The sequence below is a fragment of the Ascaphus truei genome, chromosome 5, assembly GCF_040206685.1.
Source record: "Ascaphus truei isolate aAscTru1 chromosome 5, aAscTru1.hap1, whole genome shotgun sequence".
NCBI lineage: Eukaryota > Metazoa > Chordata > Amphibia > Anura > Ascaphidae > Ascaphus > Ascaphus truei.
The window spans coordinates 85,346,943-85,419,031 of record NC_134487.1 but is presented as its reverse complement, the minus strand read 5'-3'; the positions used below and the strand labels follow the sequence as shown (position 1 = coordinate 85,419,031).

Here is a 72,089-nt window from a genome sequence, read left to right as displayed (position 1 = left end):
TTCTAAAGACAATGACGTGGAGCTAATGGCCAAATTCCATGACCTTAAACAAAATGACGGGGAAGATACGTCTGCGTTCATCCGGTGCTTGCAGCTAAGCTTATGAAACTAGTATCAAAGGGGGGTATTGAACTACCAGAAGTAGACAGCCATTGCCTTAAACAGTTGCTGCGGGGATGTAGTCCTGTCTATGTATCCCATTGCCATTTTGCTCAGATGTACTCTCTCCACGGAGAATCCCCCTAGGTTTGATGAACAAATGAACCGAGTACAAGATCAGGAAGTCTCCTTGCGGTTCCATATGCCTAAAAAGAACCGGGATGCCAAATACACAGAGGAGCTCCACCCAGGGGACCCCGGTAAAGAAGGACCCAGCTGAGGTAGTAACTCCGGAACCTTCACGGTCGACCCCCCGAACACCAGTGCTGGTGGCCTAACACCTGGCCTGCTCTTCCGTGGATTACCAGAATGCACGCCCCACTGTTATGAGTGCTGGGAAGAAGGCCACATGAGGAGGGACTGCCCTCAGAAGGTAACCAAGCAGCGGCGCTAACATTTGCAACTCATCCTAACACACAGTCGCTCCATGGCAGGAAAAGCCCTGTACCTACCAGTCCCAGGATAGAGCCCTGAGCCGACCTCGGATCGTATCAGCCCCACCTCGTTTGTCCGTGTTCTGATTCACGGGATCTAGGCGTCTGCTCTATTGGATACCAGTTTGCAGGTAACCACTGTCTACAGGTCTTACTACAATGACCATCTGCAACATCTGCCGTTGAAATCGGGTGAAACCATGACTCTGTGGGGCTCAGCAGCCAGGATTACCCGGCTAATCAGGGTTCGGATGGATATACCTCAACTCAATACTAACCTGACTCACCCTTTGGAGGTGGAAGCGCTGGTGTGTCCCAAACCCATGGAACAGCCAAATTCCACCATTATCTTAGGTACCAATGCCGACATAGTGCGATCCCTAGTCAGGGTGTTTCTCAAAGAAGCAGGAGAAATGCCCTTTTCCCTATGAAGATTCATCCTGTTCTCATGGACGAATGCCATTGGATTTCTGACCAAGAACAACATGGGCAGTTCTTCAGTAGAGAGAAGGGAGTGATGGAGATACTGCCAGGGGGAGTATGGCATATGATAGCCAAAGCCACCTACTCTAGAGATATGGACGTGACTGGTACTTCACGCTGGAGTCGGTGCCTGGAGGATAGGTGGTGCTGGAAGTAAATGAATGGAAATCTGGGTTTCCCTCCCGGTTTGTCCTGGCCATACAGAACATTTGTCTACACCCTGGCCAGTTGGACTACAACCAGGAGCTGGGTAAAATATATCCCGTGATGAATGTGAAACCCTTGGCCCATGTGAATGCTGTCTGAGTAAAAGGAATCAACCCTGGGCTACAGTTTGACTTCAGAGACTCCCCCCTACTGGCTGACTGGAGGAAGCGCCTTAAGGTCGAGTTGATGGAGCAGAAAGAAGTATTCTCCACCTGAGAAATGGATGTGGGTTGTACTAAAAATGCCCAATACACCATTAGAGGAGTGCTCAGTCCTGACGGAGCTGGTGAAGGGAGAGGTAGTGTCTGGGGAGCTAGTCAAGCTAGTGTCCAGGGAGCTGGACTAGGCCAGACCTGTTCCCGTAGGCCCCAGCTAGTTTCCCCTACACCGTAGTGGAGTATTGTACGGCTGGACAAAAGTAAGGGACCTGGCCTCAGTGTTTGGGAGAGAGAGAGCCAGCGTAGCGAACCAAACCAAGAGGAAGGATCTACGCGAGGCGTGTCGGACGTGAGGCAAGAGAGCATTTCTTATGCTACCATTTTAACCTATAATGATAGAAGTCAAAATTCATGACCTCATTTATCTAACATTTTTAACAAGCGTGAATAAGTTTAACATTTAGAAAGTAGGGCCATGGACTACAAAGGATAGACCCATGACTGCAGTGACGACATCCTGCTATGGTTAATGGTTAAGGTGATGGCAGGTGAGAAGGGCATTAGAGAGAAAAGGCGGCTACAGGCTGAAGGGGCAGCCATTTTAGTAAGCAAAAGGGACAGGGTCCCCACCTTTCTGCCCTGTTTTATATGTTAAGGATTTATATATGTTATGTGCTTTAATTGTTGTCACAGGATGCAAGATTTTCTTGCCAGCTGAAGTTGGGAGTTTTCACCTGGTTTTGGGCCCCAGTTGTGACAGGGTAAGATAGAATCAATGCTCTACCCTTTGGATGTTACGGTCATAAGTGCACATTGGTCAGTGGCTGACATGAAATAGTTGTTTGAACTGTATGTTAAACGGTTTGATTATGTAAATGTTAGCTGGCAAGTTTGTGTGATGTAATTTAATACATTCTGTGGCCATTTTACATCCAAACTTGTGTCAGTGTGTTATTTGAATTCAGGTGGAATGGTCTGGGGAGCAGGGAAAATGGTGGAATCTGGAAATCATGTTATGTCAGTGGCAAAGGAATCTCTTTAAATTAAAAGCACGACTTTAACGCAGCATTACCGCCTACCCATGTTTTGTAACAGTTGATTTCTTTACAGAATCTGAACCAGGGAGTCCAGTGTTTTCCATCAATTTAGGGAAATAATATGCCTGTGGGTCCTGGGAGCCTATATGAATTGAGGCAATTAAGTAGTGGCTGCGATTGGACAACCATTTAAATTTCCAAAAATTAACTGAGGGGTCCCCAGAGCTAGAATTAGTTTTAGTTTAGCTCCAAAAGACCACCTGCTTGAATTATGTAAAAAGAAAAACAATATTGACATTTAGTGGGATAGTTGCTTTAACATGCTGCTTTAAAACATCGTTTTATTTTATGAATTGGCTCACTTATTAAGCATGACTTATTTTCATGCCTAAAACCTTGACCTTCTATTTTAAAAATGCAGCAAAGATGATGATGATAGCCAAACATTTCAAACGCCCCTGGGGAGTCTGATGCAGCCATTGGAAGATATTACTCACAGCTGTGCTGAAATAGCCATCAGTAAGTCTCACAGCCACTTAATTCCACCTCAATTAAATTGTTTGAGATAATTGAAAAAATATTTACATGTCAAGCAGTGATTATGTACATACAGTGATCCATGTTATGAGCTAGGAAGAAGGGAAATCTTCATTTCACACAATTATATGAATTACATTTTCTGTTTAGGACTGTAGATACCCACATTAGAAAAAAAAAAACCTAAGGCAAGTCCACTTGTGTAAATTGTAAAATAAATATAATATCAAACAATTGAATTATGGGGCAGATTAATCAAGCGCTGGTATGGATTAGCACACCTGACCCTGGGTTAACTCTGTACTGTCATTCTCGCGCTTGATGAATCTGGAAGTAAGTTTAAATATATAAAACATCAACAAAAGCTGTTTTTAACAGCATACTTTCATGAAGTTATTGAAGTACTACTGTAATGAACTGCCTTATTTTTCAATATAGCGTTTCTTAAAATAAAATAAAAGTACTGTTGGAAAATGTTGATCAACACTACATTTTTTTTAACTAACCTTGCATCTTTTTGGAACGTTTAATTGCCCTGACAACAACACACTTAGCTTGTTAATCAGCCATATGCAGCATGTATATTATGTGAAGAAGTGTAGCTGAGTGTGGTTTGCCTAAGGATAGGATAGTTTATTTAGAATGGAGACAAGCACTAGGCATTTGGTTGGATTCTTCAAAAGCTAAAGATTTCAAGCCTTAGGCAAAACTTTCACAAAATGTTCATATGGTTGTGCTTGTTGCAATCAGTGCACTCAAATTATGCATAATTTGGTTTCCACGGTTTTGAGTCTCAGATCACATAAAGTCAAGTATAATTACTACTAAAATGGGGACTTGTACACGCACCTTGGGACATTCAACATGTAGTTATAACACACTTGAAAAAGGGTCTAAAATTACTTGGAAATTACTTAAGTACACTTTGTTGTTTGCCTTAGAGGCATGAGTTACAATGACCAATAACAGGAACTCCAGCAAATAGTCAGTAAGTCTTACTATTTGTTTGAGGTAAATGCATGTGCTTCTCTATTGCAAAGTCACATGTATTTATCACAATTTATGTTCAAAGATTATAATGAAGTTTAAAAAAAAAAAAAAAAAAAAGTTTTGTTTTACTATGTTAGGGAGGCCAGATGGCTCCAGATTATCTGCAAAGCAGTTGTACAGTCTAAATTTTTAATCTCACATCCTACTTTATTTTGTGTATAGGAATTACACGAACGTCTAGATATAAATGTTTGGTTAACTGAATTTTTTCTGGAAGACTAAGTTAAGATGCTTTGTCTAGTTGTGTTTTCCGTCGAACTTGAAATCTTACAGTATTACTGCCCTTAGCAAATCTCAAATGGCACATTCTGTAGTGCTTTGATTTGTTGGGCTAAATGCAATGACTAGTCATTTACAAGTTTGAAAGTGTAAAATCTATCATAAGAATGTGGCAAGTACATTAACCCCTTTGCTGCCATGAATGGTTGGGGAAGGTGGAGGGAAAGGATTAAAGACCAAGCTGTGAAAATGATTACAATAAAAGAGTTTGAGTGAGAATAATAATACAAAAGTTACCTCTAGTTCATTCTTCTATTGAGGTAATACTCGTTTTCCAGGGGGACTACTCCAAGGGACTGATACATTTGCTTTAAACTGAGGTGGAGCCCACTCTGCTTCTATTTTGGGGGGAGAGGAGGGAGGCATTCAACAACTCCTAAGTGATCACATATACAGCAATAACAGAGGTTTCATGACAATCTAGTGCTGCTAGATCTCCAACAATGAAAAAAAAAATATTTTTAAATATCAAATCTGAAAGTATGTCGACAAGCTTGGAATTTTGCTTGTGTTCGTCAATTTATTGATGCTAGTCACATTTGTTCCACACACAATCTTGAAGTTCTGTAGGTTGTGTACAGTTTTAGAAATTCATCTCCAGGATAGCAATTAAAATAAAGCATAGTAAATAACAAGCTATCAAAACTGTGAAAGTCATATGTTTGGCTAAGATTTTTTTTGTTGTAGCCCCCCTTTGGGGACTACTAGTTAGTATAAGGAGTTAATAGCCTTAATGGGTTAACTGTGTGGGATCACTCAGGTTACTCCCCTCCCCACCATGTGATGCAGGATGACTATGCAGAAAAGGATAGCTACTCCTTTGTATGTCTTGTGACCAGTGATGTCACTATAGGGAGACATACGGGTAAATATATATCCTCCCAATATATTACAAACAGGTTTTCTCAGAGTACATGATGAAACCTCACAGTGAGTCCTGTAAATAGGTTTGTGTTTATAGTTATATGTATTAAGGATGTCCTGTCACCATTTATTGTTTTCAGTTAAGGAATGTGCCCTATATAATTTGCGCCTATAGTAATAGCCCAAGGTTGTTTTCATTCAGAAAGATGAGTAAGCATGTGCTCCGTGAGTCAGCTTCCTATATTGAGGCAAACATTATGCTCTAGCCAAACATGGACTCCACTGAGATAAAGAAGGCAATGTTCACCCAAGGGCAACTACTAGGAAGCCATAAGCAACGCCTTTCTGTTCAGGATCAGTATCTCACCTGAATCTCCAGTTCCCTTCAGGATATATCATTGCCATGACAGATAACCTGCCTATTGAACCACCTCTTGCACCATCTACTTTGTCAGTTCCAGTACCATCCCCGTTACCTTATTTACTTAGGGTACCTTTTTTCCTGTTCCTCTACGTTATGGAGGAGACCTCGGTACATGCATAAGGTTCCAAAATCAATGCTCCATCCAATTTCAGCGTGACTTCTATGTTTTCTACTAACCGAGTTAGAGTAGCATTTATTATCTCACTATTCTTAGTCTAAGCCTTGAAATGGGCCTCTGCTATCTTGGAGAGAGAGTCACCTCTAGTCAACAACTCCCTCACCTTCATTCATGAATTCAGGAGATTCTTTAAAGCCCCCTGTCGGGTGGACCCTGCTTGTTCTCTCCTTCGTATCCATCAAAGTACTCGTTTTGTGGGCCAGTTTGCTATCGAATTACGGACGCTAGTCATAGAGACAGACTAGAACAATTAAGCATTCCAGCAGGATTTATCTGACTGCCTCAAAGACAAAATTACATGCCGTGACATTCTGACCATCCTGGAGGACCTTATTGCCTTGTGTGTCCAGATCGACCTCCGAATTCAAAACAGGTTGAACAAAACCAGTCCCATAGAATCCCCGCCTCTCGACTGGCTCCACACTTCTAATCACCCAAAACTGCCACTCTTGCCGAGAAAGAACCCTTGCAGTTGGGTGGGACTAAATTGTATTACGAGTATAAGCACTGGAGATGCTCCATTGTCTCTACTGTGGGCTTAAAGGTCACTTTGCCCAGAATTATCTTAACAGGACAGAAAACTCTAGTGCCCAGTGAAAGTGGGGGAATTTTTACTGGGTATTTCGGCCATTCCTGCCCCCAGTCATACCCATCCATCTCCTAGTGCCAATCCAGATGTCCTTGGATTCCTTTTCAGTCCATATCCAGACCTTCATAGACTTTGGAGCTGCAGGGAACTTCATTGATTGTGTCGTCACGGAAAAGCATAATGTTCCTCTCCGACCCATGAAACCCCCATTGACTATTGTGGCTATTTATTTTTAATTGATTTTACTGGAAACCGTCCTGATATTCTCACGGCGGTAACGTTACACAAGGAGATCCTTATCATCAATGTAATCCAATCACTGTCCACCATGATGCAGCTAAAATTCCCCTGGCGAATGACACAATCCCAGCATAGATAGGGCCACTACTCAGTTTACAGCTTGGTGTTCATCTTGCTGGGATACCTGTCTCCAAATTCTTCCCCCATTTCTGGGAAATGCAACTCTCCGGATGCCCCCTACCAGATCTCCCCAATCCATATCTACACTTTGCATACGTGTTTGATAAAAAAAAAATAGGCAAAGGAATTACCCCCTCACAGACCCTATAGCTGTCTGAGTAACTTCCTGCAGGTTCAATGCCTCCCCATGTCCGAACCTACCCGCTTTCTATAACCGAGACCAAGGCTATGCAAGAATACATTCACAATAACTTTCAGCGGGACTTTATTTGCATGTCCTGTTGGAGCCAGGTTCTTCTATATCCAGAAGAAAGGTGGCTCCATAAGACCATATATTGATTAACATGAATTGAACAAGATAACTGTAAATAACCAGTACCCTCTTCCATTGATTGTGGAGCTCTTTGAACGTCTGCGAGGGGCGACCATATTCTTGAAGTTGGATCTATGTGGAGATTACAATTTTATTCGCATCAGGGATAGGCGACAAGTGGAAAATGGCTTTTAATACTTGGGACGGCCATTACGAGTTTCAAGTAATTCCCCTAGGCCTATGCAATGCCCCACTGTGTTTCAGAATTTCGTTCAATTAATTTTCCGGGACTTATTGGACCAGTTCGTCATAGTTTATTTGGATGACTGTAGGAGAATTGCGTAAAGGGTAAAACACTGGAGACGTTTTTAGGGGAAAATAAACATATGTTTTATTAGCCAGCAGCCAACAACAGAAAACAGCTTCATATCAGAAAACATAACATTCATTAGTCCCTATCTGAGGGCTGGAAGGTGAATTCTCTTACCAACTTTTGACACAGTCCCAAAGAGAGGTACCTGTAGGCAGGGTGCTCTCCATGTCAGTCCAGGGTCTTTGGTGGTGTCTGTGGGGGTTCCCTATGGCGGGTTCCAGGAACCAATGAGTCCCTCTTCCTCTGGAATCTATCTGGCAGCATAGATTCTTCTGTGCTAGAGAATCTAGGTAGTTAATTGTAGCAGGATTTTAAGCCTGCCTGATGAGCCAAATGGGACTGATCAATTAACTCCTGCTGAAATGAACCAGCTCCTTGCTGGAATCATCAACAAAAGATAGGCTTTATTTTGGAAATATTTTGATAGGGGAAAGGCCTTGTTACAACAACATTCTAATTTTCCACTCTTTGGCTGAGCACCGGACACAGGACAGACAAGTACTGCAGAGACTCTGTCAGATAACTGTCTTTTCACCAACCTTGAGAAATGCCAATTAAAGCAAGAAACGATAACATTCCTGGGCTATAACATTGCGACTGCAGGTCTTGAACTGGATTCAGTCAAAGTTGCGGCAATGCTGAACTGGCCTTTACCTTTAAACCTAAAAGGTCTGTGCCCAAACAAAGGTACATCGAGCCCTCCCTTTTGGCCTACTTCCTGCCAGTACCTTTTTGCCCTGGAAACACTTGGCTATGGTTTTATTGTGGAACTACCACCATCTAAAGGCATGACCACCATACTGGTGGTGGTCGACCGTTTCACTCGGTAGGCTCACTTCGATCAAGAAGCTAACCACTGCTGCGGTACTTGCAGACATCTTCCTCAAGGAGATTTTTTTGGCTGCATGGGGTTTCCATTGTCATAGTCTCCGACCGAAACTACCAGTTTTGTTTGGGTTTTCCAATTATTATAGCTTAATTCGCAATTTTCCATGGTCGCCGCGCCTATTACGGCCCTTAGTAATAAAGTGGCGAATCCTTCCATTTGTTTCCCCTGATGCTCTATCTGCTTTTAAAAAAACTGAAGAAAGTTTTTTCCACTGCACCCATCCTAGTCCATTCTGATCCTGCCAAACCTTTCGTACTTGAAGTTGATGCCTCCGATATATAGGAGCAGGAGTAATCCTCTTGGAACTCAAGGACTTTCACAGAAAACTGACCCTTCAGCCTTTTATTCTAAAAAAAAAAAAAAAATTATCTTCTGCAGAGAGGAAGTATGATGTGAGCAATCAGGAGGTTCTCACCATCAAGATGGCCTTCCAGGAATAATGTCACCTCCTTGAGGGAACAATTTCCCCCATTACCATTCTCACAGATGATAAGAACCTGGAATATATTGGAAGTGACAAGAGATTGGGTACACGCCAGGTAAGGTTGGCATTATTTGTCACCCACTTCAATTTCATAATTTCCTTCTGGCCAGGCATCATGAATATCAAGGCAGATTCCCTATCTTGACAAGTCTTCACCGATGATGCAAAATTGTTGTATACCTTTCAGTCCTCCCAATCTCGGCTACACGCTCTGGAATCTCCACAGTGGATTTCAAATTCCAGGAACTGCAAGATCTCTGGACGAGGAAAGTTGCTCTTGAACAGAAAATTCATGCTGGCAAGCATAGACGACCATCACTACTGTTCTCAGTCGGCAACCAAGTTTGGATCTCAACAAGAAATAACCAGTTGAGGTTCCCTTAAGCTAGGCTGGGTCCCAAATACATAGGACCTTACAATTATCAAACAGGTTAACCCAGTGGCTTTTGTATTAGAGCTTCCAACAACCCTCAGAATATCCCCAATCTTTCACATTTCCCTTCTAAACCAGTGATCCAGAAGTACTTTCCTCCTATCGATATGCCACCCAATCCACGCCAGATAGAGGGTCAGGAAGAATTTGTGGTCCAAAAATTCCCCAATTCCAGGAGAACCTGTGGAAGGCTTCAATATCTGGGCAACTGGATATAGCCTAGACTCTAGGCCTCGAGGAAAGTTCTTAGATAGAAGATGCTACAGCTGAGCCAAGCTGAGAGGGATGTACAGGACAGGGTCTGGGACATTTGGGGGTATGAGTATCCCTATGTACCTGTGGGGATTAGGAACACTGTTGATCTGTCCTGGGGCTAATCGATCAAGGATATTTGAAGCCTACACTACCCAGCATGACTATGCTTTCCTTACCAAAATGGAGGACAGCGAAGACAACCTTGTGAGGATAGATCACAAAAAAACTGCAATAAATCACCATATCAAATACATGTAACGTGGATTAAATCGTGCTAAGAAATAGGAGAAAATGTGACTATAGTTGATACTTAAGTGTCCAGGATGTATGCCAGTTTTTCGCAAAGTGTAATCGAAAAGTCAAGGCAGCCAGACATCTTGAGTACCAGAGAGAGAACGAAGAACGGCCATAATGTCATATATACACACCATTTATACTGTGTTTGTATATATCATACATAGTGCGTATATGTATGTATACTGTACACATATATATAGCAAATAAAAATATCACTCATGAGCACATTCACATATCTTAGACCGGTCTGCAACCCTGCTTTTCACCCTTATCACCTAGCATACAGTGCTTCCACTGTGGCAAGGGATTCTGGGAAATGACATGCAAATGAGCACACAGTGTCACCTTTTGTCTGAAATCCATTTTTATATGGAACCCTTATAAGATAATGCTCGCTGTTTACAAATCTTTTAAGCACAGAATGGGATTAGATGCAAAGCCAGTGAAACCACTCACAGCAAGATGTTTCAACCTTTTGGGTCTCAATGTGAGGCTGGCTCAATGTGAGGCTGCTGTACTGGCTCTGCGATAGATAGATAGATAGATAGATAGATAGATAGATAGATAGATAGATAGATAGATAGATAGATAGATAGATAGATAGATAGATACACACACACCATAAAAAGTATACATATACAATATACAGTGGTGTGAAAAAGAAAGTACACCCTCTTTGAATTCTATGGTTTTACATATCAGGACATAATAACAATCAACTGCTCCTTATCAGGTCTTAAAATTAGGTAAATACAACCTGAGATGAACAACAGCACATGACATATTACACCGTGTCATGATTTATTTAACAAAAAAAGCCCCTATTTTTGTATATGCCCAGTAACTAATAAATCATTATTTTTAGTGACCCAGCAGCATCAGCCTTTCATTTGGCATTTTCCACTACAGCAGTGCTTGGCGCTTCTCCCCTGCTGGAGATTCCCTTTCCAACAATAGTTGCATACAGTAACCCATCAAGCTCCAGAACCCCAAAACCCACCCTCACATCATATATACAGCATATATATGTGTCAAAAAGCAGTGCTACCTAGCGTGACAAGATATACAAACAAAAACAGAAAGGCCTGCTAAACTAAACAGCTGAACACAAAGAGGAGAGGAAATAAGTAGCACAGTCTCCATAACTTCAAAAATGCTTTTTTATAGTATTTCCATCATAACCATAATGTCACAGGGTAAAACATTTGCTATTTCCCCCCCCTAATTAGTAATACGCTATTCTGTTGCATACTCAAAATCCATTGCCTCATGCAAATCTGATGTAAAATTATAGCACTGATAACGTTTATGATCAACTGTTTCTCCAATTGGCAAAAAATGTGTAAATATTTTATTTTATACATGAGAGTGTGCGTGTGCCTGTGTAATGACAGTTATAGCCTTGTAATTGTGGGAATCCTTCAGCATTCATCATAAATGCATTTCCAGTCTCGGTTTTCTCATTATCACTGTCAAAAAAGCATTATGGCCTGATTAAGCCAACTTGAATTTTACTCCTACTGTGCTTACATTATCAAAATGTTGTCTGGATACAGACCAAAATATATAATTGTGATGATAAAACAAGTGCAGAATGTTTTCCTTTTTTTCTTCTGCCAAGATGTTGAAACAGGCAGCTTATCACTTCACTCTTTTATCTCCAAGTTACTGCCCTTGCCAACACTTCAGATAAAACCAGTTCACACATTCCTCACAATACTAAGAATTATGGTTGTTGTAGTTCATAACGTAACAGATACGGCTGTTTTGTTCTTGGACTTTTGCCATTTACTAAAGTGCCAAACAAATAAGTAGGTGATACCTTTTTTGTTTGGACTAATATATTATATTTTAGGACAATGATTCGAGAGTTCTGTTCTCTTCCTCGGGTCAAGCAATAAAGAGGAAGAGAGTAGAATTTTCACAATCTTGTTCTAAAATGTCAATTGTTAGTCCAAATTAGAGAATAGAAAGTTGGCATTTTTGAAATCTGACACCCACAAACCTTAGCCATTTAGGTCAAATTTAGCCAATAGCATTGCGCAAAATGTGGAGCAGACTGCCAAAGTTAAAGGTGTTGCATTAAATTCTAATTCTTTTTGCACTATGGCACCTGGACTAACACGGCTACTTCAATTTAAGTGATTTACTAAATAAATTACCTTATGGTGAAAGCATCGCTGGCAACCAATAACTAAAAAATATTTTTTACATTTCTTTTTTCTTTATTTGCAGCTAATCCACATCACCTGAAGCTCTGGGGGGGGGGGGGGCAGATTTTTTTAGTAGCAATTTAAATTTTAATTTTTTTGCTGGCAAAAAATAAAATACAAAGACAGGTGTGGGGTCACCCAAAAGAAAGCATTGCTGTTACTTACCTTTATGTTGCAGCTTTCAATTGGCTGCTGGAGCAACGCTGTCTCAGCATATTATACTCCCAAACAATTATTCAAAATGTAAAAGTTAACTCACACCATACATGGACCATACTGGATCATACACATACTGTACCATACATGCCCATAGATGCACCATTCACTGTAATACACACACATATACTAACGATATACACCATACACATTCAATATTTGCAAACATTCTATGACCCTTATACTGTAAGGATTGATCGCGTAGATGACCTACTATCACATGAAAGTCCCATTTACTTGAATGGGGCTTTTCATGCGATAGCACATCACCTGCGCTATCACACCTTACAGAATAAGGGTCTCTCACTCTCTATATATCTATATGTATATATATATATATATATACATTTTATACATACATATATAAAATATACACACACAATACAAGAACACACATATACATTATAAACACACACCATGTACTGTATACAGTACTTAAACATAAATATATGTAACAGTGTTTCCCCCACCCGGTGGGAGATTTGTCCATTACTATGGTGTATTGTGCATATACCTGCTGGTAAGAGGAGGGCTGAGTCATCCACCGATGGTAGTGGGGACACAGGACCAGGCTTCTGGGGTTCATACCCAACATATCTCTTTAGCAGTGCAGCACCTTCATCTGCCGTAGGCTCCAGTAACTGAAGGTGATCTCCCACGGTAGAACTTATTACCTCTCCCCCCAGTAAGGTCACGCACCAGGCAGAGGTATATAACAACAGGAATGGTTTATTGTCTTCTGAACAGCACAGTTACACAGCAGGCTTCTGCCCGATGCAGTACTCTCAGCTCTGGCTGAAGGATGGTCCCTGGACCGTCACTACAGGCCAAGGGCACCCGCAGCCGTTCTAGCTCTTCCCCACCTCCCTAGCAGAGGCAGAGGTATGGTGCACACTCGCTCTACCCAGAAGGAAAGAGCACAAGGGAAGGCCCCAATCTCAGGCTCCCAGTTGTGTGACCTGCCTTCCACAAGTGCAGAGGTCCCACGCTCCTCCCGAAGGCATTTAAATTAAATGCCGGGGATCGCGTTAGGCCTCTGCAACATTAACAGCAACACGAGATTCAGACGCGTCTCCATGGCAACACCCCAGAGTGTCATTTGACGCTGCTGGCAGGTAGGAGAGGGGGCGCGAGACCGGGGGAGGCCAGGCAGGGGGGGGGGGCGCACTTCAAAAGTTTGCGCTCCCCTGATCTATGTGCTGATTAGCATTATAAGGACGTAGACAATTTACACTCTACTATTTCTGAAATCTGTCTCAGCATCTCCCCTGCTGAAATCCCTCCTTTGGCTTCCGATCAAATCCTGTATCACACTCAATTCTCCTCCTCACTTTTAAAGCTTTACACTCTTCTGCTCCTCCTTACATATCAGCCTTAATTTCTCGCTATACACCATCTCGACTCTTGCGTTCTGCTCAAGGATGTTTTCTCTCTACCCCTTTTGTATCTAAAGCCCTCTCCCGCCTTAAATCCTTCTCACTGACTGCCCTACACCCCTGGAATGCCCTTCCCCTCAATATCCGACTAGTACCCTCTCTATACAACTTTAAGACCCACCTCAAAACACACCTGCTTAAGGAAGCATATGAGTACCATGGCTGATAATTAACACCACATACATTAACCTTGGCCCCTTGTAGACGCACTTACCAGAACGCCCTCCTACTGTCTCTGTATGCTTCCTACCAACAAATTAGATTGTAAGCTCTACGGGGCAGGGACTCCTTTTCCTGAATGTTACTTTTATGTCTGAAGCACTTCTCCCCCTTATGTGTTATTTAAATTATTTGTTATTTATATGAGTGTCACGTATATTACTGCTGTGAAGCGCTATGTACATTAATGGCACTATATAAATAAAGACATACATTCAGTGAAGTATCAGAAACTTTGTATGTGGGAACGAGATGGAAAAGGGACGTAATAGGCTCGAAAGAGCATTCCCCCTGTGTGCTTGTTTTTCTGATGTAAGGAAGAGCTCTCTTTCTCCTTTGTTTTGGAGCTGACTTTTTATGGACTTATTACCCACTATAATTACACAATAGTAAAAATGGAGCTCAATGTGCCACTTTGGACTGTATGTTAGACTGTGATTTGTACTATGTTGTGTCCTTAGGGATATATGTTTTTGTCCTTTACACAGTAGTGGATTACATGCTTTTGTATACTATATTTCTGGTCCCATGCATGGTACATATTCATACAAAGCATTGTGTAGAGAGAAACTTTGATGCATGTTTGTATGTAGTGTAAATATCTTATTTATTCTTTTTTCCGTACACATATGTGGTGTTTTATATAGAATTAATTAGAAAAATTAAATTTATGTGACCTCCATTGTGGAATCATGCTAAAATACATGATAATGTAATAACATAAAATATAAACTCATTTAGTAACACATTCAAGAATGATTTGCAGTCTTGTGTCTTTTTGGGGAGTGCTAGAAACATCCATATTATTATTATAGTGATTCTGGGCCTTGGGGGAGGTCCGTGGTTTCCGTACCCCAAACCAGTTTGCAATGTGAGTGTTTTATTCGTAAGTGGTGCTGTCTGTGCTACAATCTTGATGCCCCTTCAAATATCTGCACACTAGCAATGAGTCACTAATAGACAACAACTAGTTATGAAAGACAATAGAGCCTAGGAAGTGCGAGATTATCCTGAATACACATGGCATTCAGGAGCCTGCTCAGTTACTTTCTGTGAATGGTAACTTTCCATAGAGGCTACTTGATAATAAGATTTATGTAGCCCTGGTAAGAAATGGGGCTATAGTTCTATCCTCCTCCTGGTATAATCCCTGGTAAGGGTAGGTTGCCAGGAGTTATCATGGGTTTCCCCCACTTCAAGCACTGTCCTGAGTGGTGGAGGTAGGTCACCTGCACCCTGTGTCAAAGCAAGAGACACAGGGACGGTGCCTGCTGAGATCATAAAAGAGCAGTGCATTTCCTATTTAGTGTGTGTGTTCTGTCAGTCTGACAGTAGTGATAGTGAGTTAGGAGAGGAGTGATCAGCTCATGAGTAGAGCTGATCTAGCTACAGTTAGTGAGGTGGAACCAAATAACTCTCACCCTGCTTAGGGGGTGAGGGAAGAGCTAGCCCCACTCTGGATGCCTTTGGTCCAGAGTGGCGGCAGGGACATCACAAGGGAGAACAGTTAGTAGACTGTGCATCAACTGTACCTGTCGGCTGCTGCTGCTGCCCAAGAGAATAAAGAGACTGCTGCTTTTAAAGATAATCCTTGTGTGAGACTGGAATCTCTCATCCCTGTGGGGAACCTCTGTGGTAAGGATTCCACCCCGCATTCCTGGGGCTTACTATAGATGGAGGCGCTGCACCATTGAACCAGAACGAAGGCATCCACCCCAGTAACCTGTTCCTGTTATCCCCATGTCATCGAGAGAGACTCAGGCCCTCCTGTTGCCAGCAGGTATGCACCACACAGAGACACCTAGCCAGACCCCAGAACACCTCAGGGGACCCGATCTGCGATTAAGGGGGGGAAGATGGGCTAGATTTACAAAATAGTATGTGTTGCTTTGTTAAACATGCACTTTCTAAACATCACATCAGATATAAATTGGGCAACTCCTTTTTCAATTTATGGTTATTTCTTTCCAATAAAAAAAGGCAAACGATTCATGCAATTTTGCCTGAGATACTTTGCTACCTATAGCAGCAACGTATCTTATTTTTTACTACATACAGTAAAAAGAGAAAAATACGGATTAATGCCATTCATGTAATGCTGAGAAACAGACTGCAACAGTTGGCAATATTTGACATTACATTAAAGTGGCAAGCGATGTTGAAATTGCCTAAATTGAATTGCAGTTCACCCCACAACTGAGGACAAAGTTATAGCAAAGGAAGATGACAATTACACCTTTTTTATTTGGACTAGCAGTTCATACTTTAAGATAAGCTTTCTGGAGTTGTACTCTCTTCCTCAGGTGAATCAATACTCAAAGGAAAGCAAATGAAGAGAGAAACTACGTTCTAATGGCTCCTTATCAGTCATCGCTGTAATCTGTTGATTGAGAGGTGTTAGGTGGAGTACTGTAAATCTCCAATCATTGCTCTCTTCATCTTTCCTGCTCTACCATCCCCCCATTGCATTTGCATGCCTTGTTTTGGTCACGTGAGGGGGTGTTTGCTCTGGCCAATGACAGGAGAGCCCAGCACCCTACCTTGCACACAGATAGGGGAACACAGGGGGGGGGGGGGGGGGGGGGGAGTTTACATACATATTGGAGCCGTATCTTTCACTGCCTCCGATTGCAAACTTTTTTTGTTGTTATTTTTGTATACCAGTTGCATGCTGCTGATTCTCTGCAGGGTGAGAGGCATGCAAGCCACCCGGTTTGGAATAAGGAGGGTTTACTGCTAGATCTGGAATTTGCTGCCTTTACACGCCTCTCCCCCATCTGGAATTAGGGTTGCTTGGAGGAGTGGGGGAGATTCGCGTGTACACCGTGATGTGGATCTGGGCATGGCTGGGCTGGTTGGCTGCTTCTCGGCGCGGGATGCTGCGGCTGCTGCTGCTGCTGCTGCTGGTCCCGGCTCTGCTGGGAGCAGGCGGCTCGGCGCTTGGGGTGAGGCGGGACCGCGTCTCCTGCCCATCTCCCTGCCGCTGCCTGGGGGATCTGCTGGACTGCAGCCGGAAGAAGCTGACCCGGGTGCCGGAGCAACTCCCGGAATGGGTGGTGCAACTGTAAGTATCTACTAAGGATTAAACAGAAAAGGCTGCATGGGCGCAGAGGGGGTGATAATAAATGGGAGAGTGGTGCAGGGAATCTGGAGGTGTGCAGGGGCGCTGGAGGTAAGGGAGACTGGTCTTCTCCGGGGACAGGGGAAGGCTACCTATGCTGGCCTGCTGCAGATATATAGTACTCTGGCAGAGGTGCGCAGCTGTACAGATTTAGGAACCAGTTAACAGTACCAGATTTACAAAGAAAACGTGGTAAAAACACGTCTCATATCCCCTTCCAGATAAATCAGATGTTTTAATCAATGTGATTGATGAATGGCCTTTTAATACGTTGCAGGTCCATCTGGCAGCGAAACTATATTAAACGCGACCAGAAAAGCGATAAACGAGTGTGCAAACTACAGCAGAAGTTAGAGAGGCCCCATATATCACTGGATTATTTATCAATAACTTCAAAGTAGGCAAAAGCAGCTCCAAATATATCCCGGTAACCAGCCCGATGGCTTCATGTTGAATACTTTTCGATGCAGTTTTGCAACCGGCAATGTTTGGTGAATATCCCTCATATCGCTACCGCAAGAGCACCCCTGCTTAAACAGTGGCTTTCTGTCCTCACCTCTTCTACTGACCCAGACCTTATTGTTGTAAGTTGGTCAATTACATGAACTAATCAATTTATTTATTTTAAATCTATGTACCCGTAAACAAGGACACTTGAGTGTTGACTGTTATTCAATTGCTAAAAAGTACAAGAAAATAGTATGTTGCGTATCTTAAGAGCTTGATATTAAATAAGGGGTGAAACTTTCTAGACTCGGGCCTTATGTTTATATTCGTAAGAGCAGAAAGGGAGACGCTGTTTTGAAAAAATGATTTAAGTACAACAAGATTGTTATACTAACCAATGCAGTGGCATATATCCAAAATACACATTGCATGTACAGCACATGAAAGATAATTGTCTGCAATAAAGTAATATCAATATGAATGTATTTTTTTTTTTAAAGCATAGAGGGGGGAGCAATGATACATTGTTCTATTTCATGAATAGTGAGTCAAAGGTTTATAATGTTGAATTAAGTGAGTGATACAAATAGGTGTATCACATTACAAGAGTAGATATATGCCAATAATCATGCATACTTTCTTAGAGTCCCCAATGTATTGAGTTGAAAAGCAAAACATACTGTGAGCCTTTTTTTTTTTTTTTGTGCTGAAAAGTATTTTAACTTTATTTTATAGGTATGCTAGTCTCTATTTTTTTGTTCATGATTCCATTATTAATTACAGTTCTCATCAAACACTGATTACATACAACATGTGATTCTTTCCCAACAAAAGATCTCTAAATGAAGTAGTACTGTACTTTACATCCTCTCACTTCACTGTCGAATTTGCCTTAATTTAATTCATTTCAGTGTAGGAGGAAGAATAGTTACGGTTCCTATTGTCCTCCAGAGATGCCCTCAGTCAATACACACGTGCTTTAGCTGTATTGTAGCTAGATTCAAAGTACAATTGCATAGCTTCTCTCTCCCCCCCCGCCCCCCTTACCATAGAAATAGTTGGGTGTAAGCATCTAATTACATTAGTATGTGTTTTACTTGGAAATGGTTAAGAATACTATAGCCACCCCAATGACCGTGTTTTTTAGGTTTCTTTTTGTTTGGTTTTCAGTCACAAACGAAACCTACAGATTTGTTGATCAACACTTCAAGATTCAACATAATTTAGATGACGCTCACTATTGTTTTGTTTTTTTCACTTTTTGTAGTACTGCTGGGGAATGTCAGATTGTGCAGATACTTATAGGTTGATGTTGTGACCTCAACACTTGCCATGGTGTTACATGTCTAATTTGTTGATCACATGCTTCCCTCCTTAGTCTACTCCTTTCACGCCTTTTTCTAATAAAACCTAAGACCCTGTTCTATATGATTTTGAAGCCTTGTTGAAATAAATGTGACCAAAATATTTCCAGCTTGACCGCGTATTTGAATAGGCCCTGACTTTCTCTTGTACTGTTCAAAGAAGGGGAAGCTATATGGTCTAGGACATTTGGTCGCGACCGTTTCGCCGTGACTCACCACGCCGCCAGAAACTTCCGCCAACAGTCACTAAGGTAAATCCCTTACCCTAATTAATCCATCACCCCAAGAGCTAAAACCCATTACATTAACACCTACCCTAAACCGTTATTAAACTTACATTCGAAGTGGATCGGCGGCGGGGTGGGTCACGGCGAAGCGCTGGCGGCCATTTAGTCACGGTAGAAGGGCGACCAAATGTCCCATTCCAGAAGCTTTAGGTCTGACAGATGAGGGTAATTTTTCCAGGCACCTTCACTAATTTCATTTAAAAGTACAAACACATTTAATTACTTCCTAAGTTATTGCTGGATATCAATAAATCTTTTGATCTGTTATACAAAGTGGTTTGTTGCAAGTTTTAATGTCTTTGTACACACAGAAATGCGGTAGTCCTGGAGATGCTGGAATTTACCACTCAGGATTTTTATGAGGGATTTTATACCTATTGTGTTTACCGCTGAAATAAATGCAGGTTTCACATTTTACAAGCTAGATCTGTCTTTATTAGTGGTTTTCTGATGCTATTAGCAGTAGGTATTATTATTGTATGATAGTTTAGACAAATCAAAAGCATTATATTGTCATATGTTACTTTCCACTGTAGAGAGTCCAGTTAGAACAATTACCTTTGGAAATATATTTACCTTTCATCTTTTTGGACTTTTAAGTTTTTCCTTTAAAAATGAATACTGCATAAACTGTTCTGAAACTTTTGAATTGGTTCACATTAGTTATGTGTTTCCACAGAAACATATAATGTCTTAACTGAGCATTCCATGTTCAAAAAAAGTTGTGTGAATTTCACATTTCTATGTTCTATTCAAAATCCAATAATATATATGCAATTTGTTAATCTCTTATAATTTGTTTTACTATAGCTTTCTGAAATTTCTATTGCATTTACCAACTATACATAAGGGTTTTAAAGTTAAACTAAGCAGGAAGGCATTCAATTAGATTTGGCTAATTCTGTACAATTACCTCATCTGGAGGTCATGCTGTCTTATTCATGAGTGAATAGCTGTATTGACAACATATGGAATTGAGTATTTGAGTGGCTTTGAGAGGTGCACAACTTCCTCTTGTAATGCCTTGGCAAACAGGCTTTGTGGACTAGTACAGTTTCAAAGTATCCTTTTTCTTTTCAATGTGTATGAATTATTTCTTTTTCAGACGTAGGCATACAGCAAAATGACAAGTACCAACAAATCTGCAATATATAACACAGTAATTAGGAGCTCATATGAAACTAAAGAAAGTATGGTTCTGCATATCTTAAGCTGATGTGATCAGCGCTGAGTTACAACTTTTTAATAGCTACAAAGTTCAGCCATTTTATTAATTTTAGACCTTATGTTAAAAAAAAAAAAAAAAATAATACTTTCCAGAGCATTTTTGCATTACATAAGTTTGGGTCTGGGTTCTATGTGATAAACTTATCATGCACACACATTCTTTCTAAAGGGCAATATGATTGTTTGAAATAGGTCAGTAGAGCTATTTATCTAATTGCACAATGAAGAATTGTTTAACATTTTATTAACTGTGCTTTTTGCAATAATGAAATCATATGCAATTACAACGGCTGTTTATATAGCTGCTAATTTGCAAGTGTCAAGTAAACACTTACATTCTGTAATGCAGACGAATTTCTGTTGTTCTTTTTCAAGTTAACATTCCTAAAATTCATTTAAACAAGTTGCATCTGTGTAAATAAACTCTGAATCTAAGACAGAAACCCTACTGTGTTTACTCAATTAACAGCTGTGACACTTGGCCCTAAAGTCACAGGACTACATCTTTTGTAGGTGTGAGGAACACATGTGGTCTAACTGTTTGAACAAACCCAGTTAATTTCACGCTGAAAAAAAAAACTGCTAATAGATTTTAGTAACTAAAAATATAGCAAACTATTTTCTAATTCACTATAAAGTTTTAGAATCGCTTAGGGAAAGTAAATATGTTCACTCCATCTAACATGTTTGGTCTGCAGTGTATTTCCCAACATAATTGAATAATACGATTTGGTTCTCGGTGTACCCTTTCTGGTAAAAAAATATTTAGAAATGAATAAAACTTTAGGGACCCCTTGGTGATATCAGAATCACGTTGATAGAAAAACTCTTTCACAACACCTGTATATTTCTGTATGCTTTTGGCACAGACTGTATTCCACAACACAGAAATCCAATAAGGTTAATGACTGCTACATGCATTCGTAGGTGCCAAAAGAGCACATGTACACGTTTGGTTGCATCTAAATTAAAAAAAAAACATAAATCAGACTGTTTCAGAACTGTCCCAACATTTATTTAAAAAAAAAAAAACAATTTTTTTTTTACTAGTTTCTTTATTTGTGTTACAAGTTACACTTTTTTTTTTATATAATATGTTTCGTAATACATAGTGTGTAAGTGTTTACCACCTCCTGGAAAATGAGGTCAGCATTGGGTTGGTCCTGTTGATTTTTCCGTTCATCTTCTATAGAAGCAATACATATTTATTTTTTATTTAGGATAGCGATTTAAATTGCACTTCGTGACAACTTGTGGTTACAGCCGTTTTATTTTGATACCTAAATGCCTTAAAAATATGTTGCAAGACAAAAAGTGTTAATGTCTAACTACTTCTTTTTTCCATAGCCAGGTGTACTGATGAGTGTGGCACTGTTTTTATTTTTTTCTTCACAATAATAAACCAGTGTTCACTATTGATGGTATTTGCCAACTCTGCATACTATCAAGGTAGTTGGTTATTTTATATTTCCTTTTTTTCCTCCCAGTGTTTATTGAAGACTCACAGCAAGTTACATATTTATTAGCACAGCCAGTTATATATTTCTTGGTATACATTTCACAGGTGAAAGATCCTTTAAGATGATCCATGTTGGGTGAATGTACAGCTTTCAAAATATGCTGGCGCTCTTTTTGTGCATGGTTGTTTTAACATAAAATGTCGCATTGTAAAGAATTGCATATCTTCAGTGTTAAAATGCTTAAGCCTGTCTGATGCATGATGGAAGTTGTTACGCTTGTGGCTGCCTTGATAGATTCCAGATGGGTGGGGGATTGAGCTGTGAGAGAAAGTGTCTGGCTCCACTGTGATGATCATGCAAAGCAGCATTTGTAACTGCAGGATTTTTACAGTTTGTGTGCAGCTGTTTTTTTCGTGTGCATACCATAACTCCACAAGAGCAAATCTGCTCACTTCTGTTGCTCTGGTAGACCATTAGGCACACGTGTTTCCAATGGAAAGAAAATTCAGATAAAAGATTGATCTGGCTTTCTGAATTGATTTAAGTGGTTGAAGCTTGAATTATTATTATGAAGTATGCATGAAAGTTAGCACAGAAACATAGTGATTACATTGTTGACTATTGTACATTTATAATTTGTTGGCAAATAAAATGTGTAATCAAATCTTCTTTAAGTGTGTTTTGTTAAGTGACTTAACATTTTAATTTGTCACATTTTAGGTGCTGAATTTAAAGAACCGTGTAAATAAGACCATTGTATTCAGCCACAATCAGGCAGATTGCCATTTTAATTTGTATGTTTATCCATTAGAAATTGTTAAGGTAACATAGCTTTGGCTAGCCACAAATGTCAGGCAATTCCAAGTTATGGATTAATTGATTCTTCTATCTCCAGCTACCATCTGTTTTCCATTAACAATATAAACTCTTCCATGCCTTATTATATATAGTGGAATAAGTAAGATTTGAGGTATAGAGTGCTAACATTTCCAGTAACTTTGAACGCCCTTACCAATGATGTAATGTTATCTGAACAAAGTGCTTTTTGTACACTTGTTTTTGCTTTACAAATATCAATTTTTAAGGTTGTCTGTATCAATTTTTCATTTTACATCAGTGTTGGTATGGCTAGAAGTGTGGTCTTCGATATTACTTTAAGTAGCAACCTCAATATACCAATCTGTTTTAGACAAGGAGATACAGTAAACTGCATGTGATAGGCAACATATGCTTATCTCCAATACCACAAACTCTATTAAAGTGGGAGAAGGAGTGGCTCAGTGAGTAAAGACACTGATGGGCGCTAAGTTTGAAGCACGGGAACTTGGTTTAATTCCCGATGTCAGGTCCTTGTGACCATGGGCTAGTCACTTTATCTCCCTGTGTCTCAGGCGCCAAAAAACAGATTGTAAGCTCCACGGGGCAGGGATCTGTCTTTAAAATGTCTCTGTAAAGCGCTACGTACAACTAGCAGCGCTATACAAGAACAAACAATTATTATAAAGTAGAGGGGAAAGTGCGTTGAAACACTGGCTGTGTGCATTACAAATCTCACCCAAAAAGTTGACACAAAATGTTTGAATATTCTGTATCCAACAGTCAGAAATAAACAGTTGCTAGAAATGTTAAGATAATTACATTGTTGCACTTTTTAAGATCATTGATTTAGTATTTTGATTTTTACCTGGGCATTTCAAGCAGCAAAACGTGAATATATATTCCTCACACGGATGAGACCCAAAAGTTCAAAACGGTCTGTCTGTGGGTGGGTTCACTGGCTTTGCATCTCATCCCAGGCTATGCTTAAAAGCTGTGTAACAGATGGGCCATTGCTAAGCTCTAAGATTCACCTTGAACCATAATAAGTTCCATAAATATTCATAAAGTCAAATTGTAGTCTCGGCAACAGCTGTAATTTGCAGATAAGTAGGTATTATGATATACAGGTAAAGTCCAGTGTGGGTTAAATTGGAGAGATGGAGATATATACAGTATAGGGATGAGATGTGTTTGGGTACACATTGCTGAGTGCTTTTGCATAGTTTTTTGCATAATCTCTTCGTCCAACACATCCTAAATTGATCTCCTATGCTTAAAAGCTGTTTAAAACAGCGAGCATTTGCTTAAGGGCTCAATGTAGTAATGGACTTGAGACAAAAGGTGGCACTGTGGGCTCATTTGCATATCATTTCCCAGAACCCCCTTCTGCAGTGGAAGCACTGTATTCTAGGTGTAAATGGCGAAAAGCAGTGTTGCAGACGTGTGTGTGTGTGTGTGTGTGTGTGTGTGTGTGTGTGTGTGTGTGTGTGTGTGTGTGTGTGTGTGTGTGTGTGTATATATACTTGTGAGCACATTGCCAGAGAAACCATTCACAGACATGTTTCAACCTGAATGGGTATCATCAGTGTTAAGTTGGTTGTACTGCTGGCTTTGCCTTTTCAAGACTGTAGGGTTTACCATCACGTTTTTAGTTATGGTGGGTGAAAAAGGTAACAAGAAACCTCCACCATATTGCATATAGCAAATAAAAAGATCACTTGTGAGCACATTCACATGTCTTAGGCAGGTCTGTAACCCTGCCTATCACCATTATCCCCAGCATAGTGCTTCCACTGCAGCAAGGGATTCTGGGAAATGACATGCAAATGAGCACACAATGTGTTATCTATCTCTATATCTATATATATCTATATATCTATCTCTATCACTTCTGTAGTATTAGATAATACTGTCTGCATTTTTTTAAATCTCTTAATGCCATTTTTAAAAAAACATCTAAATGTACTGCTCGTCCTTTTGGCTACTACAGCAACCATTTCGACAGACCTATCCACCTCTTCTGAAACAGCCTTTGACATGCACCTTTTTGAGCTCTGCCTTTTGGCAACAAAGTATCACAAACAGATCTGTTGCTTTGTTCCCAACAGCAGGTTGTGTATTACTCTGAAAGCTGTAACAATATTGGTAATATAATATTACATAGCTGCAGCATTTCACAGACTGCAGCACAAAGTTAGAAGGCGGCCATTTCATTACACGCACAATCAGGATTTTTACAGATTTATAACAGGAGCATCAAACAATTACCAGCTTGGGTAAGAGTGTAAAATTATACATTGTCACAGGCTTTACATATAAAAAAAAGGGGGAAAGTATTATTGCTGCTTTCATGTGATTTTAAGAATAAATAAATTAGAAGTAGCTTAAACCGTGCACAAAGCAGAATGAGACTAGCCTTTTGCTCTGGTAATATGGGGGTTCATAAAATGATTTTGGTTTAGTAGACCTTGTTTGAAAGGCACTTTTAAAGATTGGCTTTCGTGGATCCCAGAGTGCTATAAGATGTACAGTATACAATAACACTGCTTACTGATGCATGGTCTTGAGTACTCCATTGACCTGTAGATGGTATCATCATAAATCTCTAGTACTTAACATAGTGTGACTTTGTCAGTGCAGTTCTGTTGTCATTCCAGCTTCATCAAAATAAACATTGTGCTCTTTGAAACCTCTTCTTACTGGTGTACAAATAATACATGTATTGAAAGTATGTCATCTTTGTAGCACTGTCTTGTCAAGGGTTATTAATTTGATGTACAGTATGTGGGCAATAAAAATACTTTTTTGGAGACTTTAAGGTTTATTTACAAAGCTACGTCAAATGTACAGGTCATACATACATCATACGTCTTAGAGAAATTTGGTACATAAACCTGTATATATTGTGCTGTTTAAAAGATCAGTTAAACAAATTATTTTAGTGGTGTAGCACTATTAGAAATGTTCAGAATTGGTTTAAAAAGAGGGCACTCAATTAGTTTGTGCAGCCACTTAGATCAAAAGAGAACTTGTGCCAATTATTTGTATGTGATTTACATTTCAAGTTCAGATGGGAGTATGTTCTATTTCTATTTTCGCTGGTTTATCTCTTTTGTGCATACTTTTCTCAGGGTGACCATCTTGGATTGCTGATTCTTTAGCACAGCAGAGCTGCTTTCTGACAATACAAGGTTTATTCCCTTTTAGAGAGACCAAGACTATAGCTCTTATTCTTTAAGTTATGATCAGCGCAGATGACGTGATCTCGAAGGAAAAACCACATTAAAGTCAATGGGGCTTTTCATACGATAGCATGTCATCTGCACTTATCACATCTTGCTGAATAAGGGCCTATGTCTTGACATAATAATCAATGTGGTTGAAAAGCAGTGTTAAAAATTGGACGCTATCCATTGCCCAATTAGTTCTGATCATTTCACTGTCTGTATGTCTCGTGTGGTAGAGTTCTTGATAGAATTTCCCAGGTTCTCCTGACAGTTTTACCACACAGTGTAATTCCCCCAAATGCTGCTAATCCATGTATTGAAAAGGTTGTAATCTGCATAAAAAAAACATTAATGTTCCATGCATTAAAAACATAATGCATTCGATGCCTTTTTCACAGTTGCCATGTGTATATTGAAGGACGTGAAACCAATTCTATATGAAATAACGTTATGCTTTTATTTCAGGGACCTGAGCCATAACAGATTATCTTCACTCAAAGCCAGTTCCATGAACCACCTCCATAATCTGCGAGAACTGTAAGTTATTTTCCCCCTCCCCTTTCTCTCTCGCATTCTCAAATTAACTATTTTTAAACATCCTGAACCCATAAGTTATTTGTCTTGGTGACATCTTTTCTTGAATATTTTTACAACTTGTTTATTGGAAGCTAATGCTCACCTTGCTAATTGTATTCTTGCTTTTGAACCTAAAGTATTCACAAGCATCCACAAAGAACTTTCTTTGTGGCTAAACATTTTATTTGTATTATTAATAGACTATTTATTTTTGTTATGTATTAACACATTTATCAACATCCAGTGATATATTTATGATTGGGTCTTCGAGATATGTAATTTATTTTCTATTGAGGCTGGAAGAGAAACAAGTGTATTTTTTGTTTTAAAAATTACTTTTATATATATTTTCTTTAACAGGAGATTAAATAATAATGAACTGGAAATGATCCCTCACCTTGGTCCATTGTCAGCAAACATAACTCTTCTTTCCTTGTAAGTATAAATCATGTTTAATATATATCATGCTTGTGTTGCTTTTTCAGAAAATGTCATCTTTAATATGTAATAATTTATGAGGGACATAATGCACCTCCTAACTAATTCATGTTTTTTGTTGACGGCTGATTGCTGTGTACATTCTACAAGAAATATTTTGATTGGGGAAACTAAGATTTGTCACCTTTTTTATACTATTTGTTCGTTAGGGGTAATTAATTACTTTGAGAAATTTGTGGTGTTTCAGGATCCGAAAGACAGAAGGTGCATTTCAGAATTAATGTCTTTAATGTGTGGCTAGGTCATTTGATATTAACTCATCACCTGGTCATGCAGAATTGATTTTAAAAAAAAATGAAACTTCTGAATTGTCCATGGCAAATTATTGCTTTTGTAGGGTTTTTACCACCTTTAGTTAATGGCTAATGTTTCTTCGTGAATCTGTTTCTTAGACCTCAGTCACGGGAACATTGTTCTTGGTTTGCAAAATAATTGTGGCCATCATTGGAGATAAGTAGCTGACATTCTTGAATCTAGTCTCCCTGGAGAGTAGTAAATACAAATAATACACATCTCACACAGTTCCACAAACCTACCTTTCTTTATTATCTCTTAGCATACAATACTTTAATTGCAGCCATGAATGACATGCCATGTGCACTCATAGTAAAAATGGAAAAAAGTTACAAATATAAATTTTTCACAAGATAGAAATAAGCACAAATATACTTTTTTGGGTGATAACTTTTTCGCTGTAATTCGCTTCCTTAGAATTATTTTGTCAGCTAATAAAACATTTTTTTTACCCACTGTGGAACCACCCCTTTGAGGAACCACCACAATTCCATGATTTTCTTACATACTTAGATGTAACAATGACACTATGCGTGTCAATAGCAAGAAGCAAGAAATGCTGCATATTCAGTTTGGAATTCAAGTGTCTTGCTACTCAATACATCTCTAATTCATGTCATCACATTTTTTGTGTTTTTTTTTTTTTGTTTTTTTTTAAAGGTGTTTGTAATCTCATGTTAGTTGCCTGAAGGGTTAAAACACTATACTGTAGTATGCTTTTTTTCCTTTTGGAATGACTCAATTAATTAGAATGATCACTGCTCAATTGCTTACATCTAGTGATTTATTGGGGTTAGCTTTTACTTCAGGCCTAGGTCAGCTAAGCCAGTTGGTGTTGCCTCTTTGTCTGGTATATTCTCTTTGAATAGACGAAGTGACATTCAATACTAATGTGTGTTTTTTACAGATTACAATCAAACAAATAGAAAAAAACAGATGGTCACTGAGAAATAGCTATAGAATTTTTGTAAAATCATAATTGTAGAAGTTGCTCTAGTAATGACTATTTGATTTCAATACACACATTAAATGCGTGTAACTGCACACGCGTGTCGATAGAGGTGGTCCTCACTAGTTTTTGCAAATTAAAGTAAACACTGAAATAATTGCACACTAATGGTTCACGATTACTATACTTTATGAAAAATGGACAATGTCATTTGTAACAGAATTATAAAACAAATTATTTATTGTGAGGTGAGAGTTGGTACATACAGTACCTGGGTCTGTCATAGTTGTCTTGCATTAATTTGGTTAACAAAACATGTGGTTTATGTTGGAGCAGTTTTCACCAGAAAATGATCAAAAAGTTGTTCGTGATAGCAATTGATTGTACTGTGTATTGCTTCATTAATTACAAATCTACTTTCACTCAACCACTTGATAACCTCCTTTAATTTTAGTTGTCTTAATGTAGCATGTAATAATAATAATAGTCCAAACACTTGCCACATATTATACATTTTGCTTCAAAATCCTTCCAACAATTATTTGCGGTTGTGTAACTGGATTTTTCGTTACTGTTTGGCCTTCCAACATGCCACTTCACAGTGCTGCCATAGAGGCTTAATGCTCTGGTCCTCCTTTACAATAAATACCCCAACAAAGTAATGCATGAGACAACACAATATTAAGTTGGAAGAAAAAGGTCATAGCTTTATTTTTAACATCTATTAAAAACCGTAAACTGCCTGCCAGCCCTACTGCATTAGGCCCATTGCCTCAGCATGGCAAAAGGGGGGACGACCATGCTGGCTAGCAAAATGGCTTTACTCTTTCCCCTACCCGTCCTATAGCGTCGGTTGAGATCCTTGCTCATCGCTTATCGTTTGCACTCCCCCACCCGCTGGCTGCTTTGGCTCAAGTCCCCCCTTAGTGGCCACATAGACCCAACCATATGGCTGGCGTCCTACTTTCTCATGTGTTGATTGGGCATAGCAGGCCCAGCAGCGCCTCCAGTCTCTTAATTGGTTCTTGGGTCTCTACCCGGTTCCGCCTGGACAGTAGGTTTCTCTATCTTTACTAGTCCTCAACATCACTGCTGAGCAAGCCTAGAGCTGGTGTTCAGCCAAGCTGTGATGAGGAAAAACAGTGCTCCTGTTTGATAGACATGTTAAACTTGAACATAACAACATTTGGGGGTGGGCATTGAAAAACTTTCTGGCCCCTTAGTCCTGCTCGCTCTATTAAATCCTCTGATTACTCCCTCTTGCGTCTGGGGGTTGGGGGGAGAGGAGGGCCCGAGCTACCCTCAACCACCACCTAACCTTCCCCTGGGAGCCAGCTCAAACTAGCATAGTCCTTCCATCGCACCCCTTATGGAGCAGAGGGACCCATCCTGGGACCACGGGTATCTCTCATCTATCTCCTACTTCAAGCTTTTAGAATGTGTTGACCACATCATGGTTATCACTCAACGGACAGAAAAAGAAACAATTCTTGGTTTTATTACAACTTGCTCTACTTCAGATGATGTAACTTCCAAGTTTCGCTATCGTAAAGAAGAGATGTTTAAATCTCTTCATGGAACTAATACAAAAATATTTGTTGTTATTTTATGTTGGACAGATGAAATGTGCATACTTGTAATTCTTACATGCCATGCTGTCTTTCTGAAATTACTCTGTCTGCACAAACTCTTAAGTGTTATTAAAACCAGTGTTTTAGACTGAAAGGTTCGGTACAAGTTGCTAACTAGATGCATTTAAAGATGTTGCAATTTATACAATCAAGACTTTTCTTCTTTCTCTCCCATCTTATCTGAAATAATAATTAAAAACACCTCCAGATAAAATAAACAAGTAGTCCACATATCCTCTTTGACTTTGCAGCTGAAAAGCCTACGGGTAGGGAAGACTTTCCAGAATGTTGACAGTTGTTTCTTATACTCTGTGTGACTGAATCCTTGTTGCTTAGTCCCACATTAAAAGAAAACTGGATATTCTGGTTCAACTGCTGAGAATCCAGGGTTCCTGTAAAAGACAACAATACAATGCAGATACATTACAAAGTACTTTTTAAATAATGGCTGCAAGTCTAAACACAAAATGTGTGTACTTAGTCAGTATCACACAGCATAATATATTTATATGTGCATTATGCTGCAACACTGATGTATGATTAAATTTGTTTTTGGGATTTGACAACTATCAAAGAAGAAATTGAAAGAAATCAAATTGGAGAGTTGAATATTATATTATATATTGTAATAAGCACTTTGACTCCCTATTAACACCAAGGTAACCAAGCGCTATATTTAAAAAAAAAAAAACTAAATCTTGTCTACTTAAAAAAATTATCAATGAAAAATTATAGGCATTTAAACATCCAATGTAAAAAAAAAATGTATCTAATTGTTTACATAGGAATTTGAAACTAGAGGTATTTCATATTTTAGAGTGTAACGTGTTTTATTTGTACTTGGTACCAAACTTGGGAATTAAAATAAAGGTAGAGCACATGTTTTATAATAGAAAAGCAAGGGTTTAGAAAAAGATTGTTCGACAAACTATATGTATAGAAAGAACCCCACTTCTCAAGCAAGGAGCTCAGGGTTGAAGGGCAACACAATAATAATATTATCACTATTATTGTCATTTATTTGTGAAGCACCAACATTCAGCAGTGCGGTAGAATGGGGTTAAGGAGTTATGTTTATTATATATATAAAATTACATGCTAAAAAAGGATTAACTAGTGCAAACAGATACAGAAGGCAATGAGGGCCCTGCTCATGAGAGCTGGCAATGTTGTAACATAAAGCGGTTGCTCATTGTGGGACGGATTATGCCTTAGGCCTCGTCCAGGGAAAAGCTGAGCGTGCTTGTGTGCTCATGCGACACGCGATCAAACACATGATTGCAATGAGACTGCCCAGCGCGCATGTGCCATTGAGCGCTCCACACATGGCTGCTTGCAGAGACAAATACATTTGATGCTGGCGCGTCACGTGAGCGGTTCACTCTGGACCAGCTCCCGGACGTCACAGCCGCACCCCCCACAGCCCCTGCTTACTCTGTGCCTGGCGTCACGGCGCTTTCAGCCTGGCCACGGCCTTAGGGTGGAGCATGGTCCAGCCGCACAGCTGATCCATTTAAGTTTTGGGGGTGTTGGTGTGGAGATTGGTCCTAAGCAAACTGCCGTGATAATTAGAGCTATGTTTTTAGCTCAGTTTGAGAAATCTTCAAAACCTGGTTTGCCAGTGGGTATCAAGGCCTGATTTTGGGGAGCCCTGAGATAGATAATCCTCTGTTAAGGCCAAATTCTGACAGACAGAATTTGGTTCTATTCAGGCATATTAGATCATGTTAACATTATGTAATACAGACTCCATTATCTGGCCAGTTACAAGATATTTCTGTGTTCTAAAGAAGGGCCTACACAAAGGCATCACTGTATAGTAGTCTCAACTATCACTGAACACTTTCACATTGCAGCTTAGAGGGTGTGTGATACAGGAAATTGCTGGCCCCTGCTGTAACGAGCTATACTGCAGAGAAAAGTTTACACTAGAGTAATTTACTGTTTTAATACTTTTAGTAATTATCTTATTAATAAACCAGCAGTGTGACCCTAATTTAACTCCACTTAAGAAAAAGCCACTGTAACATTCATAACAATTTTTCTATAAAATGTTTTGTACTGTTAGATATTGTTAACATTCAAATTTGTTTGCTTAGTACTAGATATATTGTACACAGTTTTCTTATAGAACTAGATACATTTTTTATTTAACAATTGGACATTTTTTTTAAATAACCCAGAACTCAAACTTTATTGGGAAATACTCATGCTTAGCCTTTCATCAATGCATTTAGCAGGCACTAAACGTTAGAAAAGTTGCACTTTTAGCTCAAATGTACTGTTCCAGTTATCTTTGTATATGTACTTTGTCCAATACCTTTTTTTTAAATTTCGAATAGATCAAAAGTGAGGACGCCAACGCAATACCTGTAAGCACAAACACATGCTAAATGATTTGTTCTTTTTACAGAACAAACAACAAGATTGATGTGATTTTACCGGAACATCTGAAACCTTATCAGTCCTTGGAAACGTTGGATTTGAGTAGCAATCTTATTACTGAGATGAAAACTGCATCATTCCCTACACTTCAACTCAAGTACCTGTGAGTAATGCTATTTCATTCAACATAAGTGACATTGACAATTCCTAAGATGAAAATGTATGCCTTTTTGTTCACGTTTTAGTGCGTAAGAGTACTTTAGAAATTTTTGGAAGAGGTGTATTATTTGATGCCATTTTGCACAGGGGATATTTGGTGTTTGTAATTAACAGGGGCTCTTTTTCTGCAGTTATATCAACAGCAATCGAATAACATCCATGGAATCCGGCACATTTGATAATTTATCTGGTACATTACAAGTGTTAAAACTTAATAGGAACCGTATCTCCTACATTCCACCAAAGATGTTCAAGCTGTCTAACTTGCAGCATCTGTAAGTATAAAACATGTTTCAATTATTTTGTCTTTATTTAAAAGTCTGTAATTACCGAGTTGTGTACATGATTATAATATTCTTTGCATTCTCTTGTGTGTAGATCCCGCAGTAGTCTCTTTGGTTGTGGTGCCGACCAGAAGTTTATAGCGGGGAATGCAAGTTAAAAGGTTTTTTGCTGCCCATGCAAACATGCTGATGCTTCTTAAATTATTGCTTTTGATTGCAGGTCATTGTGACAGTTTCCAGCACAACCTTTCAGGGGACACAGCCCCTTCATCACATACTCATAAATCACTCCAGTGTCCGCCAAAATGTTGTGTTGGAAACAGTCATGATGATCTGCCATAATAAATTAAGTAGTATATGTGCGGCGGAAACCTTTTTACTTGTAAGGTTTCAATTTACTCATGTACACAATCAATACCTTCGTTACCTTCTTCACCCATTATAACCCTTACCAGTGCCGTTTGCTCTTGGTCATATTGAAATAGGGATCTGTATCACAAAAGAAAATAATAATGCCATACCATGAAAACTGATTTACCGAAACTGTGCTTTGACTTCCTGTGTATATTAAAGATAGTCCTTCCTCACAAATGTTATGTTTAGTGACTTTGTCTTTGCTGATTAAAAATAAATCAATTATAAGGATTTAAACCTTCAATTTTAGGTTAAAAATCCAGTTCACATTGCAATCTGAAACCAAGCCAAACTGGCAGGGGGGAGGGGGAGAAACACTCTGGGAAAAAAAAACAATAATTTGGCGATACTTATTTTTGTGTTTAAAATGCAAAAATGATATTAGCAGCTATTAACCAAATATTGTTTCGTTATACAGAGAGCTTAATCGGAACAGAATGAGAAAAATTGACGGACTCACTTTTCAAGGTCTTGATGCATTGAAATCACTCAAAATTCAAAGAAATGGGATAACAAAACTTATGGATGGAGCTTTCTGGGGTTTGAGTAACATGGAAGTCTTGTGAGTATCCATGATCTATACTAGGAATATTACTTTATTCATGTAACCATCTATTCACATTTATTGATTTCTGTTTCCAAATAGAATGTATGAATGAATGTGGTGTGCACATGCGTGGTAATTGTATGTAAAAACATGGCATATTTTTCTAATTTGCATAGTTGTTACCCTCTTGCTACAGATAATTGCTTTTACAAGGTAATAAATGTTATGGTAAATTATGATGTTGTCAAAAACTGTCTTTGTCTACCGGACTCTATTTGCCAATATATGTTTCTTGTTTCTAGGAATGGATATCCACAGTATGCACAAAAGCTATTTGGATGTATACATTATTTTTTTGTTCGCAGTCCGTTTGTCTGAAGTTGGCATTTTTAAATGTTATTTTTTTTTAAACTTTTTTTTTTTTTAGGCAGCTGGACCATAACAACCTCACAGAGATTACTAAAGGCTGGCTGTATGGCTTGCTTATGTTGCAGCAACTCAATCTCAGCCAGAACGCCATCAGCAAGATCAGCCCTGATGCCTGGGAATTTTGCCAAAAACTCAGTGAGCTGTGAGTTGCTTTTATTCAGTTCCAGGTCTTTCTACAGATTTAATGCCAAAACATGTTTCTTACCACAGTTTTGTAAAAAAAACAAAAAAATTCATAATGGCGTTACCAAGGCAATAACTGTTTTTCTTTGTATTTAAGTTGGTCATATTTGTCATGAAGAGTGTCTTTTATGGTACATGTTATTTACATTAAAGCTGTTCTGTCGGAAAATATGCAAATTGGTCTTAATTATTTTCCTGTTGGGTTTTGCAGTAAACAAAAACGTTACAAAACTCTTATAAAGTAAAATTAGCACCCTTTACTTTTACCATGTACACTTCATTTCCTTGATCATGCGTAGTAACTTTGTTTTTTTTCCTTTGCATTTTACAGAGATCTAACCTTCAATCAATTAACGAGATTAGAGGAATCGAGCTTTGTGGGATTAAGTTTGCTTGGTGGACTATTTATAGGAAACAACCAAGTTAGTTATATTGCAGATGGTGCTTTTCGCGGACTATCCAGTTTAAACACATTGTAAGTTCTTGCTGTAAAAATATTTTAATTTTAATGTCTAAGCACTTCCTCCCATCAAAGTAGGAGGTTTGAACTGAAATAATATTTGGCAATTGGGTAGTTTTTCATCTTCACAACTTGTTAAACCAGCATTTGTTTTATTTACATCTAATTTGGCGTATGTATGTATGTACAAGCTACTTTATTTTTTGGACCTTTTTTTTTTATATTTATTTATTTTTTTTTTCTTGCCCAACTTTGTTACAACTTTATATTTGTGACAATGCTACAAATCACTCTTGGTGTTCAGTTCACACGCTCTTGAGTTCAACATTTTAGTAGCCGTATTGGATCTCTTTCAGATTCAATGTACAGGCAGTCCTTGGTTATCCGACACAATGCGTTACTCAAAATGGCGAAACGTTGTAAAGCGAAACACGTTTTCCCATAGGAACACTGTTTAAATGAAAGGTTCCGTTCCTGAAGGCATTTTTAACACTAAAATACACCAAATATTTTATGCAGGCAATAAGATATGCAGCACACACATAAATTATATAGTGTATATACTGTATTATATATATATAACATAATAAATAATATATTATATAGTATAATATAATATTATATAGTATAATATTATATATATACGCTCTTACAACGCTTTGCAACGTTGTTTATGTGAATACGTATATATATACACACATACACAATGTTGCAAAGCATCGTAAGAGCGTTGGATAAGCCATTTTGGCGTTGTAAAAATGAATATAGGTATGCATTGCATAGCGTTGGATAAGCCATTCGTTGTAAAGCGAAGCGTTGTAAAACGAGGACTGCCTGTACTTTAGTCAAATGGCATTCCGCAGTAACCATCATTATAGGCTTCCTTGTCATTGATAGAGAAGTCAAAAGGAATGAGGAAAGGTTAAAGGAGGAGATGAGCAGGTTCAAAAAGATGCAAAATGCATGAAACATTGCTCACTCCCCTGAAAAACTATACAACTCAAGCACATCTATTGATATGCATACGGAGTCATTAAAGGGAAGATATATATTGCTCAGTGTCTGTGATTGTTTATCTTGGCCTCGGGTCATACAGCTTTAGCTTACTGTAATTTAAAATGGAAGCAAATAATTGAACCATGCAAATAAAGGACAGGATAAGTTGTAAAATATTTAGCAATGTTTTAAAAAAAAAAAAAAAAGTAGAATGAGTGTTTCCAAGGGGTGACTTATTTTCGGTCTAATTTTAATGGATTTGTATTTAATAGGGACCTCAAAAACAATGAAATGTCATGGACTATTGAAGATATGAATGGAGCATTTTCTGGACTTGTGCGACTTAAAAGGCTGTATGTATAAAAGCTTTTATATTATTAGATTTTAATTTAATCGTAACTTAACGACAAAATATGTGTGTACTGTTGCCATTTCATTGACATCATATTTTTCAAAAGTCTTCATTAAACTTTTTTGTAATATAGGAGATGGGGTTAAGGGAACAAAAAGAGCGGGTCAGGAATGTAAAAATATAAGTGCATAGATCAGGTACTTAAATTACCTGAAATTGGCATGTCCTGCCCTATAATAATGAATAGTATGCTACCAGAATATATATTACACTTTCAGGTAATTTTGACCTGTAATATATTTTTCACCCCTTTCTACACCTCTGATTTGTTTCAAAAGGAAATTAATAAATGCTTTCGTTTGTGTGCATTAGCAGTGTTTGCATAAAAAGATAATGTGTCGTCCGTTACCTTAAACTGTTACTTATTTTGTTTTCCTATTTTATTTTTTTAAAGGATGCTTCAGGGTAACAGAATAAGGTCGATCACAAAAAAAGCATTTTCTTGGTTGGATACGCTCGAGTACCTGTAAGTAATTGTTTCTTGATTACGTTTTGTTGCTGTTATTATTGCCTTTTGTGTTTTGTGCTCCTACTAGAATACAGTTAAATTGCATTGACTTTGTAGATGCTTTCTATTGCTTGTAGGCAATATATTCTTTCTTTGTTCATTTGTTTATGCCTGCATATTTAATATGGCTTTTTGTTTCTTTTTTCCAATATGTAGAGACCTGAGTAATAATGCAATCATGTCGGTGCAAGGCAATGCATTCTCCCAAATGAAAAAGCTTCAACAATTGTAAGTTGCTATAGTTCACACAGACGTGAAGTTCCATTTAAATAATTTCAAGATTCACGTGCTATTTATTTCTGATAAGATATGCTTTGATGCCCACTGAAACGATTCCATTCAGTAGTCCTTGAGCAGAACTTTTGTAGTATGATCCTTCACTTTACAGACTTGGGCATATTCTTTCAGTTCTGTGCTCAATGGGCCTCAGCTTAGCATGGCAGCTTTGACATAAAGACCAAGGTATTAATGCTACCTTTAGCCATCTGCTCTTTGGTTATTAAAGATTACGAGTTCTTAAATGGATATTTGGTAAATTGCACAACACATTTTCTTCCTTTTGATATTAAGGAGGATGAGGTGAAGCATTAGTTGGTGGTAGTGCTTGCATTTCGATGGTTCACAGCCACTGGAAACATTACTTACTTTGCCTGTTCATTTGTTAGTGGTTGAGTAAGTGGCACTGTTGTTTTTTCATCTCAATATATTCTGTTCTGTAAATGTAGGAAATGAAAGTAAATACTAATTGTAGGATTGCTGGTTTCCTTTTCCGATAATTTGCATTGTGAGACTGCAAACTATAAACGCTGTTCATAATGCAGCCGATATACTTTCTCCTGATGCCCATGGTGTGTTTTTTTTTTTTACAGACATTTGAACACCTCAAGCCTTTTGTGTGATTGTCAGATGAAGTGGCTGCCCCAGTGGGTAGCAGAAAACAACTTTCAGACTTTTATAGACGCAAGCTGTGCTCATCCCCAAATTCTCAAAGGCAGAAGTATATTTGCTGTTCGCCCTGATGGGTTTGTGTGTGGTAAGTATATATACTGTATATTGTTTGTTTGACTGTTAGATATTTTCAGTATTGTCATTACGAAAATTGCAATTGGAATACAGCAGGATTTAGTTTTTCTCTTGTCTATATTCTCCTTTTTTGGAATCCTTTTTCTGATCCAGAGCTTTTTCGAGCATTTGGTTTTATGCCGGATGCCGGATGGGGTATGTTTTGTATTCCAGAATAAAGAAAAGATCAGTCGTTTATGTGAGATGTAAACTTTTCAGATCAGGTGCAGCTGGCATTCTAAAATACTTACGTGGCAAGAAAAGTTTATTTGAATTATGAGATGATTAAATTACGTGTTATAAACATCTGGTTCTTTATAAACAGAATGTTGTACCATCCAGGAAGTTCAAAATAGTTGTAAAAAAAAAAAAATTAAAATGAATGAGCTATGGACATAGAATTTGTGTTTCAGTATGCCAAGTGTAGGAAGGGAACTTAATTTCATGTTCACAGTATTTTCTTATTTTCTCAGACCATGAAAATAGTAAAACTAGTTCTGAATAAATCCTACCGACGTATTAAGGATCTTTATATCCCAATCAGCATTCAATCATATGATCTTGTGTTTTTTTTTATGTTTTATTGTCCAAGCATTTGTAAAGCAAAATGGATGATGCTGAAAGCACATATGAGTTTTCACTAGTAGGGATGGGCGATTCATTTCAATTTTAGAGAAATGGCTCATTTAGTCTGGTCTATCTATCCCTAATAAATCATGGTCTTTGCTTGTCAGTTTTCAAATAATTGTAAAAGAAAACCCCTGACTTTCTTCCTAACTCTTTTTTCTCTCTTCTAATAAATACAGATGATTTTCCTAAACCCCAGATTACTGTCCAGCCTGAAACTCAGTCTGCAATAAAAGGCTCCAATGTGAGTTTTATCTGCTCTGCAGCTAGCAGTAGTGACTCCCCAATGACTTTTGCCTGGAAAAAAGACAATGAGCTACTGCATGATGCTGAAATTGAGAATTACGCTCACTTGAGGGCACAAGGTGGAGAGGTGATGGAATATACAACTATTCTCAGACTTCGTAATGTGGAGTTCTTCAGTGAAGGAAAATATCAATGTGTCATTTCCAATCACTTTGGTTCTTCATACTCTGTCAAAGCCAAGCTTACTGTCAACAGTATGTATTCTCTTTTTTTTTTTCTTTATTAGCATATGGGGTTTTATTTGCCACTGGTATTTTTTTTAACAGGCTTAATACAGTTACATTCAGGGTAATATTGATTTACACAACAAAATGCCAAAAATAAATTGTATCTTTGCAGAGCTAGATTTTTAGGTTCCCTGTTAATCATAAAACTTTGCTTTTTATTGAGAATATATAAAAACACAAATTCAATAAAATAAATATTAATGAAAAAATGTAAACCATTGTTCTCCCCTTTCATATTTGCCATAGTCTTTACAATCTATATATCCATCGAAGAGTTCTGTTTTCCCCAGTGTTTTTGATCTTTTGATTTACAATGACGCTGTATCTGGTTTCGAAATCCATCATTGGGCTCAAATTAATTTCTTCTCCAATAGTAATCCATATTCACTAGAAATGCATATGTCTATACATAGATCATGAAAAACTCAAATTGGTGAACATAGTTTGGATATTTTGTTATTTGGGTAAAGGATAGAATGATAACTTGCAGGCTACTTAGTCTACTCCAGTATCTATCTTCCTTAGTATTATACTTAAGTCAGGGGGTGCGCAAACTTTCTGCGCTGTGCCCCAGTACTTGTGCCCCCTCTTACCTAGGAACCGTCGCCAAATGACGCCGCGGGTCATGTGATGTCACATGACCCTGTGGCGTCATCTGATGCCGCGTTGCCCGAAGCCAAGGTAAGTTAGCCTCCAGCTCCCAGGTAATTTTATTTAAATGCCTTGCAGAGGAGTATGGGGCCTCTGTAACCACTGCGTGCCCCCCAGTTTGCACAACCCTGCTCTAATTTTATTGTACTGAAGGAGTTATCATGGCTAAAGGAGTGGCTCAGTGAGTAGAGGCACTGACACAGAGTTTGAAGCAAGGGAGTGTGGTGTTGGCTCCTTGTGACCATGGGCAAGTCACTTTATCTCCCTGTGCCTCGTGCACCAAAAAAATTGATTTGAAACTCTACGTGGCTGCACAAATTCTATGTACAGCACCACGTACACTCGGTGCAATACAAGAAAAAACTATTATTAAAACTGTGAAAGTGCGTCTTTTAGGAATTACACCTGATGTCATGCAGATGTCCTAATCGCATGACCTATCGGTTCGGGCAGTACATAGCACAGTGTTTCTGCAGGACACGTTTCAGGTTTTAGTCTCTCATAACTTTAACTTATACTGATAAGGTAAATCTAAGTATTAAGGAAGATGGATGGCTTGCAGTAAGACTATAACTTAAGAATCAAACCGCTAATTTTTTTTTGCAGTAGTATGTTCACACCTTACTTTTTTTTGCAGTGCTTCCTTCGTTTACAAAGATGCCCATGGACCTCACCATTCGGGCAGGAGCAATGGCTCGCTTAGAATGTGCGGCAATTGGTCACCCAACACCACAGATAGCCTGGCAAAAAAACGGTGGAACAGACTTTCCTGCGGCTCGTGAGCGGCGGATGCATGTCATGCCAGAAGATGATGTATTTTTTATAGTGGACGTAAAAATCGAGGACATTGGTGTTTACAGCTGTACAGCTCAGAACAGTGCTGGGAGCATTTCAGCCAATGCCACATTGACAGTGCTAGGTGAGTGTTGCCCTCTTATGAATGTTTTTGTAAATTTTATTGGCACAAAGTTATATGTATTCATCTTGTGGTAGTAGCAACAGAGCAAGCAGGATGCAGCTTACAGAGTCTTTTCTGCACTGCAGGCCACACAAATACTTTAAGTATCCACTATTAATGTAGGTGATGGATGCCTATCTGAAAAACACAAAAAAGGTATGCAAATGGAAAAATGTTAAGTAATGACAGTCTTATGTTTATTTTCCTTCTAAATTTCAGAAACGCCATCATTCTTACGTCCATTAGTGGACCGTACAGTGTCAAAAGGGGAAACTACGGTTCTGCAGTGCATTGCAGGAGGAAGCCCTGCACCTAAACTAAATTGGACAAAGGATGATAATCCACTTATTTTAACAGAACGGCACTTTTTTGCTGCTGGAAATCAGCTTCTCATCATTGTGGACACAGACATTGGAGATGCTGGAAAGTATACTTGTGAAATGTCCAATATACTTGGAACCGAGAGAGGCAACATTCATCTTAATGTAATTCCTAATCCAACCTGTGATTCTCCTGCGAATGCCACCCCATCATTAGAAGATGATGGATGGGCCACAGTTGGTGTTGTGATCATAGCAGTGGTTTGCTGTGTGGTGGGAACCTCCCTTGTGTGGGTGGTCATCATTTACCACACAAGAAGAAGAAATGAAGATTGCAGTGTTACAAACACAGGTGGGTAAACCAACGCCAAGCCAAGAAACATAACTGTTAATTGTCACTGTTGTACAAGCCGTTCTTCATTTCAATCTTGTTTGATATATGAATTTGTTGTTTTATGGATATTTGTGTTAAATCAACATATCATTTGAAATCTTAGTTACTGACCAGTTTTAAATATTTTGGGCATCTTTCATTTTAGGAGTTAAAGGAGCTTTGCATCTATAAAATAAATATTTCCCTCTCTTGGTTGGAAGCAGGGGATCTCCGGAGTTGAACTGCGTTCATTTCAGCTCCAGGGACCCCCTAAACAATGAGATACAGCTAAATGATGCTAGTATCTCCCTTCTGGTTAAACAGACATTTTTCTGTACCCAGCTAGAGCTGCTACCAGCAGCCCCTTAAGAGGTAAGTATCTCGCGAAGCAGGGAGTCCCCGTAGCGTAAATCCATGTGATTCATCCCTGGAGACACCCCGATTCACACCTCTTTTTAATAAATTAAAGAAACCCAAGAGGTAAAGCGATTTTAATCTTATGAGTAGCACCAATTTAGTTAAGAATGAACTTGTTCCCATCCTGAAGCTTTTCACCATGGGTAATAATCGTTCCCTGGTATTTAATATTTATTACATTACGTTTTATGGTCTACCTTAAGGTTGTAAGAATAAGTTACTGGAAAAAAAAAAAAGTATAGCCCTTCAGTGGTGCTCGCGTGTGCTGGATGGGTTGTAGCTCTCTGTGCTGCGGTCCCTCTAGCACTCGGAGGGTTAAATATGTTTATTTATCATTCTTGAAAATAAAATGATATTTAGAACTTCCATGAAGACTTTTTACTCCCCTATTCAAGGCGAGAAGGTTAAATATATACAACAAAAGACAAAAAAGCCCCAATGCTATATCTAGTATGACAAATTATTTAGTTAAATACTACTTGTTTTTCTTTTCATAAATTAGTCATTTAGTTAAATTCTTTGGCCACAGCATTATAATCCTGCAAACACCTCCAGGTAAACCCTTTTCTGCAGGTCCTACACAACCTGTACATGTTCACCTCTCTCCTGGAGGAAGAAATGTCTTCCTAGACTGGTCATTCACAAGTGTGTACCAGGACCTGTTCATTACATTTTGCTGGGTCAGTGTGGGAAGGTTAAATGACAGTTAACAATGCATTCAGTTACATTGAAATTGGAGCCTCATTTATTATGATTTATCACACTTCACAACACGGGTAGGCTTTTGTGTTAGAATCTCATTGTTTTCATTTCATTTTGTGAATCATCTGTCCTATTTATGGAATTTATAAACACACACAATATTTTAGTTAAATTGTGCTTTATGTTGCAGATGACACAAACCTACCAGCGGATACGCCAAGTTATTTATCCTCTCAGGGGACTTTGGCAGAAAGGCAGGATGGCTACGGCTCTTCTGAGAATGGAAGCCATCATCAGTTCATTAATTCATCCATGAGTGGTTATTTCTTACAGCAAAGAGATAGCAATGGTGGTACGTTGTTTATTGAACCCCTTTATTCATTAATTTTAATTAAATGTGCTATAGTTTTGTAGATGGGCTTATTGAAAGGTGCCTTATACAGAGAGAACCATATATAATGTATAAAATGCTTCTTAACTCTTATTTATTTATTTTTTAACTTAGAGTTGTGATCTGAACTTTTATTTTATGTCTTTCTTATAGGAATTTGCCATTTGGATAATGGCAGCGAATCTGACCAAGAAGCTGCAACAGATCCACTTCTGTTCCATTACATGGGGACTGCTGGGGCATTATATTTAAAAGGAAATATGTATGCTACTGATGTATTTGAATCCAATCATACAGGTAATGTACAGTTGCAGACTAGTACTTGCTCTATTGTTTCCCCCTCCCCCAACAATGTTTATTTATTTGACATGATTAATTTCTGTTTTTAAAGGCTACAGTGCGGATCAAAGAACTGCGAACGTTAATCCTTATGAATCGGATTATTTAAAACAAAATGATTTTGGTTCATATACACAGCAACTTGATGATCCATTCAGCAAGAATAACGGCAGTCTTGGAGTACAATCCTTCGCTAATAGATTTGTCAGCACAATCTGCAATCATAATGAAGACATAGGAATTAAAACATTGCATTCAGATATTGACATTTTGGGCCTAAAAAGCAAACCAGAGCAGGCAACGATAGCAGCCTGCAGCACTTTTATGGGTAGGTATTCATTTTTATCATGACATTATAAATGTAAAATATCTGTGTGTGAGTGTGTGAGTGTGTGAGTGTGTGAGTGTGTGAGTGTGTGAGTGTGTGAGGCGTCAAGTCATTGGATAGGCAATGTATTTTTTTTTCCCACACATACTTAACTGAGAATACATACTTATGGAATATATTCTAAACTTGCCATAAAGAAAATATGTAGTTGGTATTTTTTATTCGCATTGTCTAGTCTGTTCTCTCTCTCTCTCTTTTTTTTTTTTTTTAATTATACACATTCACTGATAGCAAGCTGGTCTTCTTTATATTATACAGGTAAAGTGGATACAGTTTTGTATGCTTCAATATATTGAACATCATGTATGAATGCCTGCCTGCCTTAGGCATAACTTCTCTTTATGACTAGTTCCTGGTAGGCTGTTAATTTTGTATGGAGAAAATATTGAGCTTAACATGAAATAGGAATATATTTAAATATGTTTTTATTGCTAAACATTTAACATTAATGAAATTTGTAACTATACTTACATTTTTAAATGCACATGGAGGTAGCTAGCATTAGTCTTTTTTGTAATATCGATTCAGCTTTATATTATGTGTTGAGCTCCCTTTGTGTGACTTGCCTTTACATCCACAAAGATCTGGCTGAATAAGGTTGAAATGTAACAGACTTAGGAGACGACGTGTGAAAACATATTAAAAAAAAAAGGCTTCATTTGTTACCAACTGTATTTACAATAATAAGGTTACTCTTATACGATTTACTTATCCAACGTTTTCAACCAAGAATGTGAGAAATAGCAAATACACTGTTTAAATATTTTATTCATTAGTACCTCACTTTTAGATACAATTATAAATAGACTGTCACACCTCTAAAAGGGAACAGCAATGTGCAGTGTTTCTTCTTTCAATTACCAACTGATCATGTATTATTTCAGTGCCAACATGTGGCTTCAATCTGCATTTGACTTCTACATCCTGTGTACTCTTATTTATAATATTTCATTTAATTTCTCTTTAAACACTGTGATTGGTCTTTTAACAGCCTGGTAGTACTTATGCTGTAGCATTCTTTATATGTATCAAATATCTATCAATTGGTTTACAACTGTTATATTTTAATGTACCAGCCTACATATTGATCTTTCTCATTTTGCTTATGATTGATATATTTCTCAATTATACCTAGGAAGCTAATTGTATTGCATGTTAAAAACCCTATTCATAAAACTTTGCATAAAGATGACACTAACATTTTTATAATGAAACGATACAAACCAACCCTACCCTCCTACCCTACTCTTGCCATGTAAAATGCAAGATGAAGATGAAACCAAACCCTTCCTATTCCTCCCTCTCTTGCTTTTCCCTCCTTTGAGGCTCACACTGTCCAGATTTTCTCTCCTCTCCCTGTTCATGTGGTGGTCATCTATCGCCCACCTACCTCTACTCATCCCCCTTCTGCCTTTCTCTCTCACTTTGAATCCTGGCTCTCTTTCTTCATCTCCTCAGACTCCCCTGTTCTTCTCCTTGGGGACTTCAATTGCCACATTGATGACCCTTCTCTCCCTTGGGCTTCCCGCTTTCTTTCTCTAACCTCTTCTTTTAGCATTCAACAGTGGATTGCAGCCAGCACCCACAAGGATGGCCACTACTTAGACCTGGTTTTCACTAAGAACTTCTCTCTCTCCGATTTCTCCATTTCCCCTTTTCCTCTCTCTGACCATCATCTCATCTCATTCTCTCTATCTCGCTTCTCCCCTTCTCCACCTCCATCTACACCCCGGTTCTGCAGAAACCTGCGCTCTATTCACTTACCTGACTTTGAGTCCACTTTACGCTCCTCCCTCTCCTCTCTCAGCTCTGCTACAGACCCCGACAACCTGGTCAGGAACTACAACTCTGTCTTGTCCTCCTCTCTTGATCCCACTTTCTCTCTGCCGCACTCGCCCTTCTAACCCTAGACCCTGACTAAATTCCCACACGCATGCTGCGTTCCTCCACTCGTTCCTCTGAACGCCTCTGGAGGAAGTCTCACACTCTCGCATTCTTCCTTCACTACAAATTTATGCTATCCTGTTTCAACTCTGCCCTCTCGCAAGCTAAACAAGCCTACTTTTCTGCACTAATCAACATGTACAAGTCTAACCCACGCCGACTGTTCTCTGTCTTTGATACTCTACTCAAACCACCCTCAGCTGCCTCTCCTTCCTCCATCTCCGCTCAGGACTTTGCTGACTATTTTAAGGAAAAGGTGGAATCCATACGTCAGAACATCCCCCTCTGTTTCTTCTTCCCATCCTACACTCTTCCTAACACTCCTTCTGCCTTCCTTGACTCTTTTTCCACTGTCTCAGAGGAGGATGTGTTGCTGTTGATCGCCTCTTCTCCCTCTACCACTTGCCCTCTTGACCCCCATTCCCTCCCATCTCCTAAAACCTCTTGCTCCTATTATAATCCCTACGTTCACACACATTTTTAACTCCTCCCTCTGCTCTGGAACCTTTCCATCCTCCTTCAAACATGCAACAGTCATACCATTACTCAAAAACAGCAAGCTTGACCCTACCTGTCTTTCTAACTATCGACCTGTCTCCCTCCTGCCTTTTGCCTCTAAACTCCTTGAACGTCTTGTATTCTCTCGCTTGCTCCATTTTCTCAACACCTATTCTCTCCTAGACCCTCTACAATCTGGCTTCCGCACTGCTCACTCCACGGAAACAGCCCTCACCAAAATAACTGACGACCTCCATGCTGCCAAAGACAGAGGTCATTACACTCTGCTCATATGTCTCGACCTTTCTGCAGCATTTGATACTGTGGATCACCCTCTTCTCCTTCACATTCTCCATACTCTTGGTATTCGAAACAAAGCTTTATCGTGGATCTCATCCTACCTCTCCCATCGTACTTTCAGTGTCTCTTCTACTAACACCTCCTCCTCCTCTATTGATCTCTCTGTGGGGGTACCACAGGGCTCTGTCCTGGGACCTCTTCTCTTTTCTCTGTACACACTCTCTCTAGGTGACCTAATAACATCTTTTGGGTTTAAATATCACCTCTATGCTGACGACACACAAATATACTTTTCAACACCCGGCCTACACCTGCTATACAGACTAAAGTTTCTGAATGTCTCTCTGCTATATCATCCTGGATGGCCCTCCGTCGCCTTAAACTCAACATGGCTAAAACAGAGCTCCTCATACTTCCTCCCAAACCTGGCCCTACTACCTCCTTCCACATTACTGTTGGAACTACGATCATTCACCCAGTAGCCCAAGTACGCTGCCTAGGGCTCACACTCGACTCCTCTCTCACATTCGCCCCTCACATTCAAAACATTTCTAAAACTTGTCGCTTTTTCCTCCGCAATATAACAAAGATACGCCCTTTCCTCTGTTGCTCGACTGCTAAAACTCTGACTCAGGCCCTCATTCTCTCCTGTCTTGATTACTGTAACCTCCTGCTGTCTGGCCTTCCTGCCTCTCACCTGTCTCCCCTACAATCTATCCTAAATGCTGCTGCCAGAATCACTCTACTCTTTCCTATATCTGTCTCAGCATCTCCCCTCCTGAAATCCTTCTCCTGACTTCCAATCAAATCCCGCATCTCACACTCCATTCTTCTCCTAACTTTTAAAGCTTTACACTCTTCTGCCCCTCCTTACATCTCAGCCCTAATTTTTCGCTATGCACCATCCCGACTCTTGCGTTCTGCTTAAGGATGTCTTCTTTCTACCCCCTTTTTATCTAAAGCCCTCTCCCGCCTTAAACCTTTTTCACTGACTGCCCCACACCTCTGGAATGCCCTTCCCCTCAGTACCCGACTAGGACCCTCTCTATCCACCTATAGAGCTTGGCCCCCTGCAGACGCACTTACCAGAACTCCCTCCTACTGTCTCTGTACGTTCTCACTACCTACCAATTAGATTGTAAGCTCCTCGGGGCAGGGACTCCTCTTCCTTAATGTTATGTTTATGTCTAAAGCACTTATTCCCATGATCTGTTATTTATATTATCTGTTATTTATTCGATTACCACATGTATTACTACTGTGAAGCGCTATGTACATTAATGGCGCTATATAAATAAAGACATACAATACAATACAAAAGGGGAAAGAGGAGAGGCTACCACTATGATACTTCTAGGGAGCTAAATTATTTCAGGAATCCAATGTGACCATCTTCTGCATTTTAATATTATGCTTATGCTATCTAGTAGTTTTTTTTTTTTTTTGTAACTTATAAGTCATATACTTTGTTATTATTTGTTGGGATATGTAATATTTTTTCCCATTGCTGAAGTAAAGAATAGTAGTCTCTGAAACATGAATAAAGTATATATTATATTTTTATAGGAACGTTTGGAAAACCTTTGTGGAGACCTCAGCTTGATTATTTTTCCGGATGTGTGCAGCCAACAATTTGCCAGTTGGTGGCATCCCACAACACTCCTCATTCCTCACTGGATATACAGTTGGACACCGATAAAGAGGAACAAAAGATGACCGTTTTCCCAGATGAAAATGGCATTTTATTCCACGCACAGCCTTTTGAGGATTACAGAACTCCATCTTTTCAGTGCTATGAGCTTGATACATAGCCAACTGTCAGAATTCATATTTTGTTCATTGACTTTTTTGGATGTGCTACCTCAACTGTGGACTTCATTTGAAGAAGAGTGATACTGTATGTTGAATAGAGCTATGAGTGAATACAAACACAACTGAAAAGGCGTTTCAAAGTCTTCTACACGTGGAGAATCTTTCACATAAAAATGTAAAATGTTTAAATATTTTAAAGCTTTGTTTCATGCAATAAATATATTTTGTAATTTAAAAATGTAAATATTGATATGAATATTTTTTGTATTTTTATAATGTCAGATATTTTCTATGGAAAATGAGTACTGATGTATTCTAATTAAATAGTATAGCCTTGTTGCTTTTATGATTTAAATATGATGCTATTTGTAGGCATCAGAAGTGTTTGCACAATAAGTTGAATAAAATATGCTGCCATATGTGGTTCAGATCATGTTTAAAGTATTTTTTTATTCATTAAAGGGTGCTAAATTAGTGTGAATTATAAAAGGAAAGTTTAGTTTCTGTAAATATTATTATATTATACCCGGTGGCGTAGCTAGACATGCGCGGGGCACTAGGGGAAAAAACAATTTCAGAGCCCCATTAATATTAATGCTGACTGCAATTTTTTTCTTCATGATCATCCCTCATCATAATCTCTCACTCTCCACCTCCCTCCATCCATCATAATCATCGCCTCTCCCCCACCACCATCATCGCCTCTCCCCCACCACCATCATCGCCTCTCCCCCACCACCATCGCCTCTCGCCCACCACCATCATCGCCTCTCCCCCACCACCATCACCTCTCTACTCCCCCCCCACCACCACCACCACCACCATAGCCTCTCTATCCCCCCCACCACCATAACCTCTCTTTCCCTGCCTCCCCCCCACCATCATGATCACCTCTCGCCTCCTTCCCCATGCCTACTTGTGGGTTGTCTGGCGTAAACAGGAGGATAAGCCAGCAGAAGAATCAGCAGCTCTTACACAGGCACAGCAGGGGAGGTGCGTGCTCTCGTGGTCTAACCCGGAAGTCTTTCTTACGTCCGGTGTCTGCTGCTAGGACGTGCTCCTCACCTGATTGCGCTGCTCTGCTGTGTTAACAGTTGCTGATTCCTCTGACTGCTTATCCTTTGTTTAACACTGGGGTTCCACTGTCGCATACCATCTCCCCCACCTGTCTGAAGAGAGTGATGGGCCGCCTGGGGCAAGGAGCGCGTTCCCCGGACTTTGTTCGGACTATATTTACGCCCCTGATTATACCTTTTACAGGCACATAGAAACAGTACAAGGCACACCGCAAGTAATCACAATGTGGATGCTCTCTATTAAATACTGCAGCATAAATAGGGACAGATACAGATGTATTTTGGAATACCTGCCTAATACTGTATTGCTCACTGCCGGGCTTTTTCTGACCATGGTTTGTTGGAAGAGCTTGAGTGCTCCATTGTACATTGTGGTCACGAGGGAATTTAGTTGGGCTAGAGCTGTAGTTCAAGCAATACTAAGGAAATAGTAAGGCTCCATTCTCTTATACCAAACGCATACATTCCTACCTACAAAAACAACGCAAAAGAAAAACGATAACTGTAATTTCCACTTTTATACTTAATTTTTTGTTAAATTGTGTTAGAATTTGTAATTAAGAAACATACTTTGTAATTCATGCTTTAAGTACTGGAGCGCTAATGCCACATGCACTACAGGATTGGGACCACATAATGACTTGTGTAGCTGTAACATTATCAATGCCTAACCTCCAGTGTGCGCACGCTATTGGAGACTCCTCTTCTGTTCAGATCACATTCACCACTCTGGGAGAACGGTGAGCGGATCTCTCCTAGCCCTTGTGACATCCTAAGAACATCATCAAGACAATCAAGGAGTTAATCCTTCTAGCTGCTTGCATAACACTAAAGCATGCCAAATGGAAATGCCCATCCCCATTTGCTGTCTTGCCACCCAAGGTTCTTGTTTGTTGTCTGGCAGCAAAGCAATACAAATAGGATAGCGAGATTGGGTGTTGCCACGAATGAGAAAAAAGTGGTTTTGACTCAGTAATTTATTAGAACTGGGTTTCTAGGCATGTTCATGCCAGAGAAAAGGAGATTGCAATCCAAAAAGTGAGGAAAATTTCAACAGTACAATTGATTTTGAGTCAAATTAGGACATATGTAATGTTATTCACCGGGGTGTCCTTCAAATTCTTCTTTATAGTATGCTTTTTCTCCCCTGCTCCCCCCTTTTTATGCTTAGAATTAGGTAATGTTTTTATTTTTAATGATAAAGTACTGAATAATATGTTAAAATTAACAGCTGATGTTGTCCTTGTTTCTGGCCCACTGTTTTGAGTATTTTTCTGTTATGTACTGCTGCTTGCACTAGCCCTTAACAAAAGTATCTACATTAGAAAATATTTTACAAAATGTAGTGAATATATTACATCAATGTGTTTTTTTTTTTTACTTTATTTCATCTCCAGGATACCTGATGCTTTAAACTGACCAATATCTCTTTTTTAAATAAACAAAAACAATTTGTAAATGAAAATGTATTCCAAATATATATATATATATATATATATATATATATATATATATATATATATATATATATATATATATATATATTAGTTAACTTTAGCAGACCATCAGGACTTTAAATCTGCTCACTTTGAAGGTGAAAATGTATATAACTGTCAGACTGTTCTTTGAATCCAAAATTGAAAGCAGCTGTTGGAACAGCATACCATGGACACAGTTTCTGAAGGATAGGATAGGAGCAAAAGGTTTTCCTGTTTAATTTAGCTAAGCTTAGGCCTTTTGTTTGTAGCCAGAATCCCTATGCCCAGATCTCAGTGTAATTTTCCTCTTTAACTTAGGCGCCAGTGCTTTAGACAGGAAGTTGATCCTACCTTGGACCACCAGTAACTAAGTGCAGGGAATAGATTTTTGCATACTTAAGCTTATTATGTTGCCAAATTTTCTCAGTGTTGTTAATTTGTCATCTGCGATGCCAGATGTACTGGTAGACATTTATTCCTAGTATAACTGGAAGATAATTAACTGTGCTGTCATTGATCTAGTAGTGTTTTTACGGATTTAAGAACACATTTTAGTCGGAGAGCACAACAAATAAAATGTAAGCTGCTTAGAGTGTTCTTGCTATTAAACTTTTATTTTCTCACCTGAATGCTCAGCCTGGTTTTAGTAGGTGGTCCATAACCGCATGTATGGTCTGGCAACAAACCTATTTAAACAAGTGTTTTCCAGTCTGTCTTAAGTGTTGATTGCAGGGAAAAAACAGGCACTAGACACAGACTATGTTCCCCTTTTCCAGATGCTTACTAGAGAAATTAACAGATTTTTCTGCTAACTACTTTATATATGCAAATTTTTATGGTTTTACAATAATTTATGGCTAAAATAAAATATATATTTCCAATTTCATACCTAATTACTAGAACAATGGCACACTTCTGATATAGTGATGTCATCTTTTTGCCACTAAACTTTTTTTGTTGTCCCAAGTAAGCCAGACACCAATGGTATATTTTCTTGGAAACATTGAGACTTTTCAAGCCTTGTCTTACAGCCAAAGCTCTATCCACAATATAATACTTTAACAACTATCTCTATATATGGCACAATGTTAATTCACTGTGTTTTTACCATTTCATGCTTAAGGTAGTCCCATATGAAGAACTTAAAAATGCCACTTCATATGAACTTTTATGCAAAATAAAATCATTTATATCTACAATATGTATTATATTTCACCATGCATTGTTCAAGAAATCTCTAAAGGGGCTAAATTAAGTATTTTATTGAGCATTGTAATTTTATTTCTTTTTGTAGTGTTTTTAAAAAGAGCTAATCTGTATTTTAAACTGGCATTTCTTAATGTATTTTAATTATTTACTTTTCTGTTCTATTTTGGCAATATCTACATGTCCCAGTGTGGGCTGAAATTATATATTTTAAAGCATTAAAAATTACATATTTGTTCAGCTCTGGGTTTTAGTCTTTTGCAGAATGTAATAAGTAAAAATACCACTCTAGCAAGACTGCTCTGTGATATGCTTATGTTGGCAACCATTATGTTACATTATTTTTTTAAAACAGTAGTACTAGCAGGGGTGAGGAACGCAGCATGTCTTTTTTATTTTATTTAAATCAGATTTTACTTAAACTTTTTCAGGGTTATGGGGTATGTAAGTGAGAGGGGCATGGTTATACAAGAACATTGCAATGCCCATTGTGGGCAAAGAATGCAGCATACTGTATGTTTAATGTATGTGCTTATGAGGGAAGGGTAAAGCATGTTTTCTTTTTATATATAATTTCTATGACTTGTATAGAGATGTGATGTTACAGAACTGTCCATTTGTTTCCATTTGCTTTGCAAATTTGAGTGCTTCCTTAACCAAGGGGTGCGCAAACTGGGGGGTGGGAGATTTTGCGGGGGCACGGGCCTTGCAGAGGCCCCGCGCTCTTCCCCATGGCATTTAAATTAAATGTCGGGGGATCGCGTGAGGCCCCTGTAACACTTTACTCACCAAAATCCAGCCGCTCTGTTACGAGTTGCCATGTGAACGCAGTCAAATGACGCCGCAGGGTCATGTGATGTGACGTCAAAAGCATCACCGCGGGTCACGTGACGTCCCATGACCCCGCAGCGTCATTTGACGCAGCTCTAAGGTAGGGAGGGGGCGTGGGCGACGCAACAGGGAAGCCGGGGGCGCCGCACAAAAAGTTTGCGCTCCCCTGCCTTAACCCATGCTGTGCAACGCTTCATGTTAAAAGTAGCAGTCTGCTGATTGCATGTGATTTTTTTTTTTTTTCTGGTGGGGTGGGAGGAGAGGACTGTAGTGTGCTTAAGGCTACGTTTTATAGTAGAACCGACAGTGCGCGCGACGGCATGACGTCATTTGTGCGGTGCGCGCATGTGAAACCTGCACTGGAGGAAACGGACTGTGAAAAGGAAAGATCCAGCGCTCCACGGATTTGCAAAAGTATCAAATTTATTGCGCCATACACAACGACCGTTTCACTTGAAAAGACCTACTAAGGTCGAAATGGTCGTTGTGTATGGCGCAATAAATTTGATACTTTTGCAAATCCGTGGAGCGCTGGATCTTTCCTTTTCACAGTTCAAGCTTGGATATTTGTGACAGGTATCCCTTTGAACCAGCAGCACCGGTAATACTGTTTTGGTTATTTGGCTAATGGTGTTCAGCATATCACTGTTCATTTGACTGGAGGCAACAGAGGCATGGCCGTGACATCATGTGAGCGGTTCGTTCCCATTAGCTGAACCGCTCACATAACGCGGTCGTCGCACAGGAGAACAATTTTGGAAATCTGCGCAAAAATAGCGCGCCTGGACACTGTGTTCGAACGCCTTCATTACTTTCCATGTTTGTTGTGGCGGTGCACGCACAGCACCATTATAAGAACGGCCTTACTGTCCCTAGAGCTTAGTGCAGTCTAAGGGCTGGGACCGGCGGCGCAGGCGGCCGCGTGAGCGTTCCCCACCAGCAGGGGAATCCTGAGCAGGTCCCAGTCCCCCCTCGCTGCATGGCTCACTACGTGCTTGGACGCGTCAGCTGCCAGGGGATGCAACAAAATTGTGATCCCGAGCGGTGACGCGTCACGTGGTGCGCTGATGAGCCTATCAGCGGAAGGGGCGGGAGCTGTCAGACAAGGTAGGGTGTGTGTGTGTGTGTGTGTATCAGCGTGGGGGAGGGGGGGAGGGAGCGGGAGCTTACCTTCCTTCCAGCAGCCCGCAGCAGCTCCCTCCTGCAGCCCGGGAGACCGAGCCCGTGGAGGGAGGGGGGGCGGGGGAGTAGCGGGTTCCTCCGCTCAAACCACGCCCGGCTCCCGGGTCACTATAGACCGCATATCGCGATCTGTGCCTGTCTGCAGTGCGCGCGTGCTGACAGAGAGCGGGGCCTTAGCCTAATGGTTCAGATGCCAGAGATTTAAAAAAAAAAAAAAATTATGAAACTTTAGAAAACAAATGGAAAAAAAAAATAGAATAAAATACTGACGAGTTAAATTAATCTGAGGGGGATTGCTGCTTTATAGGTTTTGGGAATACTATTTTGGAAGCTAAAAAGTCATGTCTCCAGCTCTTACATTGTGGGATGTTTTGCGATTTAGAACTGGTGAGAACCTGTGCAAGACATGGAAATATGCACTTGTAATGTTTTCTGAGCAGTATATATGTGGAACACTAGACAAATTCAATTTTTCAAAGAGGGGCCAATTCTAACTGTATTACATATATTAAAAATGTGGTAAAGTCCACATTCACCTTTTTCCCTTTAAACAACTAAACAATTACAAAAAAAAAAAAACAACTCATCTTTGTTCTGATGAGTCAGTGATTTCATCCATATACAGTACAGACATAATAGTAATGTTAATATTATACCTACTCCTAGAGAAATGTGAGGCACCGACTCCTAAAGTAGGAGCAACTCTGGACTGAATACAGCAACATTTATTTTTGACGGTTATGAAAATGAGAAAATATAATTACAGGACTGGTTAAAAACAAACTTTTAGTAGTTGACCCCAAATAATGTGTACTTCCAAATTATAATATGGTGCCCTTTACATGTAGACGTTAAACCTAGAAAACGTAAAATCCTTTTTATTAAAAAAAAAAAAACAGTTCTGTAGTATGAGAAGTGACCCTTTTTTTGTTGTTTCAATTCAGCTCGTAATGCCATTTTTAATGCATTTTAAAGCATCCTTTAATTTCTATGGCAGGTTTTAGCCCACCTCCCAAGCAGTGCAAGATATTTGCAACACTTTCCTGTTTCTGATAATTTGTTGCCAATATTCCTTGCACTTTGAGCTCTAAACAGTAACAATAAATAATGTTACCTTTAGTAATGTAAGGCTATATTGTAGCTGCTGAATTACACTGACTGAAGTATTGATTGTAACTGAAAGGCGGCCATTATGTTATATATACACAATCAGGATTTATAACAGGAGCCACAAATGATTAACAATTTAGGTAAGAATGCAGAACTATAAATTGCCATTTGCTTTACATGTAAAAAAAATAATAAGAAAAAGTTGGAATGTAGGTTTACTGCTTTAATCAAGGCGACAACCTACTGTAAACTCGCTTTTCTGAATTTATTTTCAATCTCAACTGTTCTTGTATTTCCTGATGTGTCCTCTGGATACAGAAGTTTTCCTGCAAAAGAGTTCTCTAAAGCAGCAATCTTACCCCCCCCCCCCCCCCCCGTCCTCCACCTCCTCCAAAGCTAATCTGTGGACCTCCTGGTTCCAAGCGACTAAGAGTTTTGGAGTTTTCTTGATTGAAGGTTGCATGGCCTAGGTCTACAAAGTTCTGATAAATTGCAGAAATTGGCCTTAGCAGTATTTACCTCCGATCAGCCTCATCACTGAAGCCATATCACATGCGGTATATCAGTGATATGTTGGCAGTAGCAGTAGCGGCTAATTGTGTCTGAGCACTTACGTGCTATTCACTAAATTCCAGTATGTGTAGAAAAACAGCAGCAATTTGTATCACCTATCCTATGCTGGTGTTCTTCCCTATGCATGTAATGGCCTTTATAATACACATGCAAGATTAATTTAAAGAAACCCAGAATAGATTATATAAATATATTACGTACATATCTAGAAGATGTGTAAAATGGCAGGAATAAGCGTATAAGGATCTATGTTAAAATTGATAAGAAGTAAAAAAATGACACGGGAGTGTCAACTAGAATCCGAGGTTTATTTACTTATAAAACATTTTTTATATCAGGAAGTTCAACATTGAGTTACTTCGTTTTGAAGTATGTCCAGGGCACAGAATCATGATGGCAAATGCATGATTAAATTAAGTGAACAAGGTTATACATTATATATTACACAGAGGTGTGTATAAAAATGGTTTTATATAATAACATTATAATTAAAAACAAATCCACACTTACATATTTTGGTTGTGCGTGGTAGCTCAGACTGGATGAGCATCGGCGTGGACAGCGCAGCGTCTTCCCGGGGCCTACAGCTGTGGGGAGTTCCCACTTCTGGACCCGGCTTGCTGGTTGCAGTGTCAGCTGATCGGGAACCCACGTGATCATCCTATGTTGGCTGCCTGGAACACTGGGGCAAGGTATCACAGTCTTCTATGCGTTTCACAACAATCGCTTCCATAGGAATCCAATGGTATTTGGTTCCCGATCAGCTGACTCCGCAAGCCGGGTCTGGAAGTGGGTATTAAACATAGTTGTAGTCACGGGAAGACGCCGCAAAGTCCACGCCAACGCTCATCCTGCCTGAGCTACCAGGCACTAAATAATATGTAAGTGTGGATTTGTTTTTAATTGGTTTACTATATAGACCCATTTTTATACACTCATCCCTCTGTGTATTACTTACCTCTGCGAGGAGCATACTGCAATACGATTGGGGACAATTGCCTAACATCACTACCTGAGAGGGCTACCTCATCTGATCACAACCACGAGATCCAGGGGGGACTGAGGCGAATGGAGATACATCCGAAAAGATACCTTTCAATGCCATCTGTCCTTCCTGGGCCATGTGAGTTGTGTCATTGCACACTTTCAATACATTTTTCAGTATACTGTATTGGCCTGCACTGTTTATGTTTTTGTTTTTATTCTTCACTTATGATTTTGCGCTCCCTACAATACCATTCCAGTTCTTCAGGGATCTAAGGACAATTCTCTTGGGTTGAGCAGCGTATAATTTCATTATATTTCTATTATTTATCACTATAAGATTACGAGCACTCTTATATCAACCGCTGTAAGATTCACTTTTTGGTTACATATGATATTCACTAAGAGTGTCTAGTGTTTTTTCTTGTCTTCACATATTGGGATCTACCCAGAGCATTGAAGTTTTTTTTTAGCAAGATAACATGATCAACAGTATCAAAAGCCTTGGGAAATCGAGCAATATTGCACAAGTAAGTTCTCCCAGTTTCATTCCACAATGGATCTCATTGCAAAATTTTAGGAAGGTAATTACTGTGGAGTGTTTGGAGGCAAAAGCCAGATTGGAATTGGCTAGGGAAATTTGTCTTGGTATAGTAATCGCTTAATTGGGAGTGAACACATTTTTCCATGACTTTGGATAGTATTGGGAAAAGAAAGATTGGCCTGTAGTTTGAAACAGGGTTTTTGTCCCCACTTTTGATGATTGGGACAACTGGCAGTTTTCCAGGTCTTAGGGATATGGCCTGCAGACAAAATAGAGTTGATTAGGGAAGCAAGCGGTTTGGCAATGGCTGGGGCACCAAGTCGTCGGACCTTTGATTGCAGCAGGTCCACATTGGCTGCTTAGTTTTAATTTGAGGAGCGCTTGTGTAATCTCTGCCCCCAATACTGGGACAAATTGAAAATTGTGGGCAGTGTAGGGAGAGGGTGGGGCTATAGGGTTTCTCCCAGATTGTGCTTCATGTTTGTAGTTTGGGTTGTGTTTTGCTAATAGGGAAGTAGCACACCCCATAAAGTATTCATTGAATGTGTTTGCAATGTCAGTGAGATTTGTCAGAGTAATATCATCCTTAATGAAAAAGAATATGCACAAAGGATACCAGAGATTCGTGTAAATAGAATTTATTTTTCAGATATAACAGGCTAAAATACCAGCATTACAAATTATATATACACTGTATGTGTGTATATATATATGTATGTGTGTGTATATATATGTATATGTGTGTGTATATATATATGTATATGTGTGTGTATATATGTATATATATATATATATATATATATATATATATATATATATATATATATATATATATATATATATATATATATATATATATATATATGTATATATATGCAGTGTTCGACAAATCACCCAAAAATCTACTCGCCCAACCAAAAAATCTACTCGCCACCTAGTCCTGCCCCTAGTCCTGCCCCCAACCCTGCCCCTAGTCCCGCCCCCAACCATAGTCCCGCCTCCAACCTTGCTTTAAAATAAAATATATAAATAAAATACATTTAATAAATTCCTAGTCAGAACAACATTCGTTTTTGACATAAATGTATTTATTGTATTACATTATACTACAATTCGTCCTGGTTACGTGTGTGTGTAAATGTCGGATCTAGAAATAAAAGCCAGGTGTGAATGACTAGTTTCCTGAACCCCTTAACCAGTGTCTGGACGTCCCCGCTTCACAATATCTAGAGCAGCAATCCCGCCTGGGATCTTACCTGATCCGCAGTCCCTCAATGTCCAGGTGCCCTCATTCACCCAATGTTATACATTGGAGGGGAGGTGTTCCTTACCTGTCTTCTGTGTTAGGGGGGGTTCCGATGTCTTCCGTGTGAAGCTTGAGTCAGATCTGGAAGAAAGCAGTATAGGTTACTTCGGTGTAGTATAGGGCAGTTAAGATATACAGGGTAAATAAGATATCCAGAGTGTGAGAGTGTGTGTGGGGGGGGGGAGGGGAGAGGAGAGAGAGAGAGAGAGAATACAGAGGGGGTGCCACACAGAGGGTGGGTGATACACAGAGAGAGAGGGTGGGTGACTGGCTAGGTGGCTAGCTGACTGGGTGACTGGCTAGCTGGCTGGGTGACTGGCTGGGTGACTGACTGACTGGGTGACTGGCTGGGTGACTGACTGACTGGCTGGGTGACTGACTGACTGGCTGGGTGACTGACTGGCTGGGTGACTGACTGGCTGGGTGACTGACTGGCTGGGTGACTGACTGGCTAGGTGACTGACTGACTGGCTGGGTGACTGATTGACTGGCTGGGTGACTGACTGGGTGACTGACTGGGTGACTGGGGCGGGGTAGACTGACTGACTGGGGGGGGTGACTAACTGACGGGGGGTGACTGACTGACTGGGGGGGTGACTGACTGACTGGGGGGGTGACTGACTGACTGGGGGGGTGACTGACTGACTGGGGGGGTGACTGACTGGGTGGGTGACTGGCTGGGTGGGTGAGTGGCTGGGTGGGTGAGTGGCTGGGTGGGTGAGTGGCTGGGTGGGTGAGTGGCTGGGTGGGTAAGTGGCTGGGTGACTGACTGACTGACTGGCTGGGTGACTGGCTGGCTGGGTGACTGGCTGGCTGGGTGACTGGCTGGCTGGGTGACTGGCTGGCTGGGTGACTGGCTGGCTGGGTGACTGGCTGGCTGGGTGACTGACTGGCTGGGTGACTGACTGGCTGGGTGACTGACTGGCTGGGTGACTGACTGACTGGGTGACTGACTGGCTGGGTGACTGACCGACTGACTGGCTGGGTGACTGATTGACTGGCTAGGTGACTGATTGACTGGCTGGGTGACTGGGGCGGGGGTGACTGACTGACTGGGGAGGGGGGTGACTTACTGGGGGGGGGGGGGTGACTGACTGGGGGGAGGTGACTTACTGGGGGGGGTACCTCTGGTGTCACACACGTACTCCCATACACACATACACACACACACACACACACACACACACACACACACACACACACACACACACACACACACACACACACACACACACACACACACACACACACACATATATATATATATATACACACACACATATATATATACACACACATATATATATACACAAACACATATATATACAAACACAAGCACACCCGGGGGGGAGGAAAGGCCGCCACCACCACCACAACGCTCCTCCCCCACCCACACGTGCTCATCTCCCGCTCGTGGGGGGGCAGGCCGACATCCCCCCACCCCATACCTCACGCGGGCGTAGTGGAAGCTTTGGGGAGGTGGAGAGGTGTAGGGTGGGTGGGAGTCACGTGGCGCGCGCCCAACGGGACAGTCAGCCCCGCCGTGGCCGCCACTACCCTGCTCCTCCCGTCGGCATGTCCCGCAGTGCACGGGCAAACAGGTATGCACCATTAAGCTACTGGTTTGACAGGCAATCAGCCCGGTATCCCCCCCCCCCACCTCATGCGGCGGCTGCGCCGTGTCATGAAGTTCGCTGGTGGGGAGGCACGTGGTGATGGAGGCACATGGTGAGAGCGCCCCCCCACCCATACGACAACCGGGCTGCAGTAGTGGGGACCTCCCGTCACGGGCAGTGATCAGTGGATCGAGGGACAGGAGGAGGGGAGGGGGAGAGGAGGGGGACAGGAGGAGGGGAGAGCTAAAGCAAAGGCGCTAATGGCGGGAAGGGGATGAAAAGAGGGTCGCGGTGGTGAGAAGGGAGCCATGTGGGGACCAGGGGGATCGCACGGGTTTACTTGCAGGGAAGGAGCAGAGGGGCCGCAGCATGTAGAGATTGGAGAGTACTTACCCTCCAACAGATCTCCAGGCAGAAAGAATGGCCGCTCGTTGGGGGCGGACTCATATAGAGCCTGGCAGCGCGCCCACAAAGCCTGGGAGTGCACGCCAATCAGCTGTAAGGTAGGGGGACTTTTTTTTTTTTTCAGCGCGAGCAGGGAAATTTCAGCGCGAGCAGGGAAATTTAAAAAAACAAACGTGTGCTGCTTGGGCCAATATTTACTCGCCCGGAGGTTAAATCTTCACGCCCCGGGCGTGTAAATGTATATGATTGTCGAACACTGTATATATGTATATATATATGTGCATTGTGACAAACGCCCCTCTTTTGTAGCGCTGACGTCTGTCTGGGTTCTTCCCGACACAGTCTTCTAGGGTTAATTATACAACAAACAGGAACATGCAAAGTATTACGTTGCTTAACTCAGGCTTCTGCCTGCTTTATTTTCATCCAAGTAAGGTACTGCAGCTTTAACATGTGTAGGTTAGAGGCACCCAGACATTTTCATTCAGCGGTTCACTTATATCAGTGTCATAGCATTTCACACAGTGTCACTTTTAAGAAATAAAAAAAACCAAATCATATAAAGAAATTCTATCCCTTTCAGGGATCTAACTACACATCAGAATCAGCCTCTAACTGCTGCTGGCCAACTAACCTTGTTCGCCAGCTTAAAACAATGCCCTCTCATTTAGGGTCACTAGATACAGCACAGTCTTTTAGCCACAGCAATAAACATTTGTTTTGTCTTATCTGTTCGTGGTGGGAACTCGGTCCCAAGTGTCCAGGCAAATCCTCTGGTACTGTGATACTTGGAGGGGCCGTCCACCCCGAAACTGGATTCAGGGGGCAGCGATACCCCCAGCCTCCAGGCTCTAAGGAGAGAGAGTGAAATGCAAACCTCTCTGTTCTAAATACCTGTGCTAGTGATTAGGAGAGCAGGTGAGGGAGAACTAGACACATTGTATCTGTGGTCTGCATTTTCCATCCACCAGTCTGAGTTAATTTGAAGCTGTGGAATGGATCATTTTTTAACTATTCCTGCACTGACCTAAAACGGGGCAGAAAGCTGCCTAACATCTTTGGACTATGTCACAGCATATATATGTGTGTGTGTGTGTGTGTGTGTGTGTGTGTGTGTGTGTGTGTGTGTGTGTGTGTGAACACTAATGAAAGAGGAGATGAGACATTGGTGGGAAGCATATTCTTTACAGGATTATGTAGACCGTAAAATAATCCCAAGAGGTTTAAGGGTAAATAAGTCCCCTACATTTGAAATCAATGCAGATTTTACCAGAGAATGGAATGAAACACTAGACAGGTGTTCATTCTCATTGAAGCTTTTAATAGAGTTTAGAGATACGAAAGTAAAAGAATTGGAGTCAGAGATTGATACCATTCAAGTTTTATTAAGACCTGATTGTGACACGAGGAATTCAAGGAATTTGATGAAAAAACTAGTAAGAGAGTCACCACTTCTGAGAAAGAGGTGATAGACAGGAAAGATAGCAAACTTAATCGTGATAAAGACGATTATGCCACCAATAAAGTGAGGGTCTGGAAGCGGACACAAAGTTACAATTATAAGAGAAGAGGGAGATATAGTTCATGTTCTCGTACGTGAGGAGGGGGTGCCTATCTGCCCAGGGATAGGTCCATTCACACCCCTTCTCATCAGGCAGGTCATCAGGGCTCTCAAGGTCCCTCCAGAAGCCCTACCGCTTCTTATACAGGTGGTGGGTACTCGGTCCTCGAGGTAGAAGCTCTTCCCGAGGACACTTTAGGAGGAAGTGAGATCCCTGATGGGTGGGATGTGACTGGGGTGTCTACTGACAATAGCACGGGTGCCAGATCTAAATACCCCAAAACCACACATAAGTCTACACATTTTTTAGACAAAACTCAGAGACAGGATAAGAAATCGAAAGGGAGTATTCAGACAAACATTACCCTCTTTGGGACCGCGAGGCCCCAAACAGACCTTATGGTCAGGGCAAAAGAGGAGCAGATGAGTTAGAGCAGGGAGAGTTGTCCAGAGGAAGAAGGAGAACAGACGAGGATTAGTAGAGCCCACGGTTAGCAGTATATTCAATCTCTCATCAGTTTCATTATCCCCATATGTGACATCCCTGTTAGAAAGGGGTTTGTCCTTTGCCCTTAACACGGGTCCTAATGCATTTCAACTTTTTGTAGATTTAAACAGTTTTATTAGAAAAATCACCCTGAAAAGACATTTCGATATTCAGGAAACCAGTATTAAAATGATTAATCCTGTTACTGTTTTCAATTAATTCACTCAAGTCCACCCACCGTCACATGATTCTGGTACACCAGGCTTTATTCTACAGCGGATGAGTGCTCTCCTTGGGGTTCTTTTCCTTCTGTGTACTCCTACTGTTTTCAATACGCAGGAAGAATTATGTATTGATGCACTTACTTCTTTGCTGAGGGAGTCGGGTTCAACATCGGGGTCACAAAATCCCATTGATAACTTTGAACTGTCCATTCATCCCACTGGGTCTGTGGAACTGGACCTAGAGGAGGATTTGAGTATCATGCACTCACCTTTTAAACCAAGGTCAGTTTTCTTCCCATACCAGTCCAAGGGGGGATTTGTGGATACATTCTACAATTTGGTACTCCGTGATTTTGAGTCATTATGTTCAAAATCTATCAAAGGTAATAAGAATTTATCTAAAGGTGAACTGGACGCATTGTACAAATTAAAGGACAATCATGATATTGTTATTCGACAGGCCGACAAGGGCGGGGGCATAGTCATCCAGGACTTATCTGCGTATCTCATAGATTCACGCAGACACCTGGGTGATTTGGCCTCTTATACCTTGTTGGATTCTGATCCAGTAGGCAGCTATCAATTATTGTTGAAGGAACTTCTCACTAATGCACTGGTGGATGGTATCATTTCTAAATCGGAATTTAAATTTTTGTTTACCACACACCCACGCACTCCTATTTTTTACCACCTACCTAAGGTTCATAAGTCCTTGCTCAGTCCCCCTGGCAGGCCTATTGTTTCTGGGGTGGAGTCCATGACGTCGAGTCTATCCCAATATGTGGATTATTACCTTCATCCCTTTGTAGCTAAGCTCAGGTCGCATGTTAGGGATACGCTCCATGTCATCGACTCCATCTCAGATATGAAGTGGAAATCCACTTATTTATGGGCCACGTGTGATGTGGCCTCACTTTACACTTGCATTGACCATGCTAGGGGGATTGAGGCCATTAGATACTGGCTTGACAAGGACTTATCTTTCCCAGAAAAACACAAGCACTTCATTTTGCAAAGTATTCACTTTATTTTAACGCACAATTATTTTTTATTTGAAGATAATTATCACTTACAAATCTGTGGAACGGCCATGGGCACGAGGTTCGCCCCCAGCTACGCAAATCTCTTCATGGGGTTTTGGGAGGAGACATTTGTGTGGCTCAATGGGGAGGTTGGGGCTGGCCTCGTGTATTATGGCCGTTTCATAGATGATATTATTATTATTTGGGATGGTGATAAGTCGGCTCTTTCTAGTATTCTAAGTTCCTTCAACAATAATCAATTTGCACTCAAATTTACATTTGAAATTGATGCTGTTTCTACAGTTTTTCTTGATTTAGAGTTCACCTCAGATTCAGACTTAAACATTATTACAGCTACACATTTTAAGTCTGTATCTGTCAACAGCTACGTTCATGCGTCCAGTAAAGACCATAAACAATGGCTCAACAATATTCCTCTAGGCCAGTTTCATAGACTAAGAAGAAACTGTACTAGAGACAGTGATTTTCTATGCCAGTCTGATATACTTGGGAAAAAATTCTTGTCCAAAGGTTATGATCCTGATCTAGTCTCCGACTCCTTCAGCAAAGTTAGCTCTCTGGACAGGTCGGTTTTATTAAACAAATCTAATACCAAATCTGATAAAGGTACACGCTTGAGTTATGATGCTCCAAGAGAATCTATGAAGACAGGTCTATCAACTGTGAGGTTTATAACTACATATAACCAGTCTTTTAGATCTATTAACAGAATCCTTAACAATCATTGGAGCGTCCTCAAGTGTGATCCCCACTTGGGGTCTATCCTGCCAGAGAGAGCCTCCATAGTCTACAGGAAGGCTAGAAATATCGAGAGCATTCTAGCTCCCACCAAACTCAGGTCAGCCAAATCATCCATTCTTCCTGTTCTTGGGGGTCTTATGGGCAATCACAAATGTGGACGCAGCCGGTGTATTACTTGCAGACACCTACTTAGCAAATCCCAATTTTGTTCACCAAGCAGAGGTACCACACATTCTATTACTAGCTTCATAAATTGTCTGAGCACTCACATAGTGTATCTCATTCAGTGTGGATGCGGTCAACAGTATGTTGGCCGCACTACCAGGTCCCTTAGCACTTGCTTCCTGGAGCACAGGAGAAATGTCATTAAGGGTTTAAATACCCATAGTGTCTCTCGACACTTTAAATCTAGACACAACCAGGATCCCAAGTCCATGACCATCATGGGACTTGAGAGCATTTCTCCTTGTGCTCTAGGAGGCGATCTCTTTAAAACCTTCTGCAAACGGGAAACGTTCTGGATCCACCAGTTGAGTACTTTGACCCCTGGTGGATTGAACGAATGTTTGGATGTCAGTACGCTGGTCTGAGTTCTTCCTGTGGACATACTCTCACGGCATCTCTGGTCTCCTCTGCTTTCCTTTGTCATCTATCTGTCTGAGTCCTTCCCAGTTCTTTTTCTGTCTTGGAAGCAGACACCTTTAATTACTCAAAACGCACCAATAGTACATGTATATGTGTATACATGTATGTTAATATGTGTATGTTCTATATCCCTGACTTGGGCCCATACCTCATTTATCACTATTATATGTAGTTTACTAATACTACAAATCACCACCTTTTAAGTATATATCGTTATGTCCCATTATGTTTGCTAGACCAACTATATATCCCTTAACTTTATTTTATATATATCATACATTGTGGTCTATATATTTTTATGTAGTATATTATTTAATTATCTTTTCCTTTTTCACTTCCATATCAAATTTATATACTGCACAATATACATGGGTCTTTTAGTGTGTATGTGTATATATATCTGTATCCAGATTGTTTGTTTTCTATATCCTTTGGAAATTATTATTATAGGTTATTTAATATGCTATTAATGTCCATTTCTGATATCACTTATTGATACAGTATATGTATTGGATATGTTCACTTATTAGACGTCACTCACTTATTTATTTTGTTTCACTCTTATGTGTGTATAGTTTTCCATAATCATTTCAGGTTCTCTACAGTTTTTTGACTTAGCTTATTGTATGCAGTCTCATTGTATAGTATTAGCCTTGTTTTTCTTCATAGCTCCGTTTATCATTAGTACGTTATTTATTAGTTCATTTAGTATATATTTATTCAATTACTTGTTATCAGCTGGATTGAGGGGTTGCTAAGATACCATTTGGGTATATATACATACCCCTACATCCCCTCTTCATCACCCTTTTAAAAAGTCGCCCGTGTGTGACGAAACGCGTCAGGGAGAGTTATTACGCAATACGCACGGACACTACGTCATCACGCATGTGCAGGAACAGGCCGGTTCGAGCGACAAACAATACAGAGGCCATCCAGCAAGGAGATATTCTCTGGGATTCCTGGGACATTTCGTTGATGCAATATCCATGCACCCTGGACACCCTGACAGATCACTGCTCTCTGAGAGACTGATGGACTTCTGATTCAAGCACAGATACCGGATGGTGGTGATATTGTCACGAAATGCTTTTAATTCTTGTACCCTTGTGAGTTCATTTATTCCCCCTCCCTCCCTATCCCATCATTAAATTTACGGTTTTATACTATGGGGCGTGCGCTCTCTCCTCTCTCTTTTCTATATATATATATATATATATATATATATATAATTCAGCTATAAATGATCACCTAAGGTGAAACAACACAGCCTACACGCAAAATTGAAAACAGAATAATAGCCATATATAGTGACTATAACTTGCTGCAAGCATAGAATGTGCAATACAGACATAAAGAGTGCATATACAGGTAGTCCTCGCTATCCAACGTTTCACTTTATAATGAATGGCATATCCAACGCTTTACAATGCAACCCTATGGCCCATTTTTTGACGCCAGAATGCGTTATCCAACGCTCACCACCATTGATTAACATGGGACTCACTTTACAACGGTTTCACTATCCAATGCTACTTCCAGAACGGATTCCGTTGGATAACCGAGGACTGCCTGTACAGTGCAATAGAAATGCTATGAATGATCACCTATGCTGAAACAAAACCACATACATGCAAAAATGCAAAGAGAATAATAGCCATATATAGAGTCTGAAACTCACTGCAAGCATATAAAGTGCAATACAGACATGAAAAGTTCATATAAAGGGCAATATAGATGGCCCAAAATAACTTCTTTCATTAATTTCAGAATATTTTTTATTTTTCATAGGTGCACAAATATGCGAAGTTTGAGTACCCTCTTGGTCTTATTGTAAGCTACACCTGCATTGTAGCAGATAGATTACATGCGTGGAAAGACAATTGATAACGTTTTTAACAGGATATTTCTTTTGAGTAACTGTAGTCTTTGTCCTCATATGATGTCCAGGATACTCTTTGACAAAGCGCTATCTTAGCATGAAATGCGTTAGGCCTAGGACATAGTGGAATCAGCGTCGCTGAGGCGGGCTGAGCCGCGCTGAACAGATGCACAAAGCCCTTGCATCTGTAATCAGCGCGGCTATAGTTTCTCCCTCCGCATGCGTGCTAATGCGTGCGGAGGCTGAGAAAATCAGAAGAGACAGGCAAGTTACCTACTGTGTCGGTGAGATAGCAGAGTCACCAGACCAGACAGAGTAGAGGCAGCACAGAGGTGTGTGTGTGTGTGTGTCACTGTGTGTGTGTGTGTGTGTGTGTGTGTGTGTGTGTGTGTGTGTGTGTGTGTGTGTATATATTTATCAAAGTTGCACAATGTTAATAAATAATTTATTCTCACAACATGAAGAAACAACATGAAGAAACAACAAAAAGCAAAATTTGTCCCTGAGGAAGCTCCTTTGCTGGAGGGAAACGCGCGTTGGACGCGCAATGTTGTCAGTCTCCTACTTGGAGCTGTTTTAATGTAGTGTCAGTAGTCTCCTGGCTCTAACTGTGTTGATCCCATCAGCTAATTATTTATTGTATTGTTTAATTTTATAGTGAGTGTGCCTGCTTTCCTTGCACAGCACTGCTGTGTCTGGCAGGTCTATGCTGCAGTGTATGTATCACCATTATCACTGCATTTGCCAGCTTTATCACTCTAGCACTCTTATTTTAACACATTAAAGTCTTTATTATAGTGCGCAGTGCTGGTTGATCTAGCAAGGTAGCTGGACATTTAACCCATTGGCCACTCACTTGTGTACATTTATACACTTTCATTATTGGGTCTCACCGTTGCTCCAGAGGGGTTAACACCCTGACTCCTAGCAACCTGTGTCCTCTTATCCCACCATTATCAAGTGGTTAACTGGGATAGTATGTACTTATAACAGACGACACGGTTGCCCGATAGCGTTGATTTAATACATTTTTAATTCACATTACACATTACTTTGGTAATATATGTTTTAAGTAAATTTATTAAAAGCTAATTTTTACACTGTTATGGTGTGCATTTAAGTGAATTCTTTTAGGGGGCACATCCATTTTGTGTTTCCCTTCACCTTTTCTGATTCTCACAACATGTCTTTTTTTTTAATTTTTAAAATATTATATAATATATACACACACACACACACACACACACACACACACACACACACACACACACACACACACACACACACACACACACATATATACACACACACAGGTTCCCCAGTGACACAAACACACAGACCACTTCAAAGTGACACACACAGTTACCCAATGACACACACACTGACAGCTATCAAGTGACACAAACACACAGTGATACCCGCCTCCCAAGCGCGCTTGCTGTCTCCTCTGCCTGGACAGCAAAAAGCTACTGGTAGAGCAAGAGGCAGCAAGCAACAGCGAGCAGCAGCACCAAATTCTTTACTATGTCCCAGGCCTTAGAGGTATATCCACACTCCTCCATGTTGTTCACCTTCAATAAATATTAATCTTATTACTACCTTTGCTTAGCCCAAGACTATTTGGCATTTGCTGCGCTCTGTTTTTCTCTCCACGTGGGAACTTTCTCTATTTTAAGCCACATCTGCATTGTAGCAGATAGATTACATGCATGGAAAGACAATTGATAAAGTTCTTAACGGTGCATTTCTTTTGAGTAACTGTAGACATGGTCCTCATATGATGTCCAGGATACTCTTTGACAAAGCGCTACCTTAGCGTGAAATGCGTTAGGCCTAGGACATAGTGGAATCAGCGTCGCTGAGGCGGGCTGAGCCGCGCTGAACAGATGCACAAAGCCCTTGCATCTGTAATCAGCGTGGCTATAGTTTCTCCCTCCGCATGCGTGCTGATGCGTGCGGAGGCTGAGAAAATCAGAAGAGACAGGCAAGTTTGAAATTTTGCCGCTTGGGGGAGAAGAGGAGCGGTCACGTGACCGCTCCCATCCAATGGGGCTGCAGCCGGCATTTTACCTACTGTGTCGGTGAGATAGCAGAGTCACCAGACCAGACAGAGTAGAGGCAGCACAGAGGTGTGTGTGTGTGTGTGTGTGTGTGTGTATATATTTATCAAAGTTGCACAATGTTAATAAATAATTTATTCTCACAACATGTTTTTTTTTTAATTTTTAAAATATTATATAATATATACACACACACACACACACACATATATACACACACACAGGTTCCCCAGTGACACACAAACACACAGACCACTTCAAAGTGACACACACAGTTACCCAATGACACACACACTGACAGCTATCAAGTGACACAAACACACACAGTGATACCCGCCTCACAAGCGCGCTTGCTGTCTCCTCTGCCTGGACAGCAAAAAGCTACTAGTAGAGCAAGAGGCAGCGAGCAGCAGCACCAAATTCTTTATTATGTCCCAGGCCTTAGAGGTATATCCACACTCCTCCATGTTGTTCACCTTCAATAAATATTAATCTTATTACTACCTTTGCTTAGCCCAAGACTATTTGGCATTTGCTGCGCTCCGTTTTTCTCTTCACGTGGGAACTTTCTCTATTTTAAGCCACATCTGCATTGTAGCAGATAGATTACATGCATGGAAAGACAATTGATAAAGTTCTTAACGGTGTATTTCTTTTGAGTAACTGTAGACATGGTCCTCATATGATGTCCAGGATACTCTTTGACAAAGCGCTATCTTAGCGTGAAATGCGTTAGGCCTAGGACATAGTTGAATCAGCATCGCTGAGGCGGGCTGAGCCGCGCTGAACAGATGCACAAAGCCCTTGCATCTGTAATCAGCGCGGCTATAGTTTCTCCCTTCGCATGCGTGCTGATGCGTGCGGAGGCTGAGAAAATCAGAAGAGACAGGCAAGTTTGAAATTTTGCCGCTTGGGGGAGTGGAGGAGCGGTCACGTGACCGCTCCCATCCAATGGGGCTGCAGCTGGCATTTTACCTACTGTGTCGGTGAGATAGCAGAGTCACCAGACCAGACAGAGTAGAGGCAGCACAGAGGTGTGTGTGTGTGTGTGTGTGTGTGTGTGTGTGTGTGTGTGTGTGTGTGTGTGTGTGTGTGTGTGTGTGTGTATATATATTTATCAAAGTTGCACAATGTTAATAAATAAATTATTCTCACAACATGTCTTTTTTTTTCATTTTTAAAATATTATATATTATACACACACACACATATACACACACACAGGTTCCCCAGTGACACACAAACACACAGACCACTTCAAAGTGACACACACAGTTACCCAATGACACACACACTGACAGCTATCAAGTGACACAAACACACACAGTGATACCCGCCTCCCAAGCGCGCTTGCTGTCTCCTCTGTCTGGACAGCAAAAAGCTACTGGTAGAGCGAGAGGCAGCAAGCAACAGCGAGCAGCAGCAGCACCAAATTCTTTACTATGTCCCAGGCCTTAGAGGTATATCCACACTCCTCCATGTTGTTCACCTTCAATAAATATTAATCTTATTACTACCTTTGCTTAGCCCAAGACTATTTGGCATTTGCTGCGCTCCGTTTTTCTCTCCACGTGGGAACTTTCTCTATTTTAAGCCACATCTGCATTGTAGCAGATAGATTACATGCATGGAAAGACAATTGATAAAGTTCTTAACGGGGTATTTCTTTTGAGTAACTGTAGACATGACTTCTTTGTCTGTCCTTGTTGCAGGGTACATGCAACTACACACGTGTGTTTCTTGACAAAACTTATTTATTTAGCCTTAAAAGATATACAGCACACAAAAAACAAAAATAGCTTTTCATCAGCAAACAAGAGAAAAGAAAATGGCTTTTTCTTCAGCAAACAAGAGAAAAGAAAATGGCTTTTTCTTCAGCAGACAAACAAAACAGTTTCTCTTTAGCAGACAGTCTAAAAATAATGCAGTTACCCTTTTCTATGCAGGAGACAGACAGTTCATCATTCATCTACTTTGATAACAAACCTTGTTTCAGTAATCTCTCCAGTAGCTTACTCCTCTCACCTCAACAGCCATGTGTCTACAGCCTGGGTTTTTAACACACCTTGATTAGGCAGCTGGGATCCAACTAATTGTCCTAAAGTTCCCAGCTGAAGTTAACCTAGTCAGTGCTGCACTGCAGACTAGACATAGGTTTTCCAGGCATATAGCTGGTGGCTTTTATTTACCCTGTCACATTCCTCCCCTGTTAGTGTGTGGCTGGGGCTACACACGGCTGAAGCCCAACCATCCACCCCTTCTCTAGAAAACGCTTTGCAACTGCCACACTTCTGGTTTCCTATAATTCCCAATCTAGAGAGAATAGTATTTGGTCCCTTTTGATGACTTCAATAAGCTAGTGCTAAAAGTCCCTTTAAATGTTATGCTCTCCAAAACACGTGTTCAACATCCTTAATGATATTAGATGGTTGTTGATGGCTAGAAGGCTGGAATATATTTTTGGTGATCTTTCAGAAGTCTGCTGGATTTGATGTTTTCTGGTGAAGATTGTTAGAGTAATATTGGGCATTTGCATGTTTGCCGTGGGCATGTATTCTGTAGGCATCTGTAGTTAATATCCTTGGTAGTGCCAGTTACTTTGTAGCTTTTCCACAATGTATCCCTAAAATGGTAGAGCGCTATAAGGTCAGTTGTAACCCACAGAAGGTGTGCCCCGTACTCTTATTCTGCGTAATGGAACATGGGTATCACATACTTTTAAGAACTCTGATTGGAATTAATTGAGCGCAGAATCGGTGTCCGGTATTAAGTTGATTCTGTACTAATGGCAATTAGTAAGATCAACCAGAAAATGTTGTGGGTTAAAGTTTCGAAATGTTCTAGTGAGTAGAACTTTAGGGCTTGATTGGGGTGGTTTGATTTTCCTTACACAGTACTTTGGTCGCTGAAAATGTCAGGTAGGATGCCAGAGGATTGGATTCTATTGGGACTGGAAAAGAGAATTCAATCTAGAGAGGAATGGTTGTGAGATTTTAGGTTTGTCGTGTATGTTGGGCTAGGTTTAGTGATTTCAGTTGTCTGGATTTTGTTTTTAAGGTCAAGCCAATTGAAGTTGAAATCCCTAAAAACTAACAGCTTACACTTCCCATTCAGAAAGGAGATTAAGCCAAGAAAC

The 72,089-nt window shown here is 40.1% G+C and overlaps 1 protein-coding gene across 1 annotated transcript; it reads left to right on the top strand.

The window, feature by feature from the left end:
* Window positions 1-16,533: 16,533 nt before the first annotated feature.
* Window positions 16,534-48,432, top strand: LRIG3 (leucine rich repeats and immunoglobulin like domains 3). The gene is made up of 19 exons (XM_075600146.1): window positions 16,534-17,011; window positions 26,365-26,436; window positions 26,836-26,910; window positions 32,261-32,395; window positions 32,583-32,726; window positions 33,568-33,711; window positions 34,124-34,267; window positions 34,640-34,783; window positions 36,037-36,117; window positions 36,571-36,642; window positions 36,841-36,912; window positions 37,554-37,717; window positions 38,553-38,873; window positions 40,195-40,476; window positions 40,735-41,187; window positions 42,518-42,679; window positions 42,872-43,015; window positions 43,110-43,385; window positions 47,754-48,432. Exons 1-19 carry the CDS (start codon window positions 16,776-16,778, stop codon window positions 47,996-47,998), a joined length of 3,366 nt encoding a protein of 1,121 aa, XP_075456261.1. The 5' UTR covers window positions 16,534-16,775; the 3' UTR covers window positions 47,999-48,432.
* Window positions 48,433-72,089: the final 23,657 nt, after the last annotated feature.

What these genes read in the sequence shown, in the direction of transcription:
- LRIG3 (XM_075600146.1), top strand. Translation starts at nt 16,776, where the DNA reads ATGTGGATCTGGGCATGGCTGGGCTGGTTGGCTGCTTCTCGGCGCGGG. An exon ending in TTGCAGTGTTACAAACACAG is followed by an intron (nt 41,188 to 42,517) that starts GTGGGTAAACCA and finishes TTTATGTTGCAG; the next exon opens with ATGACACAAACCTACCAGCG. An exon ending in GCAAAGAGATAGCAATGGTG is followed by an intron (nt 42,680 to 42,871) that starts GTACGTTGTTTA and finishes TCTTTCTTATAG; the next exon opens with GAATTTGCCATTTGGATAAT.